Source organism: Phocoena phocoena, chromosome 16 (assembly GCF_963924675.1).
Source record: "Phocoena phocoena chromosome 16, mPhoPho1.1, whole genome shotgun sequence".
Taxonomy (NCBI): domain Eukaryota; kingdom Metazoa; phylum Chordata; class Mammalia; order Artiodactyla; family Phocoenidae; genus Phocoena; species Phocoena phocoena.
The window spans coordinates 12,454,668-12,526,756 of record NC_089234.1 but is presented as its reverse complement, the minus strand read 5'-3'; the positions used below and the strand labels follow the sequence as shown (position 1 = coordinate 12,526,756).

At 40.0% G+C, this 72,089-nt stretch overlaps 1 protein-coding gene across 1 annotated transcript; it reads right to left on the bottom strand.

Moving 5' to 3' along the window:
- Positions 1 to 19,063: 19,063 nt before the first annotated feature.
- FAM204A (family with sequence similarity 204 member A) lies at positions 19,064 to 50,576 on the bottom strand. Its single transcript, XM_065894679.1, has 8 exons — positions 50,529 to 50,576; positions 44,195 to 44,433; positions 43,572 to 43,659; positions 43,197 to 43,227; positions 42,909 to 43,008; positions 33,047 to 33,136; positions 19,563 to 19,669; positions 19,064 to 19,260 (listed from the first exon to the last, which is right to left on the bottom strand). The coding sequence occupies exons 2-8, from the start codon at positions 44,426 to 44,428 to the stop codon at positions 19,209 to 19,211; spliced, it is 702 nt and encodes a 233-aa protein (XP_065750751.1). The 5' UTR covers positions 44,429 to 44,433; positions 50,529 to 50,576; the 3' UTR covers positions 19,064 to 19,208.
- Between the last annotated feature and the right edge of the window lie 21,513 nt (positions 50,577 to 72,089).

Here is a 72,089-nt window from a genome sequence, read left to right as displayed (position 1 = left end):
CAATAACACTAACAGCTGAGCAAATGTAAACATGGTCATGGCCTGCCAGTATATCTACTCTTTTCTAAATTGAGATATAATTCACATAAATGAATTTCACCATTTTAAAGTTTAGATAGAGTTCCGTGGTTTTTAGTGTATCCACAGAGTTGTACAACCATCACCACTGTCTAAATCCAGAACACTGTCATCACCCCCAAAAGAAACCCTGTATCCCTTAGCAATTACTCCCCATACCCCCTTCCCTCCTTGGCAATTACTAATCTACTCTCTGTCTCCATGGATTTTCCTCTTGTGGATATTTCATACGAATGGAATCATATGTGGCCTTTTGTATCTTGCTCCTTTGACTTAGCATAATGCTTTCAAGGTTATTCTATGTTGTTGCACGTATTAGTACTTAGTTGCCTTTTATGGCTGAATAATATTCCATTGTGTGGATCTATGACCTTTTCCTTATCCATTCATCAGTTGAGGGACATGTGGGTTGTTTCCATCTTTTGGCTATTGTGAATAATGCTGCAATGAACATTAAATATTGATCTTTAGTGCCAAATTCTCTGGCTGCAAGATGTATTTATTGCCATTCTATTGTTTGGGTTATTATCCCCCTAAAATTCCCCTGGTCAAAAATGCTTTATCCTTTCCTAACAAAATATTATTTAATGAGATGATTATAACAATGTATCAAAGTTCTAAAAAACCAAAAAATGACAGGGATTTGTGTTTAGATATTTTTTATAGCAATGACTTTTTGATTAGAGGTTGAAACCAGAGGAAAATCTCAGCTCTAATGAAATGGCTCAATAGATACCCATGATCTGGGTGGTTTACTGTAGTGACCAAATTAATAATTTTTATATTTTCTGACAAGTATAATATATATATATAAATATATATATATATTTTTTTTTTTTGCGGTACGCGGGCCTCTCACTGTTGTGGCCTCTCCCGTTGCGAAGCACAGGCTCCAGACGCGCAGTCTCAGCGGCCATGGCTCACGGGCCCAGCCACTCCACGGCATGTGGGATCTTCCCAGACCAGGGCACAAACCCGTGTCCCCTGCATCGGCAGGTGGACTCTCAACCACTGCGCCACCAGGGAAGCCCGACAAGTATAATATTATTCTAAAATAATTTTGCTAATGGATCATCAACTGAACCATGCTTATAAAATACTGGGTTGGCCATAAAGTGCCTTCAGTTTTGTTTTTTTTTTAATTTACTCATTTATTTATTTTTGGCTGCGTTGGGTCTTCGTTGCTGCATGGGGTTTTCGTTGCTTCTCTAGTTGTGGCGAGCAGGGGCTACTCTTCATTGTGGTGCGCGGGCTTCTCATTGCTGTGGCTTCACTTGTTGAAGAGCATGGGCTCTAGGCATGTGGGCTTCAGTAGTTGTGGCTCATGGGCTCTAGAGCACAGGGTCAGTAGTTGTGGCACATGGGCTTAGTTGCTCCGCAGCATGTGGGATCTTCCCGCACCAGGGATCGAACCCACATCCCCTGCACTGGCAGGCGGATTCTGAACCCTGTGCCACCAGGGAAGTCCCAATGCCTTTGGTTTTTTAAATAAAAATAAAAGACGCATTCTTCATTTTCACCGAGAACTTTATTGAATAACGTATTCACCATTTTGTTCCACTACCTTCTGCCATTTTTCAGGCAACTTCTTAATTCCATCTTCCCGAAACTTTTTCATCTTTTTGAGCAAAGAACTGTTCAAGGTGCCTTTTACAGTCTTTCAGAGAATTGAAATTTTTTCCATTAAGAGAATTTTGTAAAGACCAAAATAAATGGAAATCTGAAGGTGCAATGTCTGGTGAATATGGCAGATGAATCAGAACTTCCCAACCAAGCTGTAACAGTTTTTGCCTGGTCATCAAAGAAACATGCGATCTTGCGTTATCCTGATGGAAGATCATGCGTTTTCTGTTGACTAGCTCTGGATGCTTTTTGTCAGGCGCTGCCTTCAGTTGGTCTAATTGGGAGCAGTACTTGCTGGAATTAATGGCTTGGTTTTCCGGAAGGAGCTCATAATAGAGGACTCCCTTCCAATCCCACCATATACACAACATCACCTTCTTTCACTGAAGACCGGCCTTTGGTGTAGTTGGTGATGGTTCATTTCGCTTGTCCCACGATCTCTTCCATTCCACATTATTGTACAGTATCCACTTTTCATTGCCTGTCACAATTTGTTTTAAAAACAGAAAGTTTTCATTATGCTTCAGTAGAGAATCGCATGTGGAAATACGGTCAAGAAGGTTTTTTTCGCTTAACTTATGTGGAATCCAAACATCAAAGTGATTCACATAACCAAGATGGTGCAGATGATTTTCAGCACTCGATTTGGATATTTTGAGTTTGTCGGCTATCTCCCGAGCGGTATAACATTGACTGTTCTCAATTATTGTTTCGATTTGATCGCTATCAACTTCAACTGGTCTACCTGACCGTGGAGCATCATCCAGCGAGCAATCTCCAGCACAAAACTTCACAAACCACTTTGGACCCGTTCGATCAGTCACAGCACCTTCTCCATACGCTGCACAAATCTTTTTGCATTTCGCTTGTGTTTTTACCTTTCTGGAAATAATAAAGTATAATATGCTGAAAATGTTGCTTTTTTTCTTCGTTCTTCAATATTAAAATGGCTACACAAAAATTCACCAATTTTGATTAAGTCTTTTTAAATGCACGCTATGACAGCTGTCACATACAATCTAACAAAACTGTCTTGAATGAAGTTAGAGACAACTAAGTGCTACTAGAGCCATCTTACAGAAGAAACCGAACGAACCTTTTGGCCCACCCAATAATCACTCAGGAGGTACCTAGAGTACCTCCTTTTAAATAACTGATGATCATAAAAACATGTACGTGATGACAGTGCGGGTTATTTTGTAGCATGGGGTTTCCCGGCGCTCTATCGATGTTCTCCTAAAGTGTTGCGTGTCTGCATGGCACAAAAGGACAAGGAAAAATCATCCTCCCAAAGAGCCCAGGAGGAGGGTGGCGAGGCTGCGAGGAGTCCAGTCGTCCTGAGACAGGAAGGGCCAGCTCCTCTGGACAGCCAGGGGTCCAGCTGCTGCATTCCTAAGCACGGTTTTCCCACCCACTATAGCCTCTTCCAGAACCATTATCCGCTTTGGGACAATGGGGGATCACAGCAGATGTAAAAGCACCGAGTAAAACTTCTTCAACCATAGAGGGAAAGGCTATGACTAAGTGAAGCTCCTAAGAGTGGATGATGGATGTGCAGAAAGGCAGAGGGCCACCAGCAATGGTCCCAGAGGCTGAGACCATGGCGGAGGGGGCTGCCGCAGGGAGCTGGGCCAGGCTGGGTCCAGGGGTGGCCCGGGCAGCTGGCAGCCCCTGAGATCCCTGGGCCTCCACAGCAAGTGGGCTCGACCAATGTTAGTGACCGCAGGAGTGCTTGGGTCTTCAACATGCTGTGTGGGCTCATTCTACTCCTGACCTGAAGCTTCGCCCCTGACCTCCCCACTCCTGGATTTCGCTTATCCACCCCCAATCCTCTTAAGCCTCTAAGAGTGTCACCTCTCCCTCACCAGAGGGCCTTGGGCTGTTCCCCGGTGTGGAACATGCTTCCCGTGCTCGCCTTTTCAGAGCTGAGCTCCACTATCCTGTCCTCAGGGAAGTCTCCCAGGTCCTCCTGCATCTTGACCCAGTCACGTCCACTTATCGTGGCCTCTCCTGGAATTAAGAACTCCTTTACACCGTTTACCCCAGTTACTTTTATCTATTTGGGTGACTCAGATGACATCTTTCTCCTATACTGGACTTTAAGAGGAAAGTGACTGCAAGAGGGAAACCTACATTCTTTTTTCTTTTTTTAATGTAAAGACAAATTTTTTTTTTTTTTTTTTTTTGCGATACACGGGCCTCTCACTGCTGGGGCCTCTCCCGCTGCGGAGCACAGGCTCCGGACACGCAGGCTCAGCGGCCATGGCTCACGGGCCCAGCCGCTCCGCGGCATGTGGGATCCTCCCGGACCGGGGCACGAACCTGTGTCCCCTGCATCGGCAGGCGGACTCTCAACCACTGCACCACCAGGGAAGCCCAAGACAAATTTTTTAGAGCAGTTTTAGGTTTACAACAAAATTGAGAAGAAGGTACAGAGCTACCTCATATACCCTGCTCCCAAACAGGCATAGTTTCCTCCCTTATCAATATCACTCACCAGAGTGGTACATTTGTTACCAAGGATGAACCCATATTGTCACATCATAATCGCACAAAGTCCACCGTTTACCTTAGGGTTCACTCTCGGTGTTGTACATTCAAATGTACAATGGCATATATCCGTCATTGTAACATCACACAGAGTATGTTCTCTGCCCCCCAAATCCTCTGTGCTCCACCTTTTTGTCTCTCCTCTTCCCCCCCAGCCCCAGCCCTGGTAACCCTTGATCTTTTTTACTGTCTCCAAAGTTTGGCCTTTTCCAGAAGGTCATATAGTTGGAATTATATGGTGTATATACTCTTCTAGTCCAGATGGAGTTGCATTTAGAACACTAAATGCAGCCTGGAGGAATAACAGACATCTGAAAGGGGCAGTGTGAAGCCATGTTTCTCTACTGTAGAGGAACAGTGTTGGTAGCGAGGTGGCGTTAGTAGCAACAGTAAAGTAATAATAATAATAATGGTGGCTGCCATTTACCATCCATTATATTGTTTAATTCTCGTAACAGCCCTGACGAAGTAGATATTATTACCCTCACTTACAAACAAAGAACACAGGAAAGTTGCCCAAGGTCACACAACTTGTGAGCAAGAGAACCAGGCTTGGAACCTAGTTATTTGCATATTTGACTCTCCCAGGCCCTACACCCATTCTCATCTCCTTATCTTGGGTGTGTATGGAAGTGAGAGAACTAACTTCATATGTGCGGCTTTAAGTGTTTGAGCCCCAGTCCATGGAATCAGCCCATCTTCTTTCCCTGAATCCCTTCCCAGACAGGTTCCCAGCGCCAGTAGGTCTGGAACTTAAAAAAAAGACCCTATGTGCATAGTGCATGGCAGGCTACCAGTAACTCTTCTAATCCTGACTTTATACCCTTTTGCTGGGTACCGCCTCATCCTCTTGTAAAAGTCACAAATGTATCTCTAAAACTTGAAGGCACATGGGTTTCTGAACAAAGACTCATACCGTCTCCTTTCAGGTACTTTTCACTTTTATGTTCCAGAAATTGTTCCTTACATAAACAGGAGGTATTTCCCTGTCTCTCTGCTCAGATACTGTGAGTAATATGCTTTCAGCTGTCTGCAGAGCTGATCAGAGCCAGAACTCCATTTCACCACCTCTAACAACCATTCTTTTCCGGTAGAGAAACTTGCCATAGGACAAGCTCTAGCTTGAGGTAGGTCATAGCAGAGCACTGAGAGGATTATTCAAACTGGATCAATGTAAAAATGTCTGACCTTAAGTTTTACAATGTTCAGAGATTATTGTTATGTCTCCAGTGTTATTTTTGGCATCGGGAAACATGAGGTCAAGTGACGAAATATTTGGCGGAAGAGGTTTCAGTCAATGGTCACTATTTTTAACATCCCACCCAAGAGTGATCTAACCTTTGCAAAAACCTTTACCTCAAATGCATTTTTATTGTTAGGTCACACTGATAATTCTGTTGCATTACCTTTCCTGTTTAAAAAAATAAATTAAAACAATCTAAGAAGGGAGATAATGTTTAATGGAAAAGGGCAGCGATGAGCTAATGGTTGCCTAGCAACTACTAGACATTGTTTTGCTGCTTCACTCTAGAGAAGCCAAAATAGCGGCTATAATCCTTCTCTAGCCCCCTGGACAGTGTAGGTATGAGTGACAGTTCCCTCTGGGCCCAAATCATTTTCTTCTTTGTCTTGGGCAGCAGATCATTCTCTTTTTTAGCTTCCAAAAGGAGAAAACTCGTCTAATTCTTGAGTACGCTAAAGCCTATACTTTCATCTTTGCAGAAAATCTATGCTTGAACTTCTCAGGTTCTTCCTCTGGGCAGTTTTTACTTAAGTATTTTCATCCATTCCCCATTTCTCCCTTTGAGTTTCCCTGTCAATCAATTACCAACCCTGGTGAAGTATTTTTTGAGGTTAAACAAGGCACTTGACATGATTTAGTTTTAGAAAGTCTTCTCCTGTCCAGTCCTCCTTTCTGCTTCCAGGAGGGTGCTGACTGCCCAGTTGTCTAGGGCCCAGAGAAGGTTGGTAAATCTTTGACCATTGGGTATTCTCACAACTAGAGAATGGAGGGAGAGCAGAAATATAGTTATAGAAAGTATGTTAAGACTTTTCAGGATGATAAGCATGATCAGTAAGACTGAATGAACCTATTTTTACAATAACATTTCCCTGAGCTTATTCAGAACCCACAAATCTATTTTAAGGAACGCAAAATATGTGAAGTGCTTTAAGGTTTGCTCTTCTAAAACACAAGTAATTGGAAGTAGGTCTTATGTGGCCCTGACTAAATGGATGAAATAGTCACTGTGTTATAGGCTGTCCATACTAGCTTGCTGATTTGGGACAGATAGAGGGGACGGGATTTCTTGGCCTTCTTATCTTAGTGGGCTGGGTACTCTAGAACAGGAGTTTTAAGTAGGGTCCTCTAGATAGGAAGTGTTTAGGAGAACCAAGAACCACTGGAATTATATCAGAATACAGTGTATATGTTCACATGTGTGTCTTTTCAGAGAGAGGGTCTGTCTGTGGCCTCCAGAAGTTTAAAAGCCAGTGGCAGAGAGGAAGCTGAGGACCTTTGTCAAGAATCTTTTGGTTTCAGAAAAATATACTGAGGACATTTAAAAGCAAAAATGTCTCCAAAGGAAGGGAAAATAAGAATTTATTAATTAGCAGGTACTTCAGTTCATTCAGTCAGTCAAAATTTTTTATTGAACACCTACTATGTGCTAGTCATTGTGAAAAGTCCTAGGGATGCAGTCATGAAAAAGGAATGGTCCATTAAACCATGCTGTTGCAGCCAAGGGGACTGAATAACATTGGTTGAATATATATTATGTGCTAGAGTTTTATGTACAGTAATAAAATCTTTACAAACAACCATATAAACTTCAAATTATTATCATATTATATATGAACTCAAATTATATATGAACTGAGAGCTTTCTGACTAAAGTCAGTCCTTTATCCACCCCACCTACAGGAGCTTAATTTGGAGAATTTTTTGGGCAGAATCCAGGAATACACTGCGTTGGGGTTTGGGTAGTTGAAAAGCAGCTTCTGCCTGGAATACGGTACGGTATTGGGTCTGACTTCCCTAAAGATCCAGGGAGAGGATAGAAAATGCTCTGACCGTATTTTACACACAAAATTAATACAGTAATGTGAGCCAATGGTAACTGAGTGCTTACTGAATGCCAGGTCTCGGGTTAAACTTTCTGCGTGCATTATCTCGATGTCCACAACAAGTTCACAAGGTAAAGCATTATTACTAACGCCACTTGACATAAGATATTGAGGCTTAGAGAGTTCCCGTAGAGAGTGAGAGTCCAGAGCCTAGATTCAAACCCATTTTACTGTCTTTCTTGTCATCTTTATACAGATATTTAACCTCTTTGGGTCATTAGGAAGCTCTTTGAAGGCTGGAGTCACCAGTTATATTTTTGTTTCTTCCAGAAATTTGGCACATGTGGGGAGTAATAACAGTAATACTAACACACACCCAAACATTCATGCAAGTATCATCAAGAACTATGAAGGGGCTGAGATTTCGTCCTACTTAAAGTCAGCGAGTCAGCCTGCCACTGTTTCATGGATGCTGGTAGAGGATACTAGACTCCTGGATCAGAGACAAAGGACAATTTATTACTCACAAGCAGTAGCCATTGTCTCAGCACTTTTTGCACTGATTCCAATAGTGCGATACTAAGAGGGCCAGATGACACCTGCTCCAGATCTTTATAATGGGAACAGGCATGGCTGCCTTAGCTCCAAAGGAAGACGTTCTTTATCATACTGGACAGTAAGCATGGCTGCTCTTTGATCCAGAGGGAGACACTATCTCAATCTTCCAAGGCTGTTTATACACAAACATCCTTGCAAAGATAGTTTGCAACAAAAGGGTAGCTCTGCCTTGCTTGCAAGATGGGAGTAATGCAAGAAACCCCAGAGAACTGTCTCCCATGGGGATATTACTTGCTATGTATCCGGATCTGAGCACTTTCATATTCATCAATTCCTTTCATCCTCACAGGTCTGTCACATAGGTACTATTAGTAGCTCCATTGTTCAGTAGGAGAACCAAGATACAGAGAGGTTGAGTGACCTGCTTGAAGGTGACACAGTTCATAGTGGTAGCACTGCCATTTGAATCTGGGCTGCTCCAGAGTCCAGGGTGTAACCGCTTCACCGTTTTAACGTTTGCTGGTATCAGCAACACCTGCTCTGGACACTGTCTTTTTCTCCATAGCTTCTCACCACACGAGAGCACAGTGGTTCTCAAACTGAGTGTACATGAGAGTCACCTGCAGGGTTTGTTATGCCAATTTCTGATTCGGGTCTGGCCTGGAACTTGAAAACATGCATTTCTCCATCTCCCAGGTGCTGCTGGTCCAGGATCTCACCTTGGGAACCACTGTGATGTTGTCTAGTTTGTTTATGATCTGTCTTTCCCACTACAATATGGGTTCCATGAAGCTCAGGATTTTTCTGTTTTGCTCACTGCCGTATCCTCAGTGCTTACAATTGTACCTGGAGCATAACAAGCCCTCAACACATATTTATTGAAAGACTCAGGAAAGAAAATGCAGGGAAGTCCATTTCTTCCAGATTCTGTCGTTTGACCGTAACTGTGGAAAACACTCTAGTGCCATCCAGGAGCAGTCAGTGTTTCCCACCACGAGACTCGAGGGAAAGGAGCCAGGACAGGAATCCTGAAGAGGGCGGCGTGCTCCTGATGCAGCGAGGCCATTTACAAAGCTTTTGACCTCGAGAATTGTTGGAGCCACTTCTAGTAATATGTGAATTCCATAAAAATGTCTTCCAAGCTGCAGAGAAACATCTGAGAACTTTAATTAAGCCTTCCGCCATGGGGAATGGAACTTTTATGCACACGGACTTTAGATTTTCTCCTTTTCTTTTCTTTTTGAGCACTGCTGGTAAGGAAGCGAGTCCCAAGTGAGGCTTCCAGTTGAGTTCTTTGACACGGAACTTTTCTTTTTCTGTTCCTTTTTTTTTGTTAATGAATATGGTTTATGAGTAGAGCCAGGCTTTTGGGGAATATGAGCATTTATATTAATGGAATTAGACTCAGTAATTTTTTTTTTTTTTTTTTTTTTTTTTTTGCGGTACGCGGGCCTCTCACTGTTGTGGCCTCTCCTGTTGCGGCGCACAGGCTCCGGACGCGCAGGCTCAGTGGCCATGGCTCACGGGCCCAGCCGCTCCGCGGCATGTGGGATCTTCCCAGACTGGGGCACGAACCCGTGTCCCCTGCATCGGCAGGCGGACTCTCAACCACTGCGCCACCAGGGAAGCCCAGACTCAGTATTTATACTGAGGTATCCCTCCCTCCCTATGGTTTATGATAAGACGTGCAAGTTTCACTGGCTTGTTTTTGTCTTTCCCAACCCAGCTTACCTGTGTAGAAAGGAGGTGCTACTCCAAGACAACAATCCTTCAGAATTAATGTGCATTAATCACAGAGGAGCTTATTAAAATGCAGAATCCCAGGCCCCACCCCCAGAGAGGGACCCTGGAGTTCACATTTTTAACAAGTGATTCTTCTGCTTGCTGGTAGTGCATGGATCACACTTTAAGAATCACTGGGGCTTCCCTGGTGGCGCAGTGGTTGAGAGTCCGCCTGTCGATGCAGGGGACGCGGGTTCGTGCCCCGGTCTGGGAAGATCCCACATGCCGCGGAGCAACTGGGCCCGTGAACCATGGCCGCTGGGCCTGCGCGTCCAGAGCCTGTGCTCCGCAACGGGAGAGGCCACAACAGTGAGAGGCCCGCGTACCACACAAAAAAAGGAAGAATCACTGGAAGAGGGATAAAGAGCAAAGGCCTGGCCTAAGCCCTAATCCCAGCTCTTGTATGCTAGAGAGAGGGACAGACTTAGAGTTCTCTCTTAACCTCCCGGCATCTCAGTTTCCTCATCTATAAAAAAGTATAATGTGTATTGGCTTCCTTAGAGGGATGCTTCCAAGAGTATGGAACGTGTAATGAAAACATTTTAGCTTTTCAACCGGCAAGACTTTTATATGATGTATGTAGAATTAAGGTGTTTCTTTGAGGCAGGAGCATATACAATACTGATTCTCAGCATGTTTAAAAGTTTTTTTCAGTAGAACAATACCATAGTTCCAAGGCTTATATTCTCAATGAGTCATGAATATTTAATACGGACATCAAGACAAGACTTCAAATGGTTCAACTGGAAGGACCAGGTATGTATATATTCACCCATCCACCCATCCACCATCTTTCCATTCACATAAAATGTTGGCCTGTAATCCTGCGCCAGTCTAGCTGCATTAGAATCACTGGAGACCTTGAAAATCAAACAAAACAGTTCCAAACCACAGGCTCAGAGATCCAGTAGGTCTGGGTTGAACTCAGAAATCTACATAATATAAGCGTTCAGAGGATGTGATTTCCACACCCTGGGGGGAGATACCAAGGAAAGCTTGAGAGAATGAGGATATAAGATGAGCCTCAAATAAAGGATAGATTTGGCTAGACAGGGGGAGGGGAGGGGCTCAGCACAAACACAGAGGGGGAAAGCACAGAGGCCCTTCCCAGACAGGGTTCCCGGAAGCAAAAGCAGTGTTAGGTAGTCTAAAGTGTTACCATTCTAGATGTTGTACAGTTAGGTTTGTGTTTCCCAGAGCGTTAAATACACGGATTCATTCACGTGGACTGTTAATAAGTGGTAGGTGGAAAAGAAGAAAGATCACATTGTTACACAAATTTGAGAAGCTTGTGATGAACAGCAGCGGGAGGTCAGTGGCTTCTCAGAGGCCCTGATGTGCTGATGATGTGCACCGTCAAGGTCACAGTGGTGCTAACATGCAGTGTTTCCCAAATGTATTTAACCACAGAAACCTGTTCTTCTTAATGGGCCAAGATTCCACGGAACTTACTATGGGAGCTCCTCCTCTCTATATCTATCAATATATGTACATACATTTATCTATATATTGGTATTTAAGCACCTATCTTTTTTTTTGCGGTACGCGGGCCTCTCACTGTTGTGGCCTCTCCCGTTGCGGAGCACAGGCTCCGGACGCGCAGGCTCAGCGGCCGTGGCTCACGGGCCCAGCCGCTCCGCGGCATGTGGGATCTTCCCAGACTGGGGCACGAACCCGTGTCCCCTGCATCGGCAGGCGGACTCCCAACCACTGCGCCACCAGGGAAGCCCTAAGCACATATCTTACAGCAGTAGATGGTTTCAATCTCTACCGTGTACTCACGGTTGCAGGCGCTCACGAGTTTTTTAAATCTTTAAGCAGCTCAGTTTTCATACTATCTCAGGGAGGGTTATTAAGGGGCTTCACTTATTATTGGAATCAATAATCACAACACCTATGATTTCAAATCCAGCAGGCTTCTACCCAGCACTATCAGGCATCTCTCTTTCTCATGTAATCAAGACACCAGGCAAGGTGGGGATTACCTAAACCCTTCTGACCTCAAGTTTACCACCCCACACTGTTTGTCCAAATAATCTCCCCCAGATAGAGCTGCGCCCAACTGCCATGATGACGACTGTCTGTCCTGTCCTGCACACGCATCCACACTCCCCGCGTCTCTCTTTCCTGGGTGGGCCTATCCATCCCCCAGCTGCTGCTTCAGCTGCGACCAGTGCCCGGCTGTCCCTCTTTGAGAGAACTGCCCTCCACTGAGGGAGGCCGCTTTGCCCAGGGAAGTGACGCCCCAGGGAAGGCCCACAGCCACTGGCCGACTGGGATAAGGGCAGGAGAGGCTGTCTCCTTTGCCATAAGGGGCGAAGGCTTAACCAGCTCTTTCCCTTCCTCATTGGGTTCACTCTCTCCCTTACAGGTTTTTCCAGACATGCACACCTTTATACATCACTTTCAGAAGACATCTGAGACATTGCTTCTCAGAAACCTGATCTGAGGTGCCACTTATTGTGATCCAGATTTAAATCTCTGATTTGGCCAAGATGACCAGGGCCTTCTGAAGCCGCTGTCATCTTACTCGACGGCTCAGCAGTGTTTGTTGCTGTTGACACTCCACCTTTCAAATAAGCCTCTTTCCTGTCTTCTGCAACAACCTTCTCTTCTGACCTTCCGGAAGGAAATGCCACATGAACCTTGCCACAGTGAGTCTAAGCATCACCAGCATTGCTAAAAATGACCTATTACTAAATGTCTGATTTCACACGACGAAACACGACTAAATTACTAAATACGACCTACATTTCCTGCTCTCTGCTACCTGCCTCACTCATCCCACATCACCGTCCACAGGCACCCAACCCTCCCGCACCCCTGTGCAAACAGTCAGCAAGTCTCGTCAAGTCTCCCCCCGAACACCCCCGACATTCATGCTCTCCCCTCAATTCCCACAGCCTTGGTTTAGGTTCTCATCAGTTCTTCCCTGGGCTATTGAAACACCCTAACTGACCTATCTTCAGGTTTGCCTCCCAACCCATTTCTCAACATGCAAACATGCATTTCTTGCTTGCTTGAGTTGATGTGTCCTCACTCCCTAGAGACACAAGTCCAAACTCCCCCACGCGTCTCACTGTCTGTGCGCAGGGGGGCTCCAGCCACCCTCCCCAGCACCATGGTTCTCCGGCTCGGCCTCCAAACTCCCACGCTGCCCCACTGCTAAACTCCTCGCTGCGCCTCCAACGTGTCATGCTGCTCCTCCTGCCTGGGATGACCTTGCTTCAACTGGTCTCCTGTATGAAGTCCCAGTTCTACCCTTTTCGACCTAAACTGAGCATCGCCTCTGCCGTGACCTTGACTGACCTTCCACGGGTGGCAACTACATTCTCATTTGAGTCTTGTTGAAATGTGATTCTACTTCAGCACTTACATACACTGTGGGAGATGCTCGGGACCTCTACCATGCGCATTACCTGGCAATCTGAGCGGCTATTTTGATCAGCTCTGTGAACACATCCAAGTAAAATGCTTACATCAAACCACAAATCGCAGTTTGTGGCATTCAACATCATGCCTCAGTAACACCTGGCTACTACAAGTCAGGGTCACATGCAACGGTCACACGCGGCAGACACTGCTAGCTCTTTACTAAATGTATTTCCTCCCCTTCCTGGGAAACAGTCTACATTTCCCAGCCTCCCTTGCAGTTAGGTGAAGTAATGAGGTTCTAGCTGGTACAAAGTGAGCAGAAGTAATGTATTCCCCTTCCAGGCCAGGCCCATCACCTCCCCTGAGTGCTATTCTATGGTTACTTCCCTTCCAGTTGACTGGGATGGTGACCCCCCAGGGTTGCTAGGAAGAGAAAGTCAGAGAGCTGCTGTCAGCCTGGATCTCTGAGTGAGTGCACGGAGCAGAGCCCCCCGGTGACAGGAACATCCTCCTTTGTCCCATGAGCAGGAAATAAAGTTCTATCGTGTTTGAGTCATTGTAGTTTGGGGACATATTTCTTGTAGTAGTTAACGTTTCCCTAACATGGGCCGGCACTGTGACACAGCCATTGTAGTATAAAGGACGTGTTGGTACAGCCTAAGAAAAGCTTTAAGCTTAAAATTAGGGAGTATTGTGCAAAACAGTTGCATTCACCCCCTAGTCTCACCCCATCGGTGACCCTCACCTCTGCATGAATCTAAGAAATAAGGTGAAAGTCAGGGTGTCAGTCCCACTCACTGTGCGGTGAGTGCTAAGCTAGTGAGTGACCGTAAGCAGCTGCTCAGCGAGACTTCACACCCTGGAGAGAACGTATACCCACAGAACTAAAAAGTTTACGTCTAAGTTATTTAACTTATTACATGTAGATTATTGCTTTGTGTTAACAGCCTACCTAAAAATCAAGCTGTCCAAAACACGCTTTATATGTGTTTCCCAATCACACTGTGCTTATTCATTTTTGCATCAGCACGAGTTAGTGTCTAACGTTCGGTGAAGGTCTCTCAGATATCAAGTAGGGAGGAATTCAAAGAAACGCAAGGCTTCATTGTTTCACTACTCCTTGTGACATTCATAATTACTTCTAGTATCACTCACAAACGAAAACACTTTTTATTCTGGGCAGTCATAATTAGATACTATCCATCAAAAAATAAAACGTTTATAGTGGAGGCATATGCAGCCCGAAGATGAAGTGATATATTAACTTCTTGATCAAATGTCAGAACTTACAGATGAATATGAAACAGACATCAATAATTACAGCTTGTACCGCAGATGTTGGTTTCTAAACCTTTCAGTTCAATGAACAATAACTGGACAGACACACCTTTCAGATATTAGAAGTGGGAAAAGATTACCTCATTCCATACCCGTCACATAGCTGGCCCCCTGCAGCAATTCAGCAAGAGGCAGCCCATGAGCCCTGGAGGAGATGTGGGCTGGGCCTTCTAGAATGACACCAGTAAGGACACAGGAGGAACCCCAGGCAGGAGCACCCAGGAGCCAAGGCTTCTCTTGGACACTACCCTCCGTTCCCATCTCAGTCCCTTTTATTCTGTGTTTCCTTAAGAAACCTGGTCTGGATATAAAAGGCATGTACCAAAATTCAATTTTTTCCTAAATTTCCTCCTACTTGGAAAATTCTTATGTTTTACTTGAATCTACAAAGGGAGTTACTAATATTAATAAAAAGATAATTATCCCTCAGCTAATTCTTGATTTTACAAGCGTATCTAAAAACCCAGCGTATTACATGGCACTTAATAGATAGTCCCACCAAAGGCCTGTAGTTGTGTTCCAGGGATCATGGTCACAAGAGCTAGCGTGGCACCACTGCCATATCTGAAGAAATTTTAGCAAAATGAACACGTATCTCCAGAATACTCATAGGAGAGTAGGAGGAGACGCTGTTGAAGAAACTGCACACTTCATTTTAACACGAGAGCACAACAGTCTGACTCCTTCCTAAGTTTCTTCATGGCATCTAGATCTTTTACATGCTGCCATGTTCTCGACTGGAGTTGAGAATCCCTTGCCCAGTATGTCTTCGTGCTGATTACAGCTACAACACTGAATGTGTGTGCGCGCGTGTGTCGTGTGCCTTTTAAGGTGAGTAAAGTGGAGGGAGGATAAGATAATAAAAACTAAAGAATACAGCTCTACTCATTTTAACAAAATCTACAGAGCACCCCAACCTCAAAAATGGAAAAATGGATCTCATTGTCTCAGTATGCTGAGGTCAAGAATAAATAAATTGATAAAAGAATCTTTTGATAGTTCATTGAAATTTACTCCATATAGATTCTACTTTCTAGCAGAAAGTCTCACTAATTTAAATCTGAAAACCTAGAAAGATGCTCTGATTATTTCATAATAAAAATTAATTCCTTGGAATGCATGCCCTGGGTTTATAACAACTTAGACTTTTCAAAGCATTTTCAGATCCATTACCATGTTAGAAAGCACTGATACCACAAACACCAATCTACATTTGGTCTTGGAAAAAGATTTTCGTGTACACGTTTTGTCCAAATATTACTATTTGTTTCATGAAAGTCAAGGCTAAGACTTTACTAGAGTATAAATTTTAAGCCAATGAATAAACAGTTGGCTTCAAAAAACATTAAACTGACATGCAAAGCATTTGTTGCTCTGCCAGATTCTACAAATAAAAGCGACTTCTGCCAACATGGAAGAACTTGAATATTTTGGTTGGTTCTGAATTTGACTACCAGGTTTCACTAAGTTAATTTTCCAAAATGGGGCCTGACGTTACTGTTATACTCTTGTTTCCTCACACATTACCTCTTAAAACAAACTACTCACAATTGGCATCTTAATTTAAATATTAACCTCATATATTTTTTATAGTTTCGCAGGACATACCTTTCTAAAAATGTGATATCTTTACCTGACAAATGAAAATTTGAACATTTGAAAAATCAACCTTCATATTTTAAAAATTAAGTTCAAACTTGTCTTACCAAAGAATAAGCTAAGTTATTAAAATATTTAGATAACATTTTAGACGATAGGTATCAGGGAAATCAGCAGATTTTAAAGGTGAGGTTTTAAGCTGTTAGTCAAGTTCAGGTAACATTTTATTCCTGTCCTTGGCCTGCTCCTCCCTTAGCTGTCTCTCTAAAAAACAATAAGCACGTTTAAAATACGGAGTTTTGAGATTTATGATCAGTTGCAAAAACCTGCTTAACTACTGATTTGCAGTTTGGGCCAAGGTTTTTAAGTCTGTCATCAGAACTAATTACAGCAAACCTGAGATTATATACTCAAACTCTTCTTTTGGTGAAAGAATAGAATGTTCTGCTGAAAATCAGAAACACCCTGAGGGTTCCCAAAGAAGAATGCACTATCAAGTTCAAATTCTCAGAACCAGTGCTGCAAAGCTCAAAATTACTGTTCTTTAGTAAGGTGTTTTAGCCTGAAGTTCTCAAACAGTAAAGTGTAGTTACATTAATGCCATACCCATGGCCTGAAACATATTAACCTCAGTTAACAATACCTGACATTTACATTACTCATCTAATTCAGTCATTCTGGTGGTAGTAAACGTACATGTTAAAGCTTCGGGAACTGAAGTTACTACTGATCCAAAAAGAATCTTTATTTCACTGTGACCAGACGGAGAGGACAAATGACTACACTTTGGGGGCAACCTGGGTTTTCCAAGAATAATGTCCCCATTTTAATGCTTTAATGAGTAAAATGTCTAATTCAAATTAAAACAGATTAAAAGTAAAGTGTTCCCAAATGACATGGCAGCAGGGTTAGCCCAAGAAAACCAGTCCCTTCCTCTCCCTCCAACCCTCTTCCCCTCCCACCCCCTCCTCGGATGCACTGTTTTAGAGCCTTTCAAAACCCAGGCCCCGAAGAGCGGGGCCTTAGGCGTCATGGCTCCCCTTCTCAAATGAATCCCCTGCTACCTGATCCCACCATAATGCCATCTACTCAGGGAAAAAGCTCCCATCCACGTGGGACCTCTGAGTGCGGGAAGTGGGCAACCTCTGGCCCCGGAGCAGGCAGAAGAAGAAGGGTCAGGGGAACTCCGGGTTCAGGGGCTCCCAAATCAGACCCTAAGGGAGGCCACTCCGGCAAGGCCTCAGCACAAGCAGAGTGGGGATGTGCCTGCAGGGGTCACTCACTGCTCTAAGGAAGTGGATCCAGGGGGAAAGGCGGGCAGAGACTGCAGGGAGATGCCTGTGCTGGGGCCCTCTGCGTGAGAATACTCATACCTGCCTGCTCAAAGCGAACATTTTTCATGCTTCAGACAAAACCACTGGATTGTGTAGCGGATATTTCCCCCATGAAGGATTTTTTTAGAGGAAAATTTCCTATACTCTAAGTCTGTATTCACCTATAAGGAGTTTGAAATAAGACGTTGTAGCTAAGCAGGGTATGATCATATCCACAGAACCCAACAGGGAATATTAAATCATAAAATGTTAGATTTTCCAATATTTAGTCTGACTATCTCTCCATTATGAATTCTATAAGAAGGTATACAATCTCTTAAAATCTTGCTTTCTCTATTATACTGGCTTTTGTCACCTAAGTGGAAGCAAGATACTATTTTTGTTCTCGTAAATAGCAATTAGTTGCTCACTTATTCCAGAACACAGAAAAAAAATATATGCCACCACAAATAAGTAAAATTTGATTACTGTTTGTAAGTCTAAAAATAACAAAATAGGGCTTCCCTGGTGGCACAGTGGTTGAGAGTCCGCCTGCCGATGCAGGGGATGCGGGTTCGTGCCCCAGTCCGGGAAGATCCCACATGCCGCGGAGCGGCTGGGCCCGTGAGCCATGGCCGCCGAGCCTGCGCATCCAGAGCCTGTGCTCCGCAACGGGAGAGGCCACAGCAGTGAGAGGCCCGCGTACCGCAAAGAAAAATAAAATAAAATAAAATAAAAATAACAAAATAATACTACTACTAATATCATCATGACTCATTTTCTATGTTCCCGAATTTATATTATCAACCTAGAGAAAGTCTGTGTCGGACAGCAGACACCTCTGATGAAGGCTGAAGAAGGGAAGAGACCTGATGAAAGTCACAATAAGCAGTCCTTCACCTCCACTGGGCACCAAGAGGAGGTGCCAAAATACCTAGGCCTACCCCCAAATCACAACATCCAGCTGTGGTCTTGTCCATCAGCTTGTGACAATTTCTCAAAGCCCCTTCTAGTTCGGACTACGAAACACACTTTCAGTGAAAACCACTTCCCAGGGCACCAATCCCCGTTATCCTCATTCATTCACTCAGTCTCTCCAGGAGTGATGGGGAAGAGGAGAAAAAATAATCAAACCATGTTTGTTCTTAGAAGGTTCAGAGTTACCCTGTCTTGAGTTATAACTGTCTAATACTATTATACCAATTTCTCTTCTAAGAACTATCTCATAATTTAAAGAACGACATGGCTGAGAGAGAGATTTAGGAAGACACTTCCAGGCAGAGAACGTGAATTTAAATCATCCTCTAAATACTACATTCTGTCCTTTTTAAAAACTGTGATATTTAATCTGAAGGTACACAAAAATTAATCAATTGCTTTTATTATGTGACTGTGAAATATCAACTCTACTGTCTCCAATAAAGAACCAATAATTACTTTTATAACATTAAGATAAAGTCATTTGTGAAGACAGTATCTTTCTTGCACTTATGACTAATCCATTATAAACAAATGCCAATCTTAAAAACACAGCTCCAGAATAAGTGCAGTTACATTGAGTACAGATAAGAAAGTACAAGGAGCTCATTGGCTATGCTATACCAAGCGGATGAAAAGTAAAATTGATTTTATACTGAAGGTCTATATAAATAAATAAATAAAATCCTATCTTTCTTTTTTCCTGTATGTATGCTTAGATTTCTTGTACAAATAACAGAATGCTCCATTTCATTCACTTCAGCAGGATGAGCTCTTTAGAAAAAGACTGAAAAAAGATTTGATAATCAACTTCCAAATTTTATGCTTATTTTTTTCTATTTCCATCAATTTCCCAACATAGTTAACATGAACAGGAAAATCTTTTCAGTAAATTAAGCAACTGAAGACTCAAGTGAAGTCTCAAAGGTCTTGAAGAACTCTGGCAAGTCACATATATCCCATGTTGCTTTTGGTTTCCCACCTCTTCTTTGCTTCAAACCTAAAATGAAGAATATGAAAATCCCAATTTATTTCTAAATACTTTCCTGAAGTAACATGTTTACTAAGTGCCAAAGTAAAATAAACTTTAAAAGTTTTCACATACTCCATCAATTACAAAATAAACATCGAACAGGAGGAAGAAATGCCTCCATATTTATAATCTGATAAACATTCAGCAAAGATACAAAGAATAAAATGAATAACAATTACACATAAACTGGATTCACCAAATATATCACAGGATTTCTGTAATTCCTATGAATTTAGCAGAATTACTAATTTAAAAAATCTTGAACTCACCCCCAGGCAAGTTTCTTCTTTTTTCGAGCAACCTGTGAATTTTCAGCATCCTTTTTGGCTTTTACAAAGTTGTGGCAGGCAATCGCTTTGGCAATTTTTACACCAAGCTAAGAATTACACAGGAGGAAAAGTGAAAATAAATATTCTAGCTGATACAAGAATCACAGTGATACAAATACTCGAGAATTTGTGGGTATGAAACCCATGTCAGCGTTGCTTTAGACACGCTAAGAACAGAAATTCTTATGCTCGGCCCCCAAAACCACCGAATTACAACAAATGCAAAGATGTAGCTAGCCCCTATTCTCCTAACCTCCCACAGACCTTTATCCCAGCTGTACCAGCCTCCCAGTCTCCCAGACGAAACTCCTTCCCACACTAAGGCCCGTCGAGGGTCCACGAGGGCTGTGGATGAAGATCTTGAAGCGCTTTCAGCATTTCAGTAGGCCAGACAGGAATTTACCCCGATAAGGCTGCACAGGCTGACAGAGACATCCAGTTTCTTTGCTCTGGGCTAGAATTACAGAAACTCAGTATGGGTGTACCCGTTATCTCACGCTGATCAGAAGCTCAGATTGGCAGTCATAGATGTGATTAATAAAACACAGGAAAGCTAATTACTACTTCATAAACAGTTTGTGTGATGGGCAATCGCTTGTCACTCACTGATAGAAAAAGGAATACAAGGGGTGCCAAGAGGCAAAGAGGCGGGGCACCAGGACCACAGTACCGAAGTGTTCCCTCTGCCAGTCGCCCGTGCCTGCATGCTCCCCCCTTACACCCATCTGCCCCAGTGCTAGAAGGTTGAAGCAGAACAAAGCCTCCTCTCAGCCCCACCCCCAGAAGTCATCTCTAACTCAACCCAACAAAGTCTTTGTTTCTTTATTTCTCTAGCCCTTCAGCTTCTGTGCCATAACCCATGGTACAGCTCTCTGACCACAGAGCTGTTCCTCGGCGAGCGTCTCCAGGACAGGCACGGTAATCCCCTAGTTTTGGTGGGCTCTGATTTTAAAAACGCCCAGCTATATGGATGGCTCAAAAGTATCTGTTAAGAACCCAGGTTAAACAACAAAGGCTAAAAATCTCTTCCTGTTATTTCTTTCCTTTTCTCTCTCTGTACACAGCCTACTGCATTTCAGTAGCCAGCAGACTTGTGGACGAGAGGCAAGGACCCAGAAGCTACTCTCAAGTCAAAGTATTACAGCCCAAGGTTTAGGGACCTGCTGGCCAACAGTGAGGCACGGCAGGCGGTCAGGGGCTCGTGTGTAAGGAGAGAAGCCGACTTAGGAAAGTGAGGTTTGACATGCCCAACACTCCTTTCAGCTCATCTTGGAGAACAGTTTCCTTTAGAATGAAACAAACAAGCAGTCATCAAGCACTGACTGGGGTTTATAAATGAGAACAAAAACAGATCTGATTTTTCAGTCTAGGAAAGAATACACATAAAGAAGGTAAGTAAATGGAAGCAATACGACAATCAAGCCGGCGTGCTGAGGTAGTCGACACCAAAAGGAAAGCCACTGAAGGAAGGAGGGTCGATTGTGGCTGTGAGCCCACCTGGGGAAGCAGACCAACTCGGAGCCTTCCTGACACTCAAGCCAACACTAGCAGCAGCATCTTTTTTCACAAGGACGACATTCATTCAACCAATATCACAAGGGCACAAATGCATTATTTTGCCAGGCACTGTTGCAGGCGCTGCAGATACAGCTGTTATAAAGAGGGCTTCGGGGGCAGCTGGGGAGAAGGGGTTGCCAGTTACATCTGACTGCTTCAATCCCGGACCTGTTCTTTTGGCTCTCTTTTCATTTCCAGTTCTTTATTACAGAAAAATTCATATAAGTCAACTATAAAAAAGATTAAGAATCAAAGGGCTATAGCATCATCATCTAAGGAGAAAACGAAGCTCTGGAAGAAAGCTCTGGAATCATTTATCACGAAGATGGATTTCCTATCAACTGAAACGCCATTCACTTGTCATAAATGTAAAAACATCAAGTTACGCCTGTCTGGTTAGGCTAGTCAAAACTGCAGTAACAAACAAACCCCCAAATCTCAGTGGCTGAACTTTTATTTCGTGTTTCACTTCATGTCAGCTGTGGACTGGCAGGTCTCTCCATCTTGTGGTGCCAACATCTCAACACGTGGCTTTCAAGGCGCTGTGGCAGAGTTAGAGACGGCCAGAGGGTCTCACGCTGGCTCTTTAATGCTTTAGTCCAGAAGCGACACACAGCGTTTCTGCTCAAAGCCGTCTGGTCAGAACTACTCACAATTCCACCTGGCTGCGAGGCGGCTGGCCACAGGGGTGCTGGGGGACATCAGGGGAACACTAAATGCACCTAATGAACTGTCTACTGTCATAACATGCAGCTTGCCGCCTGGGTTTAGGAGGTACGCTGGGTCTCTCCACATTCGTGTAGGATATTTAGTCTCCTCTCTGTCCCCCACCTCCAAAAGATAAAACACAGAACTCAGTATTTGCCTATCTAATTATATTCCTATGTTTTAGATAGCATATGCAAATTTGAAATATGATATAGTTTTGCCAGGATCACTCCCTAACTGAAGTTCCACTCAGCTAGTTTATCTTATATTTAAATTGAGCCTATACTTTTGAGCATGAAACAAAAATGACCTGAACTATATTTGCCACGTACCATTAACCCCGTGACAAAATTATTTCCTAAAACTGTTGTAAATTAAGACGCAGCTTACAGTTTTAGCTTACTGAAATTTCCCAGTATGGATTTTCTGGTTTGGGGATAGACAAACCAAAGAGCATCTCAGTGTGTCTGGACACTGACCGTGGTCATGTGATTTAAATGGGGCCTCTTCAGCATGGTCATATACTCTTACCATGTAAAAGATTTTAGTTTTCTAGCAACACGAAGGACAAACCCAGCACAATCAGCATCACAGTAAAGACTGAGAGCACATATGCCACAGAAGACATAGCATAAACTTGTTAAAAAGCATTCATTACAATGTAAGAAACATGTATTTACATGAGAGGGCTCCATCGCTTTGTAGACTAATTAAATATAGTAAATGATTAGGTACGCAGGCCATACGTTCAAGCAGACCTGTTTGTAGGAAAGGTATATTTTCTAACTGTATTTTGCCTGGGGTTAGGTTCAATGAAACGTTCTTTAACTGATGAACATTAAACAAGCCTGGTCTAATGCATTTTACAGAAAGAATCTTTTAGCTTGTAATGATGATGAAAAGTCTTATGAATGTTGTGTCCTTCCCATGCTTAAAATGAATGTTTCACTTATTCCTGTGGAGAAAGTAAAAAGAAAGGAAATATTTGGAAATATGAAAGGATCATGAGATCTTCTATAGAAGACACAGTTGAGAAGAAACATGTTTTCTCAGGCAAGATGACCAGCCCAAGTTCCAGAAGATAAAAGAATACCGTGCTATGTTTCCGTATTACAAACAAACAATATAGGCCCACAAGAATCCCCCTTCTGCTTCTCTAAAAAGAAAAATGCATCTTCGTGCCCAATGTAAACATCACAAAAGCTTGGTCAATGGTTTTTATATTAAAAAACTGTTTCAGGTCATCAGATAACTATAGCAACACAATGTGGGAAGAAATTTTTTTAAACAAACAAAAATATATACAGAATTTCTTGTATGTGTAGCCAAAGTATCAGCATTTTCCATATAGAACATCCAATATTTTGCTGCATTTTAATTAAGGTGTCTAAACATTATCACAAAGAACTGCAAATTGGTCAGAGCAAACGGTAAGGAAAATTAAGCTCTAAAGGCTTTTTATCACCATATTTCAGGAACCAAGGGTGTAAAATGTTCTAATTTGGGATATATTAAAAGCCATAAAAGGTCTTTCAAAAAGATTAATGGTACTTTGCTTGGATTTAAGATAAGGGCTTTAGCTGGTTGGAAAAGCAGGGCCCTGGCTGGACCCTTGAGGCATTCATCTTTACAGACACTTGGAAGATTTGTAAAAGCGTCTGCATAACCTCAAGCAAATGCACCCGGCGACATTTTTTTAATTCCTTTCAATTTTACAGGTTTAGCATGCGTAAATCATATTGGGTTGTAAAATAGATATAATGGCACATCTTGTAACACAGTAGAGATTTTTAAAAGACAAACTCGCAAAATAAAGTTCATTTTTCTCACTAAACCTTGCCCTACTGAAGTTTGCCGGTAATCATTTGAAGCATCTGATTCAAACAGCTTAATCTAGCATCACTGTAAACTTCTTATCCATTTCATAAAATACTTTACTCATCTTTGAATTACTAGCTTGTAACAGATTTATGAAGTTTTCCTCCCTTCTGAACATTTTCAAGGCACTTATTTAAAAATACCAATTATCATACTTTAACTTTTGATGGAATAATAGGTCTCTATGAAAAAATATTTATGCCATTCTCTTTTGTTCTTTAATTAAATGAAAACAGATGTTTTCTGAAGTAAAGCGGAACCATTACTGGAGCACTTAAAGTGTTAAGGTCTTTAATTTCTATATCAGTTTGGTCGACAATTCATGATTGTCTTTACTCGAGCTCAACATTAATGTCAAGCAAGTTACCTAGGAGACGAAAGAGATCAAAGAGACAAAAACCCCTCCAATGTCTGATTAATCAAGCCTGCAAACAGCTTATTTCTTTTCGCCTGCATGCAAGTATGAAAATGAGATTCTGGGAGCCGAACATTGTGCAGATTTGTTCATTCTTATCAGAACAAAGCCAGCGGCAGCTTATTTCATGGATCATTGGCACTGTCATCAGTGCTACACAGAACGGGTGACAGCTCCTCATTTTGAGGCTTGAACAAAATTAGCAAAAAGTCGGCACAAATTAGCCTCTCATCTTTTTGGTAATATGACATTATTCATTTACTTTTTATCCAATTTTTAATTTTTTCCTTGTCAGCTATCCCTTTCTAGTGTCTCCTGCATGGCATCACAAAATGCCTTCTTAGAAACAAGCAGAGAAATAGCCAAAGTTGAAATAACATGCAAAGTTCAAAAAGCAAAGAAGAAAAAGCACTTCCAAGGACTGATGATGCTTTATTTTTTTTTTTTAGTAACTTTCAAAACTTTGCAAAAATATTAACAGCTCAGAACACCATGCAGTTAAGGAGTTTTATGAAATCGCTAGTATATTTCAATAAGGAAGATGATGTGGCTAATGTATTTCACTCAAACCACAATTTAACATGGCAGGTGCTATAGTAGATTCAGGATGTCTCCACTCGGATTGGTACCTTTCTCTCCACGGTCATACCTGAGATGCCAAAGCTCTGAGGACAGCAAATAAGCTCTGCCATATCCAGGCATTTAAACACTGACTGTAAATCAAGTCTTTTTCTCTCTGTTAGAGGAAACAGCCCAATTTCACTGTCATCTTAAAATGTGCACACACAGGTTTGCATGTTTGTGTACTACTTACACCTATGTTGTGTACACAACTGTACAAACACCTATTATTTATTTTTATACCTACAACTTCATTATCAGTTAAATCCAAATGGTTTTTATTTCAAAGCATAACCCAGCAAACCCTGTTTTTAAAATACATTATAAGATATATTTGTATAGACATATTACATATATGTGTGTGTGTGTGTGTGTGTGTGTATGTGATTCACCTTGCAATTTATAAAAAAATTTTGTATTTGGTCCATGAGGTATGAGAAGATAGACTTTGATTCATATCCTCAACTCTGATTTCATAGCGGAATAGTTTATATAACACCTGGTTTAATGATGACTGTTAAGGCTTCAAATTATATGTAGATTACAGTATTCCAAAGCAGGGAGAAAAGATGTTATACTGTTGAAATCACTCCCGGATACAGACATTTATATTCAAGCAACTTATTCCATTCATAAGGGAAAAAAGCATTAAAAAATTAACCATAAGCTGTCAGATGCTTTACACAGTCCCCATCAGAAAGACAGTTTTTTTAAAGAACTGTAGTACTGTTTTCAGCAATTTCTTTATCTCTGTTCTTCTAAGTAAGAAAGCTTATTAACAAGCTTTGAACTTAAAATCACATTTACAATAATGTGCCATCAACAGTTTTATAAGCTAATTAGAAAAAGATTAATTAATGACTGGCTGCTAATAAAATGGCAATCATGAAGAAAGAAACCATGGGTGCTAAGCTTCAACTACCACCAATTAAGAGCTAATTACAAACAAATTATATATGTGTTTTGCTGTGGGCTTTAATTTACTAAAATGGTTTTAATTAAAAGAGAAAACATGCTGATTAATTGAACTGCAGAAAAAATCTACAGTATAAACTGTGCTTTGTCTGTCTCTTTAATTAGACTTGTAACATCTGAATTTCTTTTTAAGGTTTGTTAAAAGCACAGATAAACATAATTAAAAGAGAGTATAAGGAACACCATTCTAGGTGATCACCCAATCATACCCCAGAGGTTAAAAGAAAATGTCCTCAGTGCAATGAGATCTAAAAAGCACACCTAGAAGCCTGAAAGGAAAACCCATCCCTCGGTACCATTTTTATTTTTCTCTTGAAGTTGGAGCATTTCTAAAATGCTCCAACTTCAAGGATGTACACCATTTTTTATAGGAAAGAACGTATCTTTAGGTTCCACGTAAAGGAATTCAACTAGGCCTTCCCTCACCTGGATAGGCATAGCTGATTTTCCATACGATGCGCTAATTGTTCATCTATATGAAATAACTGAGTTACTTTTAAGAACTAAGGAGAACAAGGCTTCAAAGAATTAAAATCACCATTTAAAAGTCCCGCATACTATGCACAGACTACAAAATGACACACAGAGGAACATCTAAATTAAAAAACCACTGAGAAATGACCAAAGTTAATGAAAGTGAGTCAGTTCTAGATGATCCTAAATGGAAGCACACACCCCTCCCTCCGTGGCAGGCAGAGCGCAGCCGGCTTCCCCAGGTGGCTGATCACTGCCAACTAGCAAGAGCCTGTTCAGTGAGGGCTTTCTCTCCCTAGTGTCCTAGATTCTCTCCCAATGCTAATCAGTGAAATATACCACAAAGAAACTGGTCCTACACTCTGCTAACTGGAAAGAGAAAAAGAAAGAAAGAAAGAAAAAGTAAGGGATGGAAGTCAGCGTTAGGAAAATTTCAAATAGGGGCATAAAACAAATTTTGCCAGAGTTTGCAGGCATTAGATGACTTTGTATGAAATAATATATTCTTCATATACACCCCTCGTACTAGCAAAAAAGGAAATCTCCTTTCTGTAAAAATAAAATGTTGAAATGGAGATATTTAATTTTAAACTCTTAATATGTACAAATGAGTACTATTTAATGCATTTTCACTTTGTTTACCTTACCTTCAGTGGCTAGAAAACACAATAATTAAGAGAATAGAAAGCACCTGCCAGCCTTCATGGTTCTAATGATAAATTCTTACAATGGCTAATTGGAATACACGTTCAGCTTCATACCTGAACAAATCATTTTACCTTTGCAATCACGGCTGTTAAGATAGTTCTAAAAGTAGTCACAAAAACAGGAAGAAAATAATTTTGCTCTCTGGAATACAGAATAAAGAGTTTAGAACCATAAGACTTGCTTCACTATAATGTCTTTCAATTTAGTCTTTATTTTGTATGTGATGCAAACACCTTTCCTAAAATATCGAAGCTCTGAAAACAGCACTGATGAGAAGTAACTTCAAACTGATCAAGTTTGGCAGCATCCCTATCTCAAAAATGTAAACAAATGTTTCAATTCTGAACTCTAGATGTGAGAATGCTCCAGGTACTTTTTGATGGATAAATCTGTCAAAATTGTACTATTTGGGGCAGGGTGTTTTGCTTTTTTGCGCGCGGCGGGGGCGGGCAGTGAATTCAAGCTCTTATTCCATCAGACAACACAGCATGTACATCGACATAAAATTAATAACCAAAATGAAAAGGGTGAATTGTAGCCAGAATCCTCCCAGGGAAGCTAAAGCCTAACAAGGAACGGTACTGGAAAAGTTCTGAATGCTAGGGCCAAGCGCTGTAGCATCTGAAATATTTCTGAGAAAGGACCACTTCTCACATGTTAACATAAAATACAGATGCTATCTCCTCAAGTGTGTGTGTGTGTGTGTGTGTGTGTGTGTGTGTGTGTGTATATCCCTCTCCAATGAGAATGCCTTCAGCTTTTCTAGGAAATGGCTCTAAAAATAGAACTTAGGCAACAAATTAATAATCTGCCCAAATTTAGAGAGTATTTAATGTATTGAGCTAGGAAAGAATACAACTTAATCAATTCAAACATTAGTTTCTAAAAAGGCCACTCCTACCTTTGTTATTTAAATATTAACAAACTATTACTATTTCAACATTATTAAGTTTACCTATGTTTGGAATCCAAAAATCTAGGTAGTCTATTTAATAAATTTAATAAAGTTAAAATTAAATTCTCAGTTTAATTCATACTGCCAATGTAATATTTATCTATATCTATATCTATAAAAAGAATACTATCAAAGTGAGATACTTTTTTAAAATCATTTTATACTTGTGATACCTTGGTTAGGTTCTAAATAAATACTATACTTAACAGCACTAAAGGCTGAAGTCATTGCCTTAGGCCTCCATCCAGAAGTTGCAGCAAAAGAGCTTTAAAATGTGAAACATTTTATTCTTTACTCCAAACTGAAAGGTTTTGGCCTTAGCAAAGATGGTAGCAGATTATAACCAAAATATCTCAGATGTGAATATTAAAACCTCGCAAATTATTTTTTTAATGACTATTCTAAGTTATACGAAATGGTTATAACATTACAACATGAAGTATGTACTGCTGTTTTCAAGGAATTAAGTTTAGCTGGTGCTGCCGAAGGCCATCCTGTTTGAGTCACTTACAGAAAAGGCAACCTTTAAGGGCATGAGGTATACAAAGCGCAAACCAAATTCACAGGCCACCTCCCTTCCCCGCTCATTTCTGCCCTGACATTGTACAGCTATAATTGAAAGCAATAGATGTAGCTAACGTAGGTGTGACTCATTCGATGGGAGAAACTCACTGCTGCCAAACCACGCTGGTTTTTATCTACAGCAGGCTACCACGAAGACGCCTAGAGAAAACTTCTCTTTCCAAAATGGGAGATTCAGCTGAAATGCAGCTTACTTTATTAAATCTAGGCTTTAGCACTTAATTTTGAGATACTTGTTTCTTCTGGTTTCTACAAATTGGTATGATCTGGATTGTAACAAAGATGGTGTGCCAGAAAAGGCAAGTACCAAAGGATGGCATTTTCGAGGATCACTATCAATGAATGGAACGCCCTTCCAATTCAGGCCTGAGGTTAACAAGCTACAAATGTGCTCAAACACCTGTGTGCATGTGCGTGTGTGAATGTACTCGTATGATATATATATATATAAATAGTATTGTTTAAAAAAAGAACTTTTGTTTTCAAATTAGAACAGTTTCATCAGTATGACACAAACCCAAGTGTACTTTTCCACTTTAGCTCTCCTCCAAGATTGTTAACAACAAAGAAGGATTTAATCAACAGGACTTTTCCACTTTAGCTCTCCTCCAAGATTGTTAACAACAAAGAAGGATTTAATCAACAGGAGGGACAGTCCCAAAGCGACCACATTACTACACGGCAAAACCAAACTTGATAGCACAATCTAGGTTTCCAACATGTGAACTTAAGCCATCCCCCAAACCAGATTAAATACATCTTTAACGTCATCATTAATTTAAGGGAATATGATTCTGGAAAAATATGTGCTTGCTGTGTCAAAATGCTAGCGCACTGACAGCTTTGTTCTGGCATGCCAGTTTGTTCTGTTTTGTTTTGCCCTGTTTTGAGGAACTGTTTTCAAGGCCCATTCTCAGACATGGCTCTTCTTTTGGCTTCATTTTTCTCAATACTGATGCCGCCCTATTGGTTTCACAGGCTTATAAATGTTAAACATCGAAAATTAGTTTCACTTATTATGGTTGGAAAAGGCTTTAAGAACTCTGGGGTCTGTGCCTCTGAGCAAAGGCTTTATCAGCAAGTCCCAGTCACTGCTTCTTAAAAAAAGAAAACGGTACTGATTAAAAACCCATATACCTGATTTCCAAAAGGACACCTACCATGCACATATACATTTAATTCATAAAGAGTTTCTGCCCCAAACTCACAATTACTTACTTTGCAAAATCCCATCTTTCATATCCACAGTGATTCGCACCAAGGAGATAAACATGAGAAACTAAACCTCAAACTAAACTATTCATTCAAGAATTCCATCTTGATTACTTTAGGTATTCTTCGCGGGTGTTTAATTAACACGGCATCAGTATCTCTCCAATGTCTGTGTCTGACCAGCAAAAACTTTCCAGATGTTTTTCCACTTATACAAGTAAAAGAATAGGGCCCAAATTATTGTTTTGCCTTTTAATCAGAATTCTTTAACCCCACACTATATAAATTTCTTTTACTAGAACAAAGCATTATACTTGTATGGAAGTAAAAAGAACACTTGGGGAAAGTGTTTACTATCCTTACAAGTGCTAAAAATAGTATAAATTCCTAAAGCAATCTCATTCATATGCCATGAAGTGTGACAGGAAATAACAACTCTTAAAATGGAAAATACCTGGCCAGTATTATGCAATTCCCATTTCTAAAATAGCAGTCTGACAAAACAAAACACAGAAACTTAATATTCTCAAAGGAAACACAGATTTCTGAGGCCTCGGAGGCACTACTTCTGTTCCCTCTGACAAGCAGCTTCCTGCGGCAGGGAAAGGAGAGCTCACGCGTGGCCACTGATAAGGCAGACAAGGAGGGAGTGAACATGCAACCCTGGTGGACACAAGGCCACTGCAACCCCAGCCCTCCCAGCGCATCACTTAGGGAAACTGTATCCAATTCCCAATTGACCAGGTTACTGAGAGATTTAGTATAGATACATAAAAGATTCTAGAATCCGGTATCTCACTGAAGGCACATTTTAGATCTGATTTGCCAGGTAAAGATGAAAAGTACAATCAAATAATGTTTTCAAGATCTTACTGTAATAATAATTGTCTTGAGCAGGAAAACAATCAGCAGTGAATACTAAAACTAGCAAGTAAAGAACAGTGAGGAAAAGCGTATTTACAGTCTCAAATCATCTCCCACCTCTCCATACGATACTCATAATTATATAGGGAAGAACAGTAACGTTATAGAGGGGAAACCTGGAGACACCACCTTACCCAAATAATCAAAGGAACATAAGCAATAAATTGGACAAATAGATATCACATGCCTCCTGATATCTTGCACTGAGAAGGACACAGTATCATTTCTGTGATCTTCCTGCCAAAAAATGCATAACCTGAATCTAATCATGAGGAAGCCTCAGACAAACAAAAACTGAGGGGCATCCTACAACATAAGTGGCCTCTACTCTCCAAAAATACTAAGGTCCTGAGAAACAAAGACAGACTGAGGAAACATTCCAGATTAAAGAAGACTAAAAAGACATGACCAGAAAAAAGAAAATTTTCTTTTGCTATAAAGGAAATCAGTGACATATTTGGTAAATCTAAATAAGGTACATAAATTAGAAAGAATGGTAAAGCAAATGTTAACTGTTAACATTTTGCAAATTTTGCAACTTGCTGAAAGTCTGAAATTATTTCAAGATAAAAGATTTTTTTAAAAAAAATCAAAGTGTTCAACTCTTAAAATTTCAGCATTACTAACTTTACCTAAAAGGAACACAGTGCTGCAGTAAAGTAAATGCTTCTCTCTGAATTCCCCTGGCCTCTGGTATGGGTGCTAAAAAACAGAAAAAAGACAAAAAGAACAATAGCCAGCCATGGATGGATCACGGGCAGCCCACATTCTAACGTTATAGACCAGGGCTGGCATTACTCTTTCTTCCTTTAGCAAGGCAAAGATCTGAGGAAACTTAGTGACTGAAGAAGCCACTACAATAACTAACAGCTAACACTGAAATCCTCCTGAGTTTGTGGTACCATTCAACACACCATCAAATTCACTGCATTCAAATGTAATACCTGAATCTTTCTACTTGGAAAGAGAATAATAAAATGCTATTATACTCAATGAATGCTATAATCAATGAAATCAAAATATGGTTATTTTAAAGATGAAAAGAGCAATTTTCAAACTGAAAGCACAAGAATATCATAGGCTAGGAGGGATGAATGAATCTTACCAAAAAAAAAAAAAAAATCCTTTTTTAAAATCTCACATTTTTGAAAGGCCACATAACTGCCATTTATGCTGCTTCTTACCTAGGTCCCAAACTCAAGCTCACAGCTTACTAATTTTCTTTAGATTAGCCATTAATAAATGCACATACATATACATAAACATTATAAATGGAAGTATCAATATCTAATGTGACAACTGATTTTAAGGCTTAGGGGGAAAAAAAAGACAACCTGTGAATCCCTAAGCCTTGCTTCTGAACTGGTTTTCTCCCCTACATGAAAGTATAAATCCCAAAAGATACCTGTGGCCAGCAACCAAAAAGAGAAAACAAGCCAACATACAGCCACCAATGGTAGATGTTTTGACATCAGCAGATGTAAGAGTGGAATGGTGTTTCCATAGAAGAATTTACTGAAATAGTAATTTCACCACTAGTCTTAGTTTAGAAAAAATGTTCACAAAAATGTGAATAAGAAAGATCAGTGCATGTGTCAAGAGTTTACACAGGTGACCGATGATATTCTCTATGTAATTAAACACCATGGAGTAGTTATAGTTTAAGAATGAGGCAAAGAAGGTAGGAATATATTAAAAAAGAAAGCTTTGATAGAGCTTTCTTCCTAGAAACTAGGACAAAAAAGATTTACAAAACAACAACAAAAAAACATATGCCAATTATGAGCTCTTTATGTGTGACTTTACCTAGCGATACCTGGCAGTCATTCCTAATTGGAGGAATATTCCTCCCAGAGGGTGCAAGTGAGAACCTTCTGATGCCTTGGTACTTGGAAAAAGAATATTCAATAAACCTACTAGTTTTATACTATAGACTACAGGTTTTTAAAAAAAGGCTGAAAATTCTTTAGGGTTGAGGCAACTACTTAGAATATGCAGTAAGAAAGCATTCTGGGGAGCAAGGGTTAGGAACATGTTGAGAGATGTGACATTAGAACACACGGCTGCCCTCAGGGAGAGTTAAACTGAGTTAAAGATGCAAATGGAAAAAGAAAGCTAGCCTTTTAATCATAACTGGCAAAAAGCTCTCTGAACTAGATGAAATCTAGGGGTTGAACATTAATCATGGATTATTTCCAGCACAAGATTTAGATCAGAATAATTTAATAACATTAAAGACAAAAATAAAACCCAGCATTTCGAAATAAAAGGTGGATTTAAGAGGGAAGAAAACGGAAAGGAAAATCTTAGGTCAAATATTTGAATACTGAACTCACTCATGATCACAGAAAGAACATACGCTCATTTTAGAAGATCTGGAAGCACAGAAGAGTGTCATCAGTTGGGCTGACTCACCTCTCGAGTAGCTAGCTGATTGCTGAGCTCCTCAGCCTTCTCAATGTTCCACTCTTCCACAGCCTGGTCTATGCTCTTTTCAAGGCCCGACTAGAAAGAAAAGAAACCTAAAAGTTAGAGGCAAGAAAGAAAGGCAAACATTTGCTAGTAAAGACTACGTCACAGGACCACACCAAACACATTACACATTTAGACTACTTAATTTTCACAATGATCATATACGGTAGTTGGTACCACTCCCATTTACTGATGAGAAGGTTCAGAGGTATTAATAACTTAGCCAAGGTCAGATCATTTCCTGAACTAAGAAAAAGGAGATGCAAATCCAAACTTCTGTGACCCTAAGGACTACGCTTTCCCTTAATAACAATATAATGCTAATGATAATAAGTTAGAAATTATGGCATGCTTATTATGTGGTACACCCTGTGCTTAGTACTATAAGAAAGCTCATTTAATCCACATAACAGCTCAATGAAATTATACCGTTATCCTGTTTTGAACATGGAGAAACAGAAGCTTAGACTCACTAATTTGGCCAAGGTCACAGCGTCTGTAAATGTTAAAGCCACCGTCACATGAATCTAGGTTTGCCCAGAGCCTGTATTCTAAACCACCATTTTCCTCTGCCTCTTTTCACTATGGCCTATTCCTGTAACTTGAGACTTTCATTCAACAGCCCCTCCTAGTCTCTGACGATGGGATGGGTACTAAGTTGGATATTAAACATGGGAAGAAAGTTACATATAAGAATGATTGTACTTTCCTATGGAAATGTTATTTACTAGTTGAAGATACTTCAGGAAATCACAATGAAAATTTTCATGGGATCACCAAACAGGCTGTGTAGGATACATCATACTTTATGGAAAGATGCTTCTTAGAGTTAAATAACTGAGTTTTAGCTTATGGAAATAGTTACTAAAGAAAATATAACTTTTTAAAAATAGTCTAATATATGCTTCTTAGAAGAAAATTTTATCCCAACGATGGCTTATCTAGTGTATCTTCCACATTTTCAGTTAATGGACTTCTCCCTCCTTGACCTAATAAAAGAAGTCCAGGGAATGTCTCTTCCAGCAGTATACTGCTTGATTATACCAGTCAACTAAGAGAAACTTTGCTCCCATGTAGCCTTTACTGAAACAAGATTTTAAAAATACCCACACAAAATCTGCCTAAAACGATTTTTGGAAACAAAGACCAGCAAGGTTGTCACTGATGTCTGCGTTAAAGTGAAGACTGTTCCTTCTCTCGATCCCTCATTCGACAACCCAAGGGCCTGGAGGATGATTAGGCTTCTTTTACTTGCTCCCGACTGGAGTCTGAGACTGGCATTCAGTAGCCTCTCAGAGCCTCAGAGCCCAGGCCGTGCTGCTCTACTGTCCTTTTCCCATTCTGGTCCTGTGATCATCCACCAGTCTCCAGAAATTTCTCTTTTTTGTATTTCTGCAGAATTCTTCTCCTGATAGTCCAAACAACGTCCTAGACTCACTCTTCCAACATCCTTCATTTTCAGTGCCTGCTAAATAATACCCCACCCCAGAATCTATACTCAAGGCCAGGGATTCTCCAAGTGTGGTCTGTGTATCAGGTCAGGTCTGCGAGTGATGCCAGTCTAGGAACTGAGCTTGTGCCAGTGTGCAAATCAATTACCTGACTACGCACAGGTTTGTCTAGCTGACTTTTTTCAGGGGAGGAAGGGTATGGGATGGGGACAACAAGACTTTCTCAAAGAAGGAAGTAGTACACTGAGTTACACTCAGGCACAAGTTCTTTATTTCCTGGAAGCCCAATACTTTGAATACGCTTGCTCTAGGCCATGTAAGAGCTTTACAATCTAGGATTCTCTCTAAACACAAGATTCTGTCCTTCCACTTACCCCAAGTCCTCGGAGCCAGTGAACCGGCCTTGTCTTCATTTGGAACCCCATACTCTGTCACCATCATATTTATTCTCACAGTCCTTCAGCCCCTTCCTGGAGTCTCCTATCCTGCCTCTCTGGTCTGCAACCCATGATTAACCTTTTCAAACTAGACTCTAGGCCAAAAGTTCTCAAAGTCTGAGTCTGGACCAGCAGCATTAGCACTACTTGAGAACTTGTTAAAAATGCAGATTTGAATCAGAAACTCTGGGGTTGGGGCCCAGAAATTCATTGATTCTAACCAGGCTAAAGTTTGAGAACCACTGACCTAAGCAATACCTTAGGCAACTAAGCAACTTTCTCCAACATCACATCTTGTTTTGGTTGTTCCCAACCACTTGTTTCCACTACTTTAACATCTAGGTGTCCCAGCAAAGTCAGAGAAAATCAAATGACTCAATTCACTGGCTTTACTAAACGCTCTTTATCAAACTCAGCTGGGTGGGCTCTCAGTTCTGCCCTTGAAAGTTCCCACACTCCTTTAAGAAGTTGTTGCATGTCTTTTTCATTTTTTCAAATACCCTCAACCCTACCTCCTTCCTTTTCAGCAGATTATAACTCTACCCCTACTTCATGAGAGGCTGAGGTGGTGGGAGAGAGGGAAGAGGATAACCAAGGGTACGTATGTACTTTCTATAATCTTCCTCTCACCCGCTTCTCACTTACTCTGTCCTTCCATCCTTATTGCCTCCAAGAAGGAATCATCTCTCTTCCCAAGACTTATCCCACCTCCTGTGCTCATCATAATTCCACCTGCTTACATGTTAGCCAGAACCCTTCTCTTTAAATTTTCTCCCCTCTCTCTCTTTTCTCCATCTTTCTCCCATCCTATAAATAAGCTTGTCCTCCCCAATCTGGACCAGGGGCTGGATGAGATGACACAGCTCACCTCCCTCAAACTGATTTCTTCTTATGTCGGTACTTCATCTCTCTCGAAAGCAGTATATCAGCTGTCCCATGTCATCTCCCATTCTTCTCTATTCCTTCTGTCCTCATCATTCCTCTGAAACTGCTCCCTCTACAGTCATAAACGATACCATTTGTCCTCCCATCATCTCTTATGTCAACTACATCCTCATTCTTAAAACTATCTCCCCAAATGTCTATCTTAACTCTCCTCTGATGCCCTTTATCTCCTCCTGTTGTCCCCTCATTGTAGCAGTCCTCAAGGTTCTGTGATTCCCCTTTTCTTCTTACTCTTCCCTCTCCTCAGTATCATACTCGATCCTAGGCCTTCAATTATTTCTTATAAGCTGCTTTGTATCTCTAAATAATTCAAAACACCTGACCTCTCCCCTGTACTAAGACCTGTGTCTCCAGCTGCTTGCTAGTCATCTTCATGTTGAAGGCCTTGCAGAGGCAGGGTCTTCCATGTTTATCATGTGGAAAAGCAAGCTCACCAATTCCTGCCCCGACTCTCCTTCAGGGGTGACCCCTAGTCACCCCGGAGAGAATCCTCCGTTATATTCAATGCCTCCGATCCCTGGCTCTTATTTTCACTCTGTTTTTGTAGTGTTTCTCATGTCTCCCTTCTGCGCTTCCTCAGGGCCTCATCACCTCTTGTTTGTAAGGTTTCAACCCTCGTCAAACTAGTCTTCTGTTTTCCTAAAGCAGATCCCATGTCATTACCCAGCTCCAAACACTATCACTTCTTTCCTCGTTTTGAATAGCACCCAAATCCCTTCACAACAGGGTCCCCAAATGCTTTCTCAGCCCCATCTTGGGCAAGGCTGTACTTCCTATGCTCTGGCCACATTTACCAGTCTCTTCATACTCCCTGTGCCTCTGGATGTGTTTCTCTTTGAAAAATCTTAACCACCCTTGTAAGTCTCATGTCGAATGTTACCTTCTCTATCTCTGCAGGTTCCCTCATGCCTATACACCCGCTGACCCCACAGCACCCTCCCCGATGCCCAGTACCTAACCGCTCCCTGCTTGCTGCCGTGCCTGCACGCCACGTCTCTCTCCAGCACTTTCAACTCAGCAACCTAACAGCATCCATTCTCCAGCCTGTCCTGCTTATTCCACATAATAGGTCTGCTTGTTTCCCTCTAATTATTTAGGCTTCCTGAGATTATTTAGGACCTGGGTGCTGTACACCTTTACTCCAGGCCCTAGGATAATGCAGATCTCTTTTTACTACCAATGCCCAGGAACTAAACCAGCAGTCTGCTTATTTAGTGAGGCATTTCGCTGCAGCAACTGGCTAACTTAACACCCTTTGGTTGCCACAGAGCCACAGATTACAGTTAATGTCACAAAGTGGAAAACAAGAACATTCCCCTTTTCTGGAAACTTATATGAACTGCTGGGCCGATAGGTATAATTTTCACTTAAAAATAAATTAGCTAAAATTACAAATCTCTCTCTCCACCATCAACTAACTCCCATTCCCCCAGCCATTCCAAGCAGCATCTAATATAGTGGAAAGAGTGCTGGACCAGGAGTCAGAGGACACAGTCACAGCGCCAGGTAAAAGAGGTACTTAACTCATAAGGCTCCGTTTCTTTCAAGAAAATGAGAGAATCAGCTTGGATGACCAAAATTCTCTCCTAGAAATAAAATCCGAGAATTCCACTTACATGGTCAACTTTGATTTTAGCTCTTTTAAAAGTTTTTTTTTTTTATTTCAACAAAGTTTCGCTACACATGACTGTTTTTTTCCTCCCTTTTCTTTTTTCTTTCTTTTTTTTTAGCAATTTATTTAAGTAAAATATAATAGTTCTTTTTGGCTCTGAAAAATTTCTGGTTCCACAGGCACACCCAAACTCTCTGCTTCTATAAGAATATACTAACATTCCAAATATTTTCAAAATGCTCATGTTAACACAAACACACACAAAAAACCGGAGGTAAAACATTTCCATCACCTTAAGACTAAAAGTTAGTAATAGTTTACAAAGAACATGGTTGCTGAGGTCAGACGTGGGTTCAAATTATAGCTCCTCTACTTACTGGCCAAGAAACCCTGGGTTTTGTCCCTAAACCTCTATAAGGTTGCAGTTATCTCACCTGTAAAATGAGAATAATGCCACATTCTTTGCAAAGTTATGGTAAAGGTTAAAAAAAAAAAAAAAGTAAAATACCTAGCAAAGTTTTTAGATCATAGAAGTCATTCAATAAATAAGCTATTTACATTGTATCTATCAGGATACCATTGAAACAAAAAGAAGGTTCAGCTCTGTATTACTACAGACCTCATTATAGTTTGTCAAGGGCTCAGACCCAAGTATAAGACCCAAGATTTCAACTGTGAGTCAGTAAGTAGTCTCATGAAATAAGATTTGAGTATTAAAGCTTTCTAAAAGTCTTAAGTTGGACCCCAGAGTAACCTTTATTGGAATTATCTAGGGCATCTTTCATACCACAGGAGTGGCAGGGGGCACAGAAGCACTGCTGATACTCTGCAGGTCCTCAGCATGCTCCTAAGAGGCCTTCTGGCAGGAATCGAAATTGAGCTTCAGATATGCCTCAGTACAGACAAACTTAGGGATGGCAATTTGGCCCCAGGTGGAAAATCATCTAAGGCCAGTATCTGACAGGTTCCCATGAGGCAATAAGTAAGCTCCTATTAACAGTTTTGTTGCAGACGTCAAGGCAGTACTATAAATATCTAAGAAATTTATGGGTATTAGGTTTAACATTAAGGACTAACCATCCATATGTGTGTAGTAAAATCTCTTAACATACCGATTAAAGCTCTTTAAGTCAAACTGTAACAATATATTTCTAGAGAAATTTTGCTATTAAATATTTATTCAGATAACATATTCAATTTTCAAACCTTAATACAAATGAAGTGTCCACTCAAGTTTGTTGTTCTATGATTAGACCTAAATACCTAGGGGAAAAAAATTAGGTAATCTCTCCATAAAGGAGGAAGAAAAAAAAGAACTAAGAATTAAGTGCTACTACTTTTACATAAAAATCACGCCTACCTAAATTATTTGAATCAGGTAAGTAAAAAACTAAGTTGGACTGTTACTTCAGAAAAATCTAGATTTGGGACTATTTTACTTTTCAACCTGCTCTGTTTTCTTAGACAAATCATGCTAGGCTTCAGTTTCTTCATCTGTATTGTGAGAATAATACTGGCCATACTACCCACCCGACGGGGATCACATAAGGATGACGAGAGAATGGTTTGTACCTGATCCCAGGGGAACAACATGGTACCTCTACACCCCACCATCCACCCTACCCACCCAACACCCGCCCACTCAAGGCAACCAGCCTGTGATCTTTGTATTGGCGCTCCGTGTAAGATTCTAGTAAGAAAGAGTATTCTGCTAAAAAAATAAGTTTGAAAAAAGCCGTACTATACAATAGCAGCTTCCTCTCATAAACAACTAAAAATTATCAAAGACATTGTGCAGTTACTCTCAAAATTTTTAAAAGTACCTCTGGTTTTTCTTGCCAAAAAGTATCCATTAAGTATACATAAAACTACTTTCAAAAAGGACTGACTAATCAAACTGATTCAACTAAAGAATACTTGAGACATTTATAATGAAATTGAGTAAAATTTATTCTAAAGAAATTCCCACATAGACACAAAACAATTGTTATGATTACAGAATTATTGATAAGTGCCGGAACTGCTGCCATTAACACAATTATAGCTGTATTTAATACAAAGAACACGTTAAAACAGCTTTGGATATTAGGAAGATTACATTTTAAAAATATAAGTCTCTCTGCACTGTCAGGGAAGCAGGTGACAGCAGTGTTGTAAATACACATCCTTGGTTGAGCAACAGTTTTGGCTTGGCAGTGGAGAAAGAAAGAAAGAGAGAGAGAGAGACAGAGGAGAGAGAGAGAGAGAAGGAAGGAAGGAAGGAAGGAAGGAAGGAAGGAAAGGAGGGAGGGAGGAAGGAAGGAGAGAGAGAGAGAGAGAAGGAAGGAAGGAAGGAAGAAAAAGAGAAAGAAAGAGAAAAAGAAAAGAAGGAAAAGAATAAAAAAGAAAAAGGACTACACGATAGATGTAAGAAGTTTGTTTTGTTTTACCATTCTTGAGAGTTGAGTGATTGAGCGAAGAGAGACTAAAAAGGGTCTCTGAGATATGGTAACAGATCAGCCTCTGCTCCAGAGAAGTAAAATAATGGACTATAAATCCATGCTAGTTTTGTCCATACTGCAACACGGATTTTCATGATCCTCTCTAGATTTCTTGGGCAGTGCTATTATCTGCTGAACTTACATTTATTCTTAGCATTTATCTTGGTGCCCCCCGTGTGGACATTCTTTAATGTCTATCTACTCTGTTGGATTCACAGTAGAGACTTTAGCATGACAGCAAAAGGGGCGCATGTGATACAGCGATCCCAAACCAAAGAATGAGTGTGAACCTGCTGGCGTGCAGTTAAGCTGAACTACCAAGAGAATATGAGATAATCTGGCTTCACCAAATCCTTCCTTTCCTCTATGCTTGCACTTATTTATAGAATATTAAGTGCTGGCAACATCCTGGGCAGATACAAGCCTGGCCGGCATCAGTTTCCTTGTTTAGGTGATGCCATGACTTTCTTGGGCAGATGCCATTCATACAGAGGAATGCCTACCATTAGGAAAAGCCAAACTTATAAAACAGATCAACAGGTGATTATAAAAGGGTTTAGAGCGGTCTTCCCTTAAACAGAAATTCCTTTTTAAAATGGTGTTTGACTTATAATTCTTTCTAGAATTCATCTAATGTACAATGCGAAACAGAACACTAGTTCCTAAAACTGAGTTGTTTATAAGATTTTGCACATGAAATCCTAGTATCCTTGATTAAAGTTACTCTTCACAAATTCTAAATTTTAGACAAAGAATAAGTTGGCCTTATCTTGCAAGTATCAAGAAGGTACAATTTCATATATGTAGGGAAATAAAAATATTCTAATACAGATAGATTGTAAAAAAATGCCTTCAAAATTTCTACTTTTTAGAAAGGCTAAAATCTGAATTTCATAGCTTTAACTTCACTAAGAAACAATTCAGACATTCTAAAGTCAATACAGTTATGAGAAAACACAACAAATACTCTAACAGTTGAAGATCAAAGACCACCTAAGTCACAAATAAAACTTTAAAAAATATTTCCTATGAGAACCAACATTTAACCGTTTCTTCCGTCAAAAGAACAATCCATTCAGAGGTTGGGACTCTAAAGCAGGCAGGCCAGAGATGGCCCGTGGACCGCTGCCATCAGCATAAGCCTCCTCCCTCAGGCTTCGGGACAGGTTTGGTACAGTCAAGAGCATCCTCCTGGCAAGATCCCTCCTCCCGGCCCACCAGAATCACAGGAGTCAAGAGCACAGCAATCACACTTTAAAATGCTCACCAGCCCCTTGGGCAGTGAAGCTGGAGAACTGAGAATGGCGCAATAAAGCCTGGGTTTCAGTTTCTCCTCTACCAGTGTTCTTTCTTTGTAAGAAATTTAGCATTTCCGCACCTGCTTGAACATTTGGAAAAAGGAGATTGCTCAATAGCTCTAATTATTTGCAGCAGCAGGTGATCCTGGTTCCAATTCCACAGTGTTCTAGGGATTAGGTGACAGGAATTCTTGGCAAACTTGGAATCAAAAGGTTCGCATGTAAAACTCTGTTGTGTCAGTTTCTTAATGCATGTGCCCTCAAGGAGGCAATTCCACCCAATGACGGGTTTAAAAATCAGAGGTTTTTCATAAGAAATACTGATTAACCAGAAAATGGTAATCATCTCTATACACAGTAGTATACAGCAATGATCCTGTCTATACATGCAGGATACAATATCCTTGGGCTTCAACCAGTAGGCCTCTGTACTTCTGTCCCTATGGCCCAGAGCTCAATTTTCATGCTCCTGGAGTCTGTCAACATTCCCCTAAGTGAATGTATGGGTTATTCATTCATTCAAGCCTCTACTAAATATTAACGCCATCTCTAGACTGACAACTCCCAAGCATGCATCTCAAGCTCAGACTCTTCTGAAGCTCCTGCCTTGTTTTACCAACAGTCTACTCTGTTCCTGCTTGCTGACGTTACCCATGCCCCAGAATTAACTCTGGATTAGGCCCCACTCGAAACCTCCCCTCCAAAGCTTTCCCATCTTTGTAATTCACATGACTATTCACACCACTGCTTAAGTAAAACCCTGAATGGTTCTCTCCCTGCCCTCATAATCCTGAATCTCCCCACCACCTCATAAGCAATCAGGAGGCAAATACTGTTGATCCTACTTCTACAGTGTACCTCAACTCTACCCACTTTTCTACCTTCAGCAGCACCATTCTTGTTCAAGCCGCCATCATCTCATGCCTGGAAGAGTCTCTTAACTGTCCTCTTCTCATCTGCTTGTGTTGCCCCAAGGTCCATCTTCCACGTAAGATGCAATCTTTTCAAACATAACTTAGATCACATCACTCCCTTAACTTAAAACCCTTGAATGTCTCTCAATTGCACTGTGACTAAAACCCAATTCCTTACCTCGTCCTCTAAGGTCCTACAGAGTTTGGTCCCTGCCTGCCTGCCTCTCCAATCTTACCTTGGGCCACCCACCCTCCTCTTCACTGACCCCGTCCAGCCAGGCTGACCTTCTTACGTCTACTCAAATGTTCTATGATGACTCTTCCACCCCTAGGATCTTTACCCAGGTTATCACCTCTACACTAGCATTCCTTATACAGATGGTTCCTTCCCATCCTACAGTCTTAGTGAGACGGCACCCTCTAAGAAAGGCCTTCCCTGACCACTCAGCTAAAGTGGGGCTTCCATATTAATTTCTTCACTATACCCTGTTCGTTTCTTTCTTAACAGCTTTTTTAACGATTTGTAACTATATATTTACTTGTTTATCTAGCATCTTGCACACATTAACTTCTTCACTGAACGAATTAATGAGGAGAAACACCTTAGGCAAGGTTAATTACAAACATTTCCCACTGGCTAATGTAAGATGCAGTAAAAAAGATCTTACCTTTTCAATTTTTTTCCTTTTAACAGGGGGGTCAAACCTATCGTTGACTCCAAAATACTGAGTAAGCTCCTTCAACTGGGTTTCACTTGAGGACTGTTCACTGTAAGAAGAGAGACAATAACTTATGTTTTACAAAATGTACTCACTTTTACGTTTACTGTTTTTAATTGGTTACTACAATTATATTACATCTACTAGTTCTTACGTTTCAGAGGTTAAGTAGTTCAACTATTTGTATAAGTTCTACAATACTATCTAGGACAGACAGATATTTTAGATTCCACCTACCTTTGAGATTCTTCTTCATTCTTCAATTTACCTGAAAAAGAATTCACAGTGTCAATACCAAGTATTCAGTTATTTCAAAATCATGGTTATTAAAAATTGTTGAGGGCATCCCTGGTGGTGCAGTGGTTGAGAGTCCGCCTGCCAATGCAGGGGACATGGGTTCGTGCCCCTGTCCGGGATCCCACATGCCGTGGACCGCCTGCGCCCGTGAGCCATGGCCGCTGAGCCTGCGCGTCCGGAGCCTGTTGCTCCGCGACGGGAGAGACCACAGCAGTGAGAGGCCCGCGTACCGCAAAAAAAAAAAAAAAAATTGTTGAGCTCAATTGGTCACAATTTAATATTAGCACTACTGACAATTAACCTAAATTAAAACACCTTTTCTGGAGCGTTTTCTTTTTTTCTTTCTGGATCTTGAAGTTGAGATTTTCTGTTCAGAATGTTTTGTATGCAGTTCTTGAAATTTCTACATAAAAGTAAAAAAAAAAGAAAGAGAAGCAAATATGCTTTGAAGCAAAGCATACATCTGAAAAATAACATGTTAAGTAATAAAAAACTATAACATTTATAAAAATACAAATTTAATGAAAGTAGTTCAGTTCTTCTTGAGATACTCTATTGTCTGAGACTTTCATAACCTGAGTTTTTATCTTCATTTATTTCCAAATAAGTCAATCTGATAATCTGAGGGTAAAAGTCAATGGCTCATAGACAACAAAGAGATTAAGACTGTATTATGTTAGGCCAAGTAGCTAATCCTACTAACTGTTTTTTTTCCCTTCCTCTTTTTATGAAAAACAAAACAAAAATGAACATAAGTATCTGAGTGGCCAGTGAATTGCCCACAGACCCACAGAGTAATAAAATTATTCTGAGTCAATCTTCCGTGCCTATTTACCTCCCAAGAACATATACATTCTGACCACAGCAGAGACACACACAGGACCATGCACAAACACACAGGTACAGGCTTTAATAAGAACACGTCAGAGAAAACCTACATTCCACATATTTAAGGGAATTCCAGAGGGACACTCTTCATATGCATTTACATTTGCCTCTGCTTCAGTTTTTGGTCCATCTGTAGGGATATCTGAGACCTCTGTGTTTGTAATGGTCCCATCTTCTTTACCTTCTTCTAAGTTAAGTTCAGAGCTCTCTACTGTGGCTTCATCATCAGAATTCAACTCAACATCACTTTCATTTAGGCCAGGAGGTAGCAGCCCACTCCACATCTTTTCTGCTAAAGGGAAAAAAATGAATTAAGACGTATAAAGTAGACATGGAAAGAATTTTAAAACCATTAAAAGATACCCCAGGAACCTAATAATTATACCAGTGGTTCGGGAACAGTCTATCGAAACTTTTTTTTTAATTGGTATAAAGTGGGATGTATCCTCCATATTAAGATAATTTAAATATTTTGCTTGTATAAATTTTTTGTTTTTTTGGCGGTATGCGGGCCTCTCACTGTTGTGGCCTCTCCCGTTGCGGAGCAGAGGCTCCGGACGCGCAGGCTCAGCGGCCATGGCTCACGGGCCCAGCCGCTCCGCGGCATGTGGGATCTTCCCGGACCGGGGCACGAACCCGTGTCCCCTGCATCGGCAGGCGGACTCTCAACCACTGCGCCACCAGGGAAGCCCTGTGTGTATAAATTTTTAAAAAGTGTATTTTCAGCAAGTTTGTTACAAGACACACCTACAGATGAATGACTTAATGACAATAGAACCTCGATTCTCTAACATATGGATAATCTTGTCCAAAGAAAAGAGGAAATTCAGTAAAAGCATTCACTGCTCAAGAATGTTAAGAGCCTAACAATATACACTGCAGGCAACTTAAGAATTATAATACATATTTCAAGCTGTAACAGTTAGAGAAGAAAATAAAATTGGATGTTTCGCCTGTATTTGAACGTACGAAACTTCAGGGGACTACAGAGTAGGAAAAGTATTACTCAAAGGAAAAATTTTAAGCTATGCAGGTAGTTTGAGAAAAGTATGGTGGTAAAAAGGATGTCCTAGTTTTACATTTTATACTGCTTGCTAAAGTAATACTAAATGGAGTACAATCCTAACAATTTAACAAAAACATACAGCTTTTTAAAATAATAGTGTATTTGGGAAACAAGTTAAAGTTCAGGGTAATTCTTATCATTAGTTATACAGCCCATTGGTAGAGAGAACCATTAACTACTGTTAAGTCTAATAAAAATGATTTTTAAAAACTGAGGTGGTAATCATTTGCTAAAATTATAATTGAGTACATTTTCACTATTAATCTCCACGACACAGTCTATTTTAGCATACGTAAGGAGCCAAAACCAGTTCATTCAAAAGAGGCCTAGAATACAGAAGTTGGCTGTACTGCTCAAGATTTACTATCAACTTAAAGGAATAAAATAGAAAGATGGAAATCTTTTTTGCTAACCTTTCTGCCCCCTATTGCGTTAACCTAGTAAGAAAACCACCAGCACTGTCTCTGAGACAAAGTATCACGGGATTTTGCATTACTCTGAATAATGGACGCCTGATAACTTTTAAGGACCTCCTCCCAAGTCCAAAGAATCAGCTCTCACTTTCCAGTCTGGGTCCAGCCTCCTAGTTGCTGGCTCTCTGAAACATCCTCACCAAAACATTCTCTTGGCTTTTCAAGAGGAAGGGTTCTAACATCTAATTACTCCAGCTGTAATCCTGACTCCACCACATATTAGTGGTATGAGGAAATCATTTTTAACTCCTCTGGCCCTCAGTTTTTTCATCTGTTTTACAGGAATAACTATATTGCACACAGGGTTATTCCGAGGATGAAACAAGATAAGCTATTGAAACACTCAACACAGTGTTTAGGAGGTTCTGGGGACTCGATCAATGCTAAGTTCTTTTTGCCATCATTATTATTACTTCTGTGGCCAGGTACTGCATTTTTATCATTTCTATCATGGGTGGCAGCATCCATAAGGTAGCTTTGAAGTTTCTAATGTTTAAGGTGCATTCACTTCACAATTGATGCAAGTCAGTTACTTCCTTGATTTCCACAGTCTGACTGAAGTTTCAATTAAAAATGTTGATGTCTTTTTCTGAATGGAGCAATAAAACCAGAAGCAAATTACCAGGAAGATAAATGGAACCTAAGCTTCAAGGCTCTTCTTTTCCACAGGTCCTTCCAAAGCACTATACCTGATTTTCTATATTTTAAATCTGTATTCCTTTTTTTAAAGAGGAGACCTCAAATTACATAAGCTCCAAGCCCTATAAAAGCTGGATCCATCCCTAAATCTGGCCTGAGGATTTTAAAAGTTGGAATGGAGGTTATGTTGAGATATTCTGTTAGCACAAAGGACATAGTGTAAAACATGCCAATATTGAAAAACAGGTGTTATGCTATTAATAAAAATATTTCTACTGTTTTGAGAAGCAGGGGGAGGGGAGTGATAATAAGCTCCATCATGACTTTGCCACTGACATAATATACCTTCAGGCTCACTATCCCATTTCAGGACTTAAGGACAGTAACAAGTTTCAGAGTTAGCTTTCTTAGCACCAACTGGGCTTCTACGTTCGAAGCCACTGTTTCTCCTCCCTGTCCATAGCATCTTTTACATGCCCACTGTGTGCCAGGCACTCTTCAAGACATAGGAACAGCAGTATACAAAACAGGCAAAAATGCCTATCCTCATGGAACCAACATTCTATACAAATGGCAAGCTTCTGTCCATCAGCCAAGTACCACTCAGCCCAGACTTCAGCTGTGACTGCTCAGATGGGCACAGTTCCTCCACTGGGCCACTGCTTCAGTATCTCCACAGGGTGACTCTGTGCTCTGGGCACCCAAATGGGTTTCACCTTGGGAAGCAGTGCCAGTTGCCGTGGACAGGGCATGCCTTTCCTCATCAGCCCTCAATCATTTTTGATCACTTTTGGACTTTCTCAAAATCATCTATTTTTAGTAAGTTCTTGCTGATGTGGCATTAAGAGCTGTCCTCAGGAGGCCACTGACTGGTGTGATAGTTTCTTGTGTGTGCCCACAGGGGAAAGAAATTAAAATAACTTTTAAAAAGTGAACTCTATGTCCAAATCCATAAAACAAGGCAAAGTTCAAATAAGGTGTGTTTCTGAACTTAATTCCTAAATATCTGTAAAGTGATGTGCCCTTCTCCTCTGACCATAAGACACATACACACACACAAATACCAGGGCAACTTGGTGGCCACGGACAAACACAGATTATTCACTGAGGAGCGTGCAAAGTGAAACTGCCCACCTGAACAGCAGCTTGGCTGCAAATCAGCCAATATGGAGTGGCTGCTTCGTGACCTGTTTTAGGCTTACGTTCCAAAACACTGTCTTTCTACTCAAAGCACATACGTGTTATTTATACATTTGTATTGTACTATGGTACCAACTGGTCCTATCAGGCCCCCTGTTTCTTCTGTTGTGCTCGTCTGGATTGTGATTCTCCAGTTCTTTGAAGTGCTGCTCACCTCATACCTTCCAGAGTGCATTCCTTCATTTTAAAGCGGATCACTCCAAATTACCCTTCACATGTGAAAATTACTCAGCCATTCTCAAGAGACGTGGCATACCAGAGAACAAGAAACAAGTTTTTTAGTGTAGATGATAGCCAGGTCTATATAACAGTCCGTGTATCAATACATAAATTTTCACGTTTTTAGCCTGCACGTCAAATATTTTAGTTTCATCACTTAGCCCCAAAGAAGATGTAAATCATTCAGAATCCCTTTTTTCTCTATGGTTTTGAGTATCAGCCTCTCCATTTCATATTGGAGAGATTTTTCCAATTGCACAATTATTCTACAAAAAAAATGCTGTGTATGCTATGCAGAACACATCTTTAGTCCAGGGCTAACATGATTTATGATGAACAAAAAATATTTATGTATCATCCTCGTCTCAATGGCTGGGCTTTCTTTTGCCCGTGGAAACCAGACACAGTCACTGCACTTAGCACACCTGGGCAGATGGCAATGCACCTAGAAGAACACGACACGGCTCAGCAATTCCTCAGCTTAGGTTTCCCCAAAGTTTTATGAAGACAGTAATGGAGGTCTCTAAGCTATTTCAATATTCAAAAAGCCCAGTATATTTTATTATCCCTCAAACAATATCATCCACCTTTAGGTCAGGAGACCGAAATTCAATGAAACATTATTCTTCACCACACATTCATTCAGCAGAGACTCTGATTGGCAGCTACAGACCTGATTTTTATTAAAAAAAAAACAAGAACAAAAATTAATGAATATAGTTTAGTGGACACAATCTTTCAAAATATAGCAACCATGGAGATATCAAATTATAATAAAAGGAGTTCTGGGTTGTGAAAGGATTGAGAACCAGTGGTAGAGCAGCAGAAAAATACACTGTTTTGAAAGTCAGAAGATGGGTTCCTGGTCCTGAACAACAAAACTGTGGGGAAGACACTGCCTCTGTCTGGGTCTTCATTCTTAGCTATAACATGAAGGGTGTGATCAGATCTCTGGGATGTCCTGCTGCTCTAAAATGTTTCTTTATGGATCTCAGTATTATACGTGCCCAAATGCCCAGAATCACCTCATTATTTGCTGTAACATTCCATCCTCTCGCAGTCAGAACAATACTAATTAAACCTCAACACCCCAGAAGATAGGGGTTCTCTCCTAACCCAGCCACCACAGGCAAGCTTGCTAGTTTTCAGTAAGACTCTGCACTTCAGAGAGAACACCTAAAAGATGCTCTGCAGAAAGGGAAAGAAACCCCAACTGTGACAGAAGAAACAGAAACAAAACGAAAAACAAAGCAGGTCACCGCTATACATGGCATACAAACAATGTGACAGGCACCGTTTTACCCTTAATCCTCACCAGTGACCCTTCCACTAGGAATTATTATCTAAACCCCTTTTACAGATGAGGTAACGACTCACCTAATGCACTGTAATCCACTTATCTTAGAAAAATAGAACTCTATAGCTTGAAAACTCTATAGAGAATAAACTTTAAATAGTAATATATTCTTGGTGACACAGATTAGAGAATGGGTCTGAAGAATGTCTCCAGCCTGTAATTCTGTTAACATTTGTTAACAGTGAGAATTTTCTTCTCACTTTCTAAGGGCAGAAAGCTGTGTAAAATGCTAGGCTAAATCGCATACATTGAAGTCACATTCAGAGGTCTGGGTAATAATGTCACATTTTCTGGAAGTCCAGGCAACTGTGTATAACCAAAACTCAATCTGAGCAGTTTACTGGGTAAATGTCTCCTGCCTCTAATACTCCAGAATTTCAATTCCATTTTTACCAAATGAAGCTGTCTTATTTCCCAGATTTTATATTCAATTAGAAATAAAGAAATCTGAATCTTGTCTGATCTGAATTTAATCTTACTTGTATGACAGTCACAAGCCACCACCCACCGATCTCAAGATTGTGTTAAATAATTTACACAATAATCAGTTTCTGTGACTGGGAACTAGTTACTTAACTGAAATACTTTTAAGCATGCTGTCATCAACATTAATGTAAATGTCCTATTCATGTTTATGAAATAAATACGTTCCCTTTTCTCAAAAAGGTAGAGAAAGTACAACTGAATCACAGGCCTGACTTCGGATTTAAGTTACCAATCTGATTACCCTGATAAACTATTTAGCAGGATTTTGCATGTATGCTTATGTTTTCATCAAAGTGAGCGCTTTGTTTAGCCAACACTTCCCCAGACTCAAAACCCTACACGGAAGGATTTACAAGTAACCAATAACACTTCGCGGCTCATTTCAAATTGGATGCAGCTGTGAGAATACTTACAGGGTGCAAGACAGCAACAGGGTGGCTCTAGAAAGGTACATCTTTTCCTGTTTGGCTGCACAACCCGTAACTCTGCAGGCTCTCCGGCAGCAGGGTCACACTCCGATCCCCGAGCGGGAAGAATCCCCTCCCAGCACAGAACTAAGCGTTGCAAATTCTGATGTAGGACGTCTAGCTTGCTGACACTCCCATTGACTGCAGCTGTCTTCCGGGTACAGCAACTGTAAACCAGAGACTGTTTCCCGGACCGAAAGTCTGTCTCCTAGTCCCCTCTCACTCTGGCTGAGGTGGGACGAAGAACCCCTCTCCCACCAACAGGACGGGGAAGGCGCTACGACGCCGGGTCCAAGCAAAGCGGAGGCCAGCTCCGCCGACTCTCCCGCGGGCCCGGCCAAAGGGTTGGAAGGCTCCGAGGAGAGGCTGTGAGGCCACCCACGCTGGCTCCCTCGCTCCCCGCACCCGGCCTTCCCAGGTCCGTCACACCGGAGTCCGGGCAGCCCGGGAGCCAGGCCAGCCACCAGCTCTACTCACCGGTCCGTAGCCGGCCGTCCAGCAGACATCTTAAGACCCGTCAACATCGCGCCTTCTCATTGGCTCCGGAATCTCAGCCAATAGGCTAAGGCCTTTCTGGCCTGGGGTCGCCATGGAAACCGGCCGCGCTCAGCTGTGCTTTTAAATAGGCCGGAAGGGGTTGATTCCTTTCTTTCTACTTCTTTTCTCCCAGCTTTTCTCTCGCCGTTTTCTTCTTTCTTCTGGACGTTTTTAAAGACTCTTCTTTCTCCATTCCTTCCCGTACTCCGTGGTGAGGAAAGTGCTGGCTTAGACCTTGAACTGAGTTCATTCCCCAAGGACGGAAAGTCCCTGCAGAAGCTCTCTAGACCCTTCCGGGAACGTTTCCATTCATACACCCTTTTCCCCTCGCTCCCTTCCTTACTTTTTTTTCTTTCTGTACATATTTATTGAGCAGGCACCCTGCCAGCCTATGTTTAGAGCAAAATGATCCCTACTTCTGCTCTAGTGGCGCTTACCGTTTGGTGATCGTGGCAGCTGCTTCACTGACCAGCTACGTGGCCTTGGCCAAAAGCTCATTGAGCTCCTTTTCCGTGGCAGCCACTGTCTTAGGCTCTGAGAAGGGGCTTAGGGAAGCATAGAAAATAAGGGAAAAAAAAACGGGAAAAAAAAAAAGCTCTATGAGGAAAATAAAACAGCATAATATGACCGTGATGGGAGTGGGGCTATTTTAGAAATGCTTCCATTTTCTGAAATAACGTTCTGTAATAATAATAATAAGAACACATTCCTATTTTCTAGTGTTGTAACGATTATGTAACAAAATACACATAAACCCCGTAAGGCACTACCTTGCCCACAATAATTTTCAGTTGGTATTGGCATTAGCCTTATCAGTAATGCCTTTCTTTGAAGCATTCTAAAAATGTGAAAGAATTTTGTATTGCACTCAATAACATATCACAATTTAGTATAAACCGATGTTTAAGTGTAATACTTAACTATCAACTACCTCACCCCCATTGTTTTCCAGAACATGTGCCAGGAGTAGTTTTCTATGACCCCAGAATCACAGCAAAACCTGAAATGACAAGTTTGGGTTACTAAAGTCCTTTCTCACACTCACATTCTCTGATGCTCGATTAGAAGCTGGGCTGAGTGGTGTGAGGATCTGTATGAAACTCTCCTGGCCAAACGTGTCCAGCCCCTCAATAGTGTTTTTCCCTGAATCCAATCCATAAAAAGTAGTTAAAGAGAGGATGTGTAGGAAAATGCTGTTGTGACCGTTACATTGTGCCTTTTAATTGCTATCTTAGTCTGCTGGGGCTGCCATAACAAAATGCCACAGACTAAGTAGCTTACGCAACAAAAATTTATTTCTCACAGTTCTGGAGGTTGGGATGCCTAAGATCAAGGTGTCAGCAAAGTAGGTTTCATTCTGAGGCCTCTTCTCTTCGTTTGTAGGCAGCATCCATCTTGCTGTGCGCTCATAAAATCTTTTTTGTGCAGTTGTGTAAGGAGAGGGAGAAGGAGAGAGAGAGAATGGGGTGGGTGGGGGCAGGAAGGGCTCTCTGGTGTTTGTTTTTTCTTAAGAGGACACTAATCCTATTGGATCAGGGCCCTACCCTTATGGCCTCTTTTAACCTTAATTCCTTAAAGGCCCCATTTCCAAATACAGCCACCCTGGGGTTAGGATTTCAACGTATGAATTTTAGGGGTACACGAACATTCAGTCCATAACAAATGTTGATGGTGGAGGTGTAACCAAAATGGGGAAAGAGAGCACAGAAGGGGAAGAACTGAGACATGAGGTAGGAAGGAAATATTGTTGGCCTGTTTCAGAACTATCTGGATTGTTTCTACATATGTTCCATCAAAGAATACTCATTGTTTAGTGCATATAAATGTGCAAGGGATAGAAGGGGAATATAATTATAAGTACTCCAAAGACTTACAGCCACCAGATTTCACATCAAAGGTTTCTGGAAAGTCCTACTCCAAAAATATGTAGTTTAAAATGTTCTCAATGTTAACTTGAGAATTCTCAAATATCTGATTGTTTACTCTTATGACATTATTGGATTCCTATGAGAAACGTAAATAGCTCAGACCTTTCTTCCAGTTTTGCTTGTAAGACTTTCAGTCTCTGAATATTATTATTTTGCCAGTTTTCTGGAGGAAATGTCAGTCATTTGATTTATTTTAATCAATAAATTTACCTTCCCTCCAGCAAATTCCTGTCCTGGAACCCTGCCAAACCATGCATTTTGTGAATGAAATACTTGTATTTGTGAGATTTCTATGAAACATAGAATTATTGAATATCTTTTACTAAATCATAGTGAATGTGATGCAGCTAGTGAATTGTGTTGCATCTGGCACTAATTTCAAACATGTAAGTTTCATTTAAATTTTCAAACATCTTAAAAAGAATAAAGCAGTTTTTCTTTGCCAAGAAATATTATAGTTTATGAATTATTTTCCCTTATATTTAGTAATTTTTATCCTTAGTGTAGAGATTACAAGTCACACTCATAAAAGATTAATTGTGGAGGTCTTTTTTGACAGCTGCTAAATCTCTGATTGTTGAAAATTTCCCCAAATATAATGAAATCCCTAAACTATTTCTCAGTTGTAAAAAGTGAATATGACTTTGTTGAACAAATGATAAATGTGCTTCTTGCTGAAACTGAGAAAGAGAATAGTTATTTCCATCTGTACAAAATGCCTCATTGAAGAAAAAGTAGTCTAGTGACTTATGTGAAAGAATAGAAACAAGAGAGTTCTGAACTTTAGGAATTGTGTAACAATTTCTCTATCTGAATTTTGTTTTTAATTTGCAAATTGAAGCATCGATAACAATGTTAATCTTCCAAGAATATGTTGAACAACTAACACTATGACATCAGCAACTGTTGATATTGGAGGAAACAAAATTTCTGTAATATAGGATGTTGCCAAAGAAAAGTACTTTTTCTTTATTCATCATGTCTGGGACTTTCAAATTCTTCAGGTCCAATAGGTTGTACATAGGAAGATAGGAGAGGAAGCATGTCTGGGTGCTAGGTATTTTGCAACTAATGTCATATAAACCTATGGTGTACTTATTATTGTATCCATTTGACAGACAAGGAAATTAAGGCTTCAAGAGTTTTAAGAAACTTGCCTAATGTCACACAGCTAGTAACATGCAAAACTAAGGTGGGGACGTTTCACTGCACTCTGAGGCTCCTGCTCTTTCTGCCGTCACACGCTACCCCTTTTACAGTGAAGTTCCTGTTAAATCCCAGCATAGTGCAGTCAATAAAGTGTAGACACCATTAACACCCAGTGGGATGTGTACCGGGCGGGAGCTCGTGAAAAGAGAGGCTTCAGGAGCAAAATGTGTCTTCTCTCTCCATCTCTCTTAGTACCTAGTGAGTGATCAAATCCCATCAGAGGCATCCTCTTCAATCATTGCTGGATTGCTGCATTGAAATCTATGTTACTTTCCCTTTTCCTAACACCTTCATCCTCCGAAACGCCCATTGCCTGATTAATCTCTCTAAATGAAGGAACACGTGTAAAGCTTTTGACACTCATCCTAGCATGTAGTCAATAGTCAATAAACATTAGTTCCCTTCCCTTACACATAAAAACTGTGTGTGTGTGTGTGTGTGTGTGTGTTTTGGGGCAAGGGGAATTGAACAGGCAGAACACAGAGGATTTTTAGGGCAGTGAAAATACTGTCTGATACCATGATGATAGATACATTTGTCCAAACTCATAGAGTGTACAACACCAAGAGCAAACTGTAATGCAGACTGTGGGTGATTTACGATGTGTCAGTATAGGTTCATCATTTGTAACAAATGTACCGTTCTGGTGGGGGATATCAGTCGTGGGGGAGGGGCAATTCATATAGGAAAGAATCTCTATACCTTGCCTTCAGTTTTGCTGTGAACTTAAAATTGCTCTAAAGATAATGTTTTTAAAAATCATAAGATGAATAACACTTCATTACTTGTGAAAATTACATGAAATCCAAATTTTAATGTCCATAAAGTTCTATGGGAATACATACACACAAAAAAACTGAGTACATAAATGTTGACAGATTATCAGATTACTCTGTCAACATCTTCGTGGTCTTTACTATGTGCCCAATGCTTAGCACTTTGCTAAGGTTTGAGGAGAATACAAATGAAGTATATGAACTGACGTGTCAAGAAGTTTGTAGTCCAAGACATATAATGAGGTTATAAATGATACGTTTTACACTATAAGTACCAAAACTATGAGGTCCATGATGTAAGTAGTAACTACAGAAGTCCCAGAATGGAATTCAGAATGTGCTATTTCCTTTGCCTGGAATACCTTTCTCTTTTCTAGCTGTTGAGCTTCTTTTCATTCTTCAAAACCTAGATCAAATATTACCTTCTAAGTTAAACCTTTCCTGACTCATACTGTTCATGCCTTTCTTCTCTGTGTGTTCATAACAGTTGATACACAGCAGAACTAGGGCTTCAGCACACTGAAATACAATTATTTGTCATAGGTGAGTCTTCCCTGATGGATTGTGAACTCCTCTGAAGGCACAGTACTTGTCCTGCAGTAGGTGCTCAGTAAATGTTTGTGGAGAGGATGGATGGATGATGGAAGTGGAGATGTCAAGGCATGAGATGAAGAGAAGTGGGGACGGAAGAAGAACTACAATCCTGCAGCCTTTGGAACAAAAAACACATTCACAGAAAGATAGACAAAATGAAAAGGCAGAGGGCTATGTACCAGATGAAGGAACAAGATAAAACCCCAGAAAAACAACTAAATGAAGTGGAGACAGGCAACCTTCCAGAAAAAGAATTCAGAATAATGAGAGTGAAGATGATCCAGGACCTCAGAAAAGAATGGAGGCAAAGATCGAGAAGATGCAAGAAATGTTTAACAAAGACCTAGAAGAATTAAAAAACAAACAAACAGAGATGAACAATACAATAACTGAAATGAAAACTACACTAGAAGGAATCAATAGCAGAATAACTGAGGCAGAAAAATGGATAAGTGACCTGGAAGACAGAATGGTGGAATTCACTGCTGTGTAACAGAATAAAGAAAAAAGAATGAAAAGAAATGAAGACAGCCTAAGAGACCTCTGGGACAACATTAAATCCACAAACATTCACATTATAGAGGTCCCAGAAGGAGAAGAGAGAGAGAAAGGACCCGAGAAAATATTTGAAGAGATTATAGTTGAAAACTTCCCTAATATGGGAAAGGAAATAGTTAATCAAGTCCAGGAAGCACAGAGAGTCCCATACAGGATAAATCCAAGGAGAAACATGCCAAGACACATATAAATCAAACTGTCAAAAATTAAATACAGGGCTTCCCTGGTGGCGCAGTGGTTAAGAATCTGCCTGCTAATGCAGGGGACACGGGTTCAAGCCCTGGTCTGGGAAGATCCCACATGCCGTGGAGCAGCTGGGTCCATGCGCCACAACTACTGAGCCTGCGTGTCTGGAGCCTGTGCTCCGCAACAAGAGAGGCCGTGATAATGAGAGGCCCGCGCACCGCGATGAAGAGTGGGCCCTGCTCCCCGCAACTAGAGAAAGCCCTTGCACAGAAACGAAGACCCAGCACAGCCAAAAATAAATAAATTAATTAATTCTTTAAAAATTAACTACAAAGGAAACATATTAAAAGCAGCAAGGGAAAAACAACAAATAACACACAAGGGAATCTCCATAAGGTTAACAGCTGATCTTTCAGCAGAAACTCTGCAAGACAGAAGGGACTGAGAGGACATATTTAAAGTGATGAAGGAGAAAAACCTACAACCAAGATTACTCTACCCAGCAAGGATCTCATTCAGATTTGATGGAGAGATTAAAACCTTTACAGAAAAGCAAAAGTTGAGAGAGTTCAGCACCACCAAACCAGCTTTACAACAAATGGTAAAGGATCTTCCCTAGGCAAGCAACACAAGAGAAGGAAAAGGCCTATAATAACAAACCCAAAACAATTAAGAAAATGGTCATAGGAACATACATATCGATAATTACCTTAAACGTGAATGGATTAAATGCTCCCACCAAAAGACACAGACTGGCTGAATGGATACAAAAACAAGACCCATATATATGCTGTCTACAAGAGACCCACTTCAGACCTAGGGACACATACAGACTGAAAGTGAGGGGATGGAAAAAGATATTCCACGCAAATGGAAATCAAAAGAAAGCTGGAGTAGCAATTCTCATATCAGAAAAAATAGACTTTAAAATAAAGAATGTTACAAGAGACAAGGAAGGACACTACATAATGATCAAGGGATCAATCCAAGAAGAAGATACAACAATTATAAATATATATGCACCCAATATAGGAGCACCTTGATACATAAGGCAACTGCTAACAGCTATAAAAGAGGAAATTGACAGTAACACAATAGTAGTGGGGGACTTTAACACCTCACTTAAACCAATGGACAGATCATCCAAAATGAAAATAAATAAGGAAACAGAAGCTTTAAATGACACAATAGACCAGATAGATTTAACTGATATTTATAGGACATTCCATCCGAAAACAGCAGATTACACTTTCTTCTCAAGTGCACACGGGACATTCTCTGGGATAGATCACATCTTGGGTCACAAATCAAGCCTCAGTAAATTTAAGAAAATTGAAATCATATCAAGCATCTTTTCTGACCACAACACTATGAGATTAGAAATCAAGTACAGGGGAAAAAAACGTAAAAAACACAAACACATGGAGGTTAAACAATACGTTACTAAATAACCAAGAGATCACTGAAGAAATCAAAAAGGAAATCAAAAAACACCTAGAGACAAATGACAATGAAAACACGATGATCCAAAACCTATGGGATGCAGCAAAAGCAGTTCTAAGAGGGAAGTTTATAGCTATAAAGCCTACCTCAAGAAACAAGAAAAATCTCAAGTAAACAGTCTAACCTTACACCTAAAGGAACTAGAGAAAGAAGAACAAACAAAACCCAAAGTCAGCGGAAGGAAAGAAATCATAAAGATCAGAGCAGAAATAAATGAAATAAAAACAAAGAAAACAATAGCAAAGATCAATAAAACTAAAAGCTGGTTCTCTGAGAAGATAAACAAAATTGATAAACCATGAGCCAGACTCATCAAGAAAAAGAGGGAGAGGACTCAAATCAATAAAATTAGAAATGAAAAAGGAGAAATTACAACAGACACCGCAGAAATACAAAGCATCCTAAGAGACTACTACAAGCCACTCTATGCCAATAAAATGGACAACCTGGAAGAAATGGACAAATTCTTAGAAAAGTGTAACCTTCCAAGACTTAACCAGGAAGAAATAGAAAATATGAACCGACCAATCGCAAGTCATGAAATTGAAACTGTGATTAAAAATCTTCCAACAGGGCTTCCCTGGTGGCGCACTGGTTGAGAGTCCGCCTACCGATGCAGGGGACACGGGTTCGTGCCCCGGTCCAGGAGGATCCCACATGCCACGGAGCAGCTGGGCCCGTGAGCCATGGCCGCTGAGCCTGTGCGTCCGGAGCCTGTGCTGTGCAACGGGAGAGGCCACAACAGTGAGAGGCCCGTGTACCACACACACACACACACACACACACACACACAAAATCTTCCAACAAACAAAAGTCCAGGACCAGATGGCTTCACAGGTGATTTCTATCAAACATTTAGTGAAGAGCTAACACCTATCCTTCTCAAACTCTTCCAAAAAATTGCAGAGGAAGGAACACTTCCAAACTCATTCTATGCGGCCACCATCACCCTGATACCAAAACCAGACAAAGATACTACAAAAAAAGGAAATTACAGACCAATATCACTGATGAATATAGATGCAAAAATCCTCAACAAAATACTAGCAAACAGAATCCAGCAACACATTAAAAGGATCATACACCATGATCAAGTGGGATTTATCCCAGGGATGCAAGGATTCTTCAATATACGCAAATCAATCAATGTGATACACCATATTAACAAATTGAAGAATAAAAACCATATGGTCATCTCAATAGAGGCAGAAAAAGCTTTTGACAAAATTCAACACCCATTTATGATAAAATACTCTCCAGAAAGTGGGTATAGAGGGAACCTACCTCAACATAATAAAGGCCATATATGACAAAACCACAGCAAACATCATTCTCAATGGTGAAACACTGAAAGCATTTCTTCTAAGTTCAGGAACAAGACAAGGATGTCCACTCCCACCACTATTATTCAACATAGTTTTGGAAGTCCTAGACACAGCAATCAGAGAAGAAAAAGAAATAAAAGGAATACAAATTGGAAAAGAAGAAGTAGAACTGTCACTCTTTGCAGATGACATGATACTATACATAGAGAATCCTAAAGATGACATCAGAAAACTCCTAGAGCTAATCAATGAATTTGGTAAAGTTGCAGGATACGAAATTAATGCACAGAAATCTCTTGCATTCCTATACACTAATGATGAAAAATCTGAAAGAGAAATTAAGGAAACACTCCCATTTACCACTGCAACCAAAAGAATAAAATACCTAGTAATAAACCTACCTAGGGAGAAAAAAGACCTGTATGCAGAAAACTATAAGACACTGATGAAAGAAATTAAAGATGATACCAACAGATGGAGAGATATTCAATGTTCTTGGATTGGAAGAATCAATATTGTGAAAATGACTATACAACCCAAAGCAATCTACAGATTCAATGCAATCCCTATCAAATTACCAATGACATTTTTTACGGAACTAGAACAAAAAATCTTAAAATTTGTACAGAGACACAAAAGACCCCAAATAGCCAAAGCAGTCTTGAGGGAAAAAAAATGGAGCTGGAGGAATCAGACTTCCTGACTTCAGACTATACTACAAAACTACAGCAATCAAGACAGTATGGTACTGGTACAGAAACAGAAACATAGATCAATGGAACAAGATAGAAAGCCCAGAGATAAACCCAAACACCTAGGGTCAACTAATCTATGACAAAGGAGGCAAGGATATACAATGAAGAAAAGACAGCCTCTTCAGTAAGTGGTGCTGGGAAAACTGGACAGCTACATGTTAAAGAATGAAATTAGAACACTCCGTAACACCATAAACAAAAATAAACTCAAAATGGATTAGAGACCTAAATGTAAGACCGGACACTATAAAACTCTTAGAGGAAAACATAGGAAGAACACTCTGACATAAATCACAGCAAGATCTTTTTTGATCCACCTCCTAGAATAATGGAGATAAAAACAAAAATAAACAAATGGGACCTAATGAAACTTCAAAGCTTTTGCACAGCAAAGGAAACCATAAACAAGGGGCTCCAGGGAAAGTAATGTTATAGTCTTGTGAATATGAAAGATGTATTTGGAAGTAGTTGAGCCAACATGAAAGACACCTAGTTAGAAGACCATTATGGAATAAATGATTAGCATCTGGATAAAAGCAGTGGTAATGGAGGATAAGAGACAAATCTGATCGTCAAGTCTAATATTTTCTCCATTCATTCATTCATTCATTCCCTTTCATTCTTGCTTTCATGCCTTTGCTCTTTTATTGCTCCCTGCTTTCTACCCATTCATGTTCTGCATTCAGTTGGATGAATTCAACCCAGTCTTTGAGGATACCCTTCACTAGGAACTCCCCCCCACAAACAACCTGTTGTATGCCACCTCTCACCTCCCTTCTACCTTCAGCACAACATCCTCAATTTATTCTAAAAAATAGCAATACTGTTCCAGATGAGCAGTGGTCATGTAGGTGGCCTCCTGGTGGTCTGCTTGGAGGCTGACCTGACACATTTTCCTCTGGTGCAGAGAACGGAAGAAGTGTGCTCTGCCTCTCCTTTGTTTCTTACAGTTCACAGGATGGAAATTCCACATCAGCTAATCTCTTCCTCGTAGATACAGGTACCCCATCTGGAAACCTCTTTTCCAGTTTTAGCTCAATAACTTTGACGTCTTCTTCTTCATCGTCTTTGTGTGTGTGTGTGTGTGTGACACATAAAACACCGCTACCCACCACGCTCATCCTGACTGCCAAGCACAAGGTGATGATGTGCTGGCGAAGAAAAAGAAAGCTGGAAGTTTAAAGTGAAGTAACTAATTAAAGAACTAGCATCTCACCTTGAATGTGTCCAGAAGAACCCTTCAGAATGCTTCCCAAAGTTTCCACCATTCAAAGTAAGGGAGAATCATTTTTTATTCAGTATTATTTTGTTTGATTTTTTTATTACCATGTGAAATTATCTTCTATGACCTGGGAATGTAATTGGCATTTAGGATATTGTCTGTCTCTAATGAAATGACTATTCTGAATTTCCTGTAACTATTTGGAAATAAACACTTGAATCCATGTACTTGCTAAATTGAGGTTATCCTGAATGATCTGCCTCATACCATCTTACCCTTGCTAGGTTCTGTCTTAGGATTTTTTTCGAATTGCTTTCTATACAAACTTTGGGTAAATTTACTTATTTAATTCCAGTTACGAAAAGCACATTTTCAACAAGGACCTACTATATAGCACAGGGAACTTACTCAATATTTTGCCATAACCTATAAGGGAAAAAAATCTGAGAAAGGATATACATATATATGTGTGTGTGTGTATATATATAAATGTACAACTGAATCACTGTGCTGTACACCTGAAGCTAACACATTATAAATCAACTATACTTCAATAAAAAAAAAAGAAAGAAAAGTACATTTTACTCTGTGGTTATGCTCTCAGTCCAGCCAAACAAATCAGAAACTCAGCCACACAGACGCTGCCATCTCGCCCTCCCAGCTCCGAGCCTTGCCCATCCCTAGAGCAACGTCTTCCCTCTCCCCAAGCACACTTCCTAGGTCCTTTCTGGAATTTCATTTTACTTTATATACTGGCTTTTTCTTTTTACCTCCTTGTCTTATATTTTAGTGGTCACTCTAGGGATTACAATGTTCATCCTTAATTTTTCACAGACGACTTAAAGTTAGTATTTTAACAGTTCATGAAAAATGTAGAAACCTTGCAACTATACAGGTCCATTTACTGTTCTGGACACACCCTTGATATTGTCACATACACTACAGCCACATACATTGTGAATCCCACAATCCAGTATTTGTTTGCTTTAAACCATATATGTATATTAAAGGAATAAAGAGGTGGAATTAGTTTTTGACATCTACTTACCTATTTAGTGTTTCTGATGCTCTTCATTCCATCCTGTGGATCTGAGTTTATATCTGCTTTCATTTACCTGCGTTCTAAAGAATTTCCTTTAGCATGTCTTGTTAGAGAAGTTTTGCTGGCAATGGATTTTCTTAGTTTTCTTTTATCTGAAAACATCTTTATTTCACCTTCATTCTTTGTTTTCAGTCAAGTTTATTGACGTAGAATTTAAGTACAATAAAATTTACCCCTTATAGTGTAAGTTCTATGAGATTTGACAAATGAATAGTCATGTAACCACTACCACAATCAGTACACTGAATTTTGCCATCAGCTCAAGTTCCCTCATGCCTCTTTGAAGTAAACCGCTTCTCACCCTCAGCTCCTGGGAACTACCGAGGTGTTTTCTGTCCTCATGGTTTTGCCTTGTCCAGAATGAAGTCATATAAGTGAAATCCAGTTGTGTGTAGTCTTTTGAGTCTGGCCTATTTCACGTAACGTAATGCATTTGAGGATCATTCATGTTGAATGTATCAGCAGTTTCCTCCTTTTTATTGTTGGGTAGTATTTAATTATGTAGCTATAACAGTTTGTTTATCCATTCGCCAGTTGAAGGATATTTGAAATGTTTTTTATCTTTACCAATTATGAATTATGAACAAAGCATGCTAAAAACACTCTCATGTAGGTTTTTGTGTGAATAAAGTTTTCATTTCTCTTGAGTCAATACCCAGGAGTAGGATTGCTGGGTTGTATGGTAAGTTTGTGTTTAACTATATAAGTAACTACCAGTTGTTTTCCAAAGTGGCTGTACCACTTTCCTATCAGCCATGTGCGAAAGTTCCAGTTGCTCCAAACTCTTGGCAAAGATGTTAAAAAGAAATTTACCCACTCAAATAAGTGCTTAGTGGTATCTCATTGTGGCATTAATTTTAATTTCCCTAATGACTAATGAGGTCTGTGACTTGTCTTTTGATTGCTTAAGTGTCTTTCAAAGCACAGAAATTTTCCGTTTTAATAAAGTTCAATTTTTTGCCATTTTCTTTTATGGTTTGTGCTTTTTGTGTTATGTCTAAGAAATCTTTGTCTCGCCCAAGGTCGCAAAGACAGTTTTCCTCTGATTTATTGTAGACATTTTCACAGTTTTAGATTTTAGAGCTATGATCCACTTTGAGTTAATTTTGTATATGGTACAAAGCATAAGTCAAGGTTTATTTTTTGGCAATTTATTGAAATGCCATCATCCATTGAATTGCCTTTTCACCTTTGTTTAAAATCAAATTGACCATATATATGTAGATCTATGTTGTGGACCCTCAACTCTGTTCCACTGGTCTATGTGTATATGTATATATCTTTTCTTAACTACAGTGGTTGTTTTTGTTTGTTTTTGGTGTTTTTTGTGGTACACGGGCCTCTCACTGTTGTCGCCTCTCCCGTTGCGGAGCACAGGCTCCGGACGCGCAGGCCATGGCTCACGGGCCCAGCCACTCCGCGGCACGTGGAATCTTCCCGGACCGGGGCACGAACCTGTGTCCCCTGCATCGGCAGGCAGACTCTCAACCACTGCGCCACCAGGGAAGCCCACTACAGTGGTTTTATAGTGAGTTTTGAAATCAGATAGTCTGAGTCGTCCAAGACACAGTCCTTTCTTTCTCCAAAATTGTTTTGACTATTATAGTTTGCCTGCTTTTCATACAAATTTTAGAATTCGTTTGTCAATTTCTACCAAAAAACACAATACTTTGATGTGCATTGAATCAGTTTGGAGAGAACTGACATCTTAACATTATTGAGTCTTCTAATTAATGAACAGTTTATCTCCTGATTGATCTGGGTTTCCTTTAATTTCCCTCAGGGATATTTTGTTTAAGCATTTAAGCATATAGGTTTAAGCATATTTTGTTTAAGCATTTAAGCATATAGGTTTAAGCATATAGGTCATGCACATATTACAGATTTTTGCCTAAGTATTTCATGGTTTTGTGATATATTGTACATAGTACTGTTTTTAATTTCAATTTCCAACGGTTCATTTTTATTAAATAGAAATACAATTTTAAAATTTAGACCGTGCACCTGAAAAGAATGTGGATTTTCCTGTTGTTAGGATTGTTCCGTGAACATCAATTAGATCAAACTGTCGGATAGTGTTATTCAGGTTTTCTGTTTCCTTACTGATATTCTATTTGTTCAATCCTTCTTGTGGGTATGTCTATTTCTCCTTTTATTTGTAGCAATTTGTTTCCAGTATTTGAAACTAGTTTTAGGTGCATGTAGATTTGAACTTCTATGACCTCTTTGTGAATTGACTTCTTTGTCATTACATAATAGCTGTCTTTATCCTTGGTAATATTCTTTGCTATGAAGTCTACTTAGTTTGGTATGAATATAGCCACCTAGGTTTGGGATTATTTTTCATATTTGCATGGCATCTTTTTTCATTATTTTATTCTTAAAATATTGAGCCCTTACACTTAAAATGTGTTTCTTATAGACAACACATTCTTGGGTCTTGCATTTTTATCTTGCCAACTTCTGTCTCTTAATTGTTGTACCCGGAATATTTATGTTTAATGTAATTATTCATATGGGTAGATTTAAATCTACTATCTTTCTAGTTATTTTCTATTTGTTCAGTCTCTTCTTTGTTCCTTCTTTCAGTGCTTATCTCAGGTAAGCAAGTGCTCCCATCTCACCTCTCCCTTTTGGCCGTCTGTCCTTCCTTGGATTTCTAGCTACTTGTTTGCCCTATAAACTTAGTGTTCTGATGGGCTCAAGGAAGGTTATAATTTTGTCATTTATACGGCACTTTCTTAGAGTATGAATGATGCCCTTTCCAGCTTTCACATTCTAGGTGGAAATGAAACTCATTTTTATTTTTTTAAGGATATCTTTGCTGGATATAGAATTCTAGGTTGATGTGGGGTTTTTTCTTTTATTATTTTAAAGCTGTTGTTTCACTGTCTTTTAGCCTCTGTTGTTTCTGATGAGCTGTTAGAAATCCATCAAACTATCGTTCTCCAGTATTAAATGTGCCATTTTTCTCGCATGCTTTTAAGATTGTCTCTTTACCTTTGGTTTTCAGCAGTTGGACTATAACGTTTCTAGATGTACAGTTTAGATTTTATATGTTTTGCTTGGAGCTCACTGAACTTGTGAACTAGAAAATTTATGTCTTCAAACAAATTTGGATAATTTTCAGCCATTATTTCTTCAAATACTTTTTCTATTTGATTCTGTCATTCCATTTCTCAAATATTTACCATTTTGATATTGGTCTACAAGACCCTGAGGCTCTGATCATTTATTACAAATGTTTTTTTCTGTTCTTTAGATTATATGATTTATAATGATGTATCTTCAAGTTCTCTGAATCTCTTTTTTTGTCATATCCATGCTGCTGTTAAGCCTTGAAGTAAATTTTTCACTTTATGTATTTTATCTTTCAGTTCTATAATTTCTATTTAGTTCTTTTTTATTGTTTATATCTCTTGACTGAGATTTCCTATGCTCTCATTCATTATAGTATAGTATTCTCCTTTCAGTCCTCAGCATAACTATTTTTTAAATTCTTATTTTTTGATTCCAACATTGGGGTCATCTCAGAGTTAGTCTCCATTGACTTTCTTTTCTCTTGAAAATGTTTCATATTTCCCTGTTTCTTTATATAATGAAAAATTTGGATTTCATCTTGGAAATTGTGAATGACATGTTGTAAAACTCTAGATTCTGTTATGTTCCTCCAAAGAACATTTTTTTGTTTGTTTGTTTGTTTGTTTTTTAAAGCAGGCAGTTAATTGGCTAAGCCCAAGGTACAAGCTCTGTCTCCCTGTTATAGGTGGCAGTTCAAATCTACGTTCGGTTATTTTAGTGTTAGCTGTGCTGCTGGGAGTCTGTCCTTCACTTGCATAGTTCAAGGGTCATCCAAAGATTAGGGCATAGTTCATAAGTAGAATTTAGGCTCACCCTCTCTACCTCTCTTCTTTTCAAGATGCCTCTTCACTTTTTAGCAGTTGTGATTGACCCAAACTCTTTCCCCAGTTAGACTGTATTTCCATTCAATTTCTAGCCTTCCTACATAATGCTACTTGTGAACTTCCCTGAGGCTAAGAGCTGAAAAGCAATGATAAAGTCATCCCTTGCAGTTTGCTTCTTCGAAGTATCTGAACCCTCCAGTATCTGACTGCTTTTGTTCACTCTCCAGTGCCTTCAAGAAGCTATTTTGCTTCTTCCAGAGTCTATAGAGTTGTCATCAGTAGAAAGGTTGGTCAGACAGGAGCTTACTTGGCCATGACTGGAAATGCAAGCATTTCTAATTCAGATAGGTGCATATCTTCTTAAACATCCTTGTGTTTTTCATGGAATCTTATTGTTGTTTATTGTTGTTGAGTTTATTCATATTTAGGTTATAGTTTTTAAGATCAAGACTGATCACTTTTATATTCGGCACCACCCAACATCTGCATACTCTATTGTCCTATATGTTAGGCACTCAGTCAATTATTACATGATGAATAATGAGTTAATGTAGCATAAACTTTTCCTTACCTATACAGAATACATTCTTGTTGAAAAAAATTATTCTATACAAGAACACTTAGTTAATGACAGCTATTTTTCATAAAAATTGCTATTAGAACAAAATAAAGCCCTTAAATTTATTTCAGAAACACAGGAGCCTACTTTCTTACATTTTAAAATGAAGCTTTTATGCAATTTATTCAATATTGATTTGATATCTACTAGATACAAGGCACCGTGGGAAACACTGACTATTTTAGAATGAAAGGAAGGATGAGACAGATAAGACAAGGTCCCTGCCACCCAAGAATCCAAAATCTTGCTGGGGAGACAGACAGATATAAATAATCCTAATATAAAGCAGACAATGCTAAATGCTATTTCAAGAAGAGAACAATGTGTTATGATTGCAGTAAGTAGGAAGCAATGAAATCAGGTTGGAATTCCAGGAGAGTTTCTTGGTAAAGGTAGCCTATATACTGGCATTGGGAGGATGCGAAGAACTTAATAGGTGTAGCTGATAGGGAAATTCATTTTAGGAAAATTTGACACATTATAGGTCATGTTTGGGGAAGAGTAGCATGGCTTAGTGATAAGACCTTGAACTTTGAAGTCACAGGATACGTATGACTTTGTTCAACTCCTTAAACTTCCCTGAACCTGTTTCATCATCAGAAAAAAAAAGGGGGGGGGGGAAATAAAGTGGAAATCAAATTGTGGAGAGGCTAAAGGACAGGTTGATAGAGGCGTGTAGACCATAGTTGGGGAAGCCTGTTAGGAAGCTATAGCAATAATGCAGGTGAAAAGTACTTGCAAGTAGATTGCACCTGAAAACAAAAGACTGTGTTTTCTGTTTCAACCATAGACTTTGGAAGAAGTCTCTGGTTGAAACAGAAAATGAAAATGAGGGTACAAATATAAACAATCTGGCAACAGATTCTATGGAGGAAAAAAAGAAGTGAAAACTCAGGGAATTTAATGGACACTGGTAGAACCAGATTGTAGATTACAGTTAGTATGGTATATACCTAGGGTTCCTTTTTGCTGATATAAAGGCAATTATCTGATGCATATATTAATATAATCATAAACTACCTTTAAATGGTAATGGAACTTTAAAGATATTGAGAGAAAGAATAATTTTCAGTTTTCTAATTTTTTAATTAAAAAGAAACTCAAGGAACTTTCTCCCCAGTTTTGCTTAATAATAGAATTTCTATATTTTCTTTTCTCTACTTCTTTGTTCATTGAAGTCTTATTAACATAACTACTTAACATAATTAACATTCATACTTTCACAGATACAATTTTTTTCTTTCTAGTAACAACCCGCTTGCTAGCACCTCCTTAGCACTTCATTAGAATGTTCTCCAAATAATACTATTGTGTTCTTTTGTTATTGTTTATTTGTTTTGAATCGTGGAAAAATATTTACATAAAGGAAATCGTATTTATGATTCATAAACCTGGAAACTTCCACTATTTGAATGAAAACAAGCTGACATTCATATTTAGTTAAGTGACTATGAGACAATTTAATATTTAGAAAACTGTGCTGTTGACCTCAGATATATGTATGTCTTCTGCCTTTATTAGCATCAGAAATAATTCCTTAATGTGCACCTGCCAGGTGCAAAACACCTTGCTAAGCATAGCATATGCATTATCCCACTTAATTTTCATGACAACAAGATAAAGTACTTCTATTATCCTTATTTTATAGCAAAGGAAATTACAGCTTGGAAAGGCTATGTACCCACAGTCACATAGCTAGCAAGTGGCAGAATCTAGATCTGAGCCCAGGATCATCTGATTCCCAGTCCCATGCGCTTTCTTGCCTCCAAGAAGAGAAGGAGGAAGGGGAAGAGGAAGAATATCTACAAAATGCACTGAGTACTTTCTAAATGCCAGCACAATTCCAATTGCTTTTATACATATTAACTAATTAAATCATTACAGCAATCATCTGAGAGAGATTTCTTTTTTATCCTCATTTTGTATATGAGTAAACCATTCCAAAAAAGAGAGAATAAGTTGTCACAGACCAGGAAAGGAACCCGGATCTTCCACATGGATTCAACAATTCTACACCTAAAATATCCCCAAGAACCTGGTTCGAAGTCACATCATTTGATGGTCACTGGGAACATTTACCTGGTGCCTAAATATTTTTTCTCCAGGGTTCGTCGCAATCAAAATGAAGATGATCCTTGGGAGTGAAAACATAGCCAACTGCACGGCATTGTGACTAAATGACCAGCTGATTTCAGGACAGGAGGATTTAACAAGAGGAAAGAGGACTGGGGACCACAGGGAGAAGGGCGCGGCCAGGCTAGACAGAGGAAGGCAGGAGACACTTCTGGGGATGGCTGAGGCATAGAATCCCATCCTTGCACACTTCACACTTTTCTGGGCTTGGTCACCGTAGAACCAAACCTGCATTTGAGGTTCATAAATGGAGACGAGACAATGAGGTGAATGTATTGTGTTCCAGAGAAGATGCTGAACTAAAGTACATTTGGTTTTTGTTAACTAAAGAACACTTTCTGTGAGATTAGATGTTAAGAGCTGTACATCTGGCTCTGCCAAGTATTAACTCAGGCTAATTGCAGGCTGCCCAATCTATCATCCACATGACAGTCTCAAACTTTAAAATGATTAAATTGTTCCTCCAGGTTGATGTTCCTCCCATCGTGATGTCATGTGTGACATGCCATCTTAACGACTCGGGTGTTTACCACTGTGAGTGGCCCTGTGGCCAAAAGAAAAGCACAAACAGTGGGGAAGGGCTCAACTGAGTCTCAATCATACTACTTCCAGACGTGACACTGAATTAAGTTAATCTGTGAGTACTTTCTTAACTGTGGACTGAAAAATCTCATTCCCAAGAAGTTGTTTTGACTTTCAAGCAGAGGATACTGTAAAAGATAGACGATTATAAACTTTCCTGAAGCAAAATATTTGCTTTACGTAAATAGCCTTCTTAAGGTAATAAATAATTAAGGAAATTCAAAATAAAATAATGTGTGAAGATCTGAATTTCTAACCAAAAAGGTTTCTGAAGATTTACCTTTGGAAATGATCTGTCCTTAAGGAGAAATACTGAAAACACACCGAATGCCCTGAGTTCCAAAGTCATACGAGACAATCAGGGACAGGAATTAAATGGAGAGCACTTGGTCCTAGACGCGTCACAAAGACCTGGGGACTAACTCTTTTCTCCCAGACAGGCGGTTTAAACTCCGGGACCTTAGATGTTTTCATCTGTGAAACAAGAACAATAGCACCTGCTTTGCATGTTTTCACGGTGGTTGTGAGGATCAAGGGCAGAGACAGCAATGAATATGAAGCAGTACCTAAACAAACAGGATACCACGTGTGTAAGGTCCGGTGAAGTCTAGTACAGGGACCCAGCCTTCAGACCACGCCTGACACTCTTGTGCCTTGCTGTGCTGTGTGTGAACGTTTATTTGGGAAGGTGGTAATTACTGATAGTGTGTTAGAGCTGAAGCAGGATGAGAACTTGCTTGAATGTTCTGTTGAGGAAAGAGGGATGGAAGGAGTGAAGGGCTCATCCCTTGAAACTCTGGGACTCACTCAACTTTAGAGGAAGACAGCAAATATCTTAAAATGGGTTAAGTTGGAGACTTAGGGGCAAATGGAACAGGCGCTGCTCTGTCCTAGAACATCTGGTCAGAATGGGTTGAAGAGGGACATGATAAGACTAGTGATTTTGCTGCCATCTTAAAAGTGTATGTAAGTAGAAAACTAGCCTGTAAAAAGATATCAGACACTAGAAGTGGCTATCACTGGATGATCGAACTCTTTGTGAGAATATGTGTGATTTTTATTCTTTTTGTTTATCTATATTTTCTAGTTCTTCCATAATGACAATGTGTTCTTTCTACAATAAAAAATGTTATTTATATAAAAAGCAAATATACATTTGAATTTCATATTACACACAAAAACTAATTTTTTTTTAGCAATTAGGCATATTACCTTATAGGTAACCTCTTTTAAAATGGAAAATGTGCGGCTTCCCTGGTGGCACAGTGGTTGGGAGTCCACCTGCCAATGCAGGCGACACGGGGTCGTGCCCCGGTCTGGGAAGATCCCATATGCCGCGGAGCGGCTGGGCTCGTGAGCCATGGCCGCTGGGCCTGCGCGTCTGGAGCCTGTGCTCCGCAACGGGAGAGGCCACGGCACTGAGAGGCCCGCGTACTGCAAAAAAAAAAAAAAAAAAAAGAAAAGAAAAGAAAAGAAAAAAGGAAAACGTGCTTCCTGATCATCAGCAATTGTTTAGGGTAACCAGTCCTTCACTCCTCATCTAGGAGTTACACTGCCCTCCTACTGCACTTGGGACCCGTTTTCTGCCAAGAAGAGATTGGTGGCATGAAGGGGTGTGGCACAAATAACCCTTAGGAATACAGGCCACAGAGCTAATGAAGTGCTCCAAGGAAAGAAAGTCTTACCTGTCAGCTATGAATTCTCTCCCCACCCACACCAGAGACCTGAGGGCACGTGACCTAGGAATGTGCATCCCAAGATAATACTACCTTCAGAGAACTCTACTTATAGGTAAGTAACTCTCCTTTATAGGAGGTATCTTTGTGTGGCAGACTGTTTATGGGAGCAATTTGACTTGAACTTTAAATGAAAAAGGCATATCTCTGTAAGTGGTAATAATTTTAGTCATCTCGCTGTGGCTAGGGGTTGTGGAATTCATTAGCACAGATTAACATATAAAGTGGGTTAGATATCTAATAGCAAACGGAGAGGTTTAGGGGCCTTAATTCATCACTGAATGAACAGCGTGTACAGTATTAGGGACTATGAAATTTTTAATTTACACAAAGTGTCCAAGAATATAGGGAATAAATTTAAACCCAAAACAGATAATGGAGCTATGCCCTGCCTGGCTGGCAAGTTGAATTGTTTTTACACTGAGTGAAGAAAGCTAATTATCCCAAGCACAAGAAGACTGCTAAAAATAATAAGATTATAAGGAATAATTTGCTGATATAATTACAACAAAATTGGGTACACACAATCGTCAGATACATGTATTGCTTGACCTGGGTGAGAAAGTGAAATAAATCCTTCCTCTATAGCCTTCGTAAATCTGTTTTTATCTTCTCCAAGTGGTGTTTGCACACGCGGCACAATTTGCATGTGTAATGCGGCTGTACAAATTGACAACAAGTAAATTATTCAAGGAAATAGGCTGGTCGCGGGTCTGAACTATCTCTCAAAGCCTATTCATTTTGAAGAATCACCGAGACGTGAAGCTCATACATCAACCGTTTTCTGACAATCCTCAGACTTATTGTCTCCTAAAATGTCATTATGGCTATTATTTATGAAGCTAATTCATTTATTAATATATATTTAACTCTGACTTGTCACGCACCTTAGCAGACATTCTGTGCACCGCATATTTGAATAGATGGAAGACTTCTGCATGCTTTAATGATTACCGTAAGCTGCTATAGATTTATAGAACGCAGCTTTATTAGCTACTTGCATTAATACCTCTTATAGCTCTTTTTTTGCTTAAGGCCATCAAATATAAATGGCAAATGACATATTCAAAAGATTGTATGGAATAAGATTTTCCAAGAGTTTGTTGAATTTTAGAACAAAATGGGCTAGCTGTCAGTTAAGACCTAATCCACCTAAAAAGATGGGTCTATACCAATTATGTTGAATTTTCCTGCAAAATATAGGCTGCAGTTTTTCAAGAAAAAGGAATAGATGCACGATTCATTGAGCTCTTTCCTTCTGAGAAGACAGCCCAACCTTCTATGTGCAGAGGATGGGTAACAGTTCCCAAGGGAGCTGGCTTGTAGGAGTTCATTATTACCTGGGGCCTCGCACTGTGCCCTTCACAT

Coding starts and splice junctions, on each gene's coding strand:
- FAM204A (XM_065894679.1), bottom strand. CDS start 44,428: ATGTGGAGTGGGCTGCTACCTCCTGGCCTAAATGAAAGTGATGTTGAG. Junction 43,228..43,571: donor AAGAAAACGCTCCAGAAAAG/GTGTTTTAATTT, acceptor ATTCTTTTTCAG/GTAAATTGAAGAATGAAGAA. Junction 43,009..43,196: donor AATGAAGAAGAATCTCAAAG/GTAGGTGGAATC, acceptor CTCTTCTTACAG/TGAACAGTCCTCAAGTGAAA.